This window comes from Typopeltis vanoorti, chromosome 9 (genome assembly GCF_054136105.1).
Source record: "Typopeltis vanoorti isolate ZY-2024b chromosome 9, IOZ_Tvanoo_1.0, whole genome shotgun sequence".
Taxonomy (NCBI): Eukaryota; Metazoa; Arthropoda; class Arachnida; order Uropygi; family Thelyphonidae; genus Typopeltis; species Typopeltis vanoorti.
Genome location: NC_143557.1, coordinates 144,301,062 through 144,373,150, shown reverse-complemented (window position 1 = coordinate 144,373,150; position 72,089 = coordinate 144,301,062). Strand labels below are relative to the sequence as shown.

Genomic DNA, 72,089 nt, shown 5'->3' with positions numbered 1-72,089 from the left:
ACAGTGACTTCTGGATTAGGCGGAATATCCTCGGGTGCGCTTAAAATTTGCTCTTGAGAATTCTGTTTCTCAGGTGTCGCTTTTCCTCCTCGTGTGACATTTATCCAACTGCATGGAAGCAATCTTTCATCCAGCCTATTCCTGAAAGGAAGACAAAGTCATTCCTCCTACCACTCCCCTCACCTCAGTACTCTCAAAAAGCGAAAGAAAAGGTCATCAACAAACAGCTTTTTCTCCACCCTCGAGACCCATCGGTTAATTGATTATCATCGATATGGATTTCTCGCTCTACGCAGGTCTCCTCGTCAGCAGTTCTCACCTTTGGACTGGTGAAACCCAAGTGGTCCGTCTTTACAATTTCAGGGCATTCTTCGGATGCTTTCTTTCATGCTTCTTTCTAATTATTTTCTCCCCCCCCCCTTCTAGACGTTAATTACTTATAATGGTTGAGGGGTCCTTCTTCTAGGAGCACTCCTTCCCACAATGATAAAGCACTCAGAATTCTTTCCCACCCTCTTCTTTCTGTACACAAATCTTCAACGAAATCATCGGCTTCGCTGATAAGAATGCAATCCGTTTCTTTTCTTCATTTGATTAGAAGCTTCATGATCTTTCACAGCCACTGTCCTCCTGGACACTAATATCCTTGCTATACTTTAGTGATGCACGCACGTGAATTTGAATACCACCAGAATTCAGTGCTGTTTATTTTCTCGGAAGTATCTGACGTCACATCCTCTTGCTTCTGATAATACCGAAACATGATAAGATTTCTCTTCATGCCTGTTCAGCTCCAAGACGCATCAGTCAACCTAACTTTGGAACACAGTTCATGCGTTTGGAGGGATAAATAAAAACCCCCTTAATACTGTCCAAATGAAGGCAGTTTGCTTACCAGATGACCGTTTTTCACACGCACTCATCCCGTGGGGTGTTTTCTTTTCAACTTACATCTGTTCTACTGCACGAGACTTTTCGTCGGTGCTGCTCCACCGAACTGTTGCCACGACAATCCCTTCACTTCCCTTAAGGGAGTAAAATCACGAGCATCTGTTTTATGTCTCAATTCAAACTTATCGTGCGAACTTCTCTCTTTCTCTCTCTCTCTCTCTCGTGTGTGTTTCTGGTTGACATTAAATCCTCCAAGAAAAGAAGTTTTTTTTGTTGAGAAAGCAACTACTGATGATGTCTTCAATTTTAACAACTTTATTTCCGTCTATTCGTCAAATCGTTATGTACTAATATCTGCATGTATTAGTATCGCGAGTGACATGATGAGGGTTGCACTTATTTATTCGTTTGGGGTCCCCCCCCCCCCCCCTCCTCGACCGTCCCTTAGGACTGGTTGGGCCCTTCTAATGAGGGATAATGTATTTTTGGCTGTAGCGGCGTGTGTTCACGGGGCCGGTTTGCCTGTTCTGAGAGACGAAAACCCCTACCTCCGCATGAGACCGACTGACTCACCTTTAGTGAGACCTGATAAAGGTTCTTCACGTCGTGGACGGGAATCGAATCCAGGTCTTTCCTACCAAAGAGCTTCGTGTATACCGACTGAGCTCCGGAGGCTGCAGGGCTGAACCTCTAGAATTGTGTTGTTGCACACAAGTTCGTTCTTCCTGCAATGAGAGACTTGACTGAATACGTCTTACGAGGGAAAAGACGATTGCAAAAGCAAACGATTTTCAAGACCTATTTCATATTGCTCAACAGAATCCGAGAAGCGGATTGAGATTGATGGTTTGAGTTCTGAGATCAGTGAGATCGACTTCTTTTCATAGACCCACAAAGTGGGTCTATGAAAAGAAGTCGATCTCGCTTAACAGTTTTTCTCCCGCAATCCTCCCGATTGAATTTCGTAATCCAAATTGATTTTTTGTTTCTGTTTTTTCTCATTTCCAACCAGTTGATCAGAATCTCCTCATCATTAAGTAAGAGGCAGAAGTGGGACACCTCTTTGTTGTCCCCCTTTGACTGCACACTACAGAAAAAAGTTGCGATTTATGGCGAATGAGGTGAGATGAATGCAAGTGTGCATCGCGTTACATTCGCATCCCCACAATCTCAACCGGAATTCGGATGAAGCAGACCACAAGGGAGATCGCTTAATAAGCTTCACTAGTTATAAAAGACAGCACACGCGCGCGCGCGCGCACACACACACACACACACACACACACAAACTTCGTGCTCCTGGCAGCAATAGTATTAAATCTGAGGCCTGTTGATGTGAAGAGAGAATCTTCTGTTAAACCTTCAGGAAAGAAAAATCAAATCATTGATTACGAAAGTTTCTGATACTGAGTGGCTATTTAGACGCTCGTGTAAAACAAACGTAACACGAATCGTTAGCTCAACTGGGTCATTATTTATGTCCGATTTCTTCCTTGCCATCCCTCTTTTGCTTAAAATTATCCGCTGCAGGGCAAAGAAACAGAAATAAATATTTAAGGAGAGCATCTTCTAAAGCCCTTTTCTCAAAACTGACTTTCGGAGAAGCAAAGTCTCTCATGGGCCACAGCAGAGAAGTCGACTGGTGTAGGTCGGAATTCTGTTTCTCCAAAGAGGGACAAATGCGCAACAGTCCTTCATCTAAGACACAGCGTGTGTTTTACTCACTTCTTACTCATCCACTGCAGAGTACAAAACAGTTATTTCTAATTCTTTTTACTGCGAGGGCTCACGGTGATGTTCAACACGAGATTCCGGAATTTTGGTTGTTTCTTGGTCAAATGAGTTGTCCTGTTTCCATTAATGGCTTTTATCTCGTAGAAATGTGGAGTATTTTCTGATTTTTTTCTCTCTTAGTAGACAAAAAAGCTTTTAATAATAAGCAGTGAGGTCATCACTACCTTGATTTGGAACCACGAACTTACACGACGACTCTTTTGGATTTGAAAACAGATTTTCTCCCTCGATGATCTTTTGCGCCAGAACTCACTGGACTGCATCGTCGTTCGTCGCAGATCCATCCAGGAGACGAACCTTCTTCTAGGATACAAAGGAAATCAGCAAATCTCGTTTACTTAAAAGGATTAGTTCAACGAGGTTTTGTCACGTTTGCCGAAGATGGTGATCAAAAGGCCCCCTACACAGGCGGGAACGCGTTCATTCAAGTACAGAACTTCAGTTGAACCGGGTCATAGTTCACTGAAAAGAATCGTTCCCCGGATCGGTTGGATGGTTGCTTTCGATTATTACGGCGGAAGCAACTCGGCCAGCGTATTACGTCTGTAAACTGCGTGTGTTCCTTTGGCCAGTTTCCGGAAGGGAAAAACCCCGCCACCTCCGGATGTCTCACGGCTAATTCGCTTTCAGTTGAAAAGCCGTGATGAAGGTTCTTCGCACTGGAGACGTGACTCGAACCCACGTCTTTCCAACCAAAGATTTCTATCGAAGCCAACTGAGCTACGGAAGCACCTTTCCCAGGATGCATTTCGATAAGTCGTTCCTACTTTCTGTCTTACATAAAATCATCTTCCTTACGTTCTTGATTGGGCAATTGTTAATCGTGTTGTAGAAAGTGAATTAGAACCCGAGAGTGGTAATACTCAATTCGCTTTTAAATTAAGCCATTGAATTAAGCGATGCGTTGATTGTTATGTTATGTTCCATCGACTAGTTGTCGACTCCTTGCGATCCCATGAACATACATTCTCCATTCAGATCTGTCCCTGACGATGTCTTTCAGAATTTCCAAGTCACTCCAGTTGCTTCTTTAACTCTATCCACTCATCTAATTCTTGGTCTTCCTCTTCTCCTGCTTCCATCAACTTTAGCGAGCATCATCATCTTGATGCGTTGATTAGTTCATTTTTTTTAAAAAAAAACAAAAACTAGATTTTATGATGAATATATCATTTGGATTTGCTGTTGTAGAGATTATCGACATGGTCGAAGCTGTCTACACTGCACTTCAACACAAGTTTGTTTGCTTATCTACAGTTAGATAAATGGGAAGTTTTTTGTGAGTAGAACGCGCGCGTTAACTCATTTCAAATATTGAATTGTATTTCCTTTTCCGTAAATATAAAGGGATGACGTTGGTCGTGTCAAACTTCATTAGACTTCAAGCTTCATCTGTTGGTCCAATGTGGAGTCACATTATTTGCTTTTGATTGTTTGAGTTGGGTCCAATTTCCCCCGTATTTAATTAGACGAATATGCTTACGACAGAGTGTCCACGTCTTTACTTTATTTTTTACACAGAAAGAAAAAAAAATTCTATGGATCCATCTTCGTTAAAAGCTCGGAATTCAAGGTGAGGGTCAAGTGCAATGAAAAGCCTTCGATGCCGGTGTATAGGGACGTGGGGAACATTCATCGTGTGTGCATTGTGACGGTCCCCTAAAAAACGTGTCTGTCGAAAACACCCCGGAAATGAATTCATTTCTCAATCTCGCGCGACGAAGTGACCCCCAGTCTCGAATGGCTTCTAGGGTCAGCGACCTTGGGACTTGTGACAGCCCTAACGACACTTTAAGTGGTCGACGTATGGACGGGCACGGCTGCGGCTGTTTCTCTCTCGCTCGCTGCACACACTCCATCAAACCTGCATTACGTCAGGGGGCCACTCGATGTATGCCTTCGCACGTGCTAAAACAGCGTTCCTTTCACGTAACGGACGAAACACCGTTTTGGGAATACAATGAGATTTCGATGGACACAAACCGATTGTGGGCAAGAGGATAGACTCTATTCTCGAGGTCACTGGAAGTCTGCGGATGGTTTAATTGACTGTTTTTGTAAGTCTGGCTCCCTCGCTACGGAGCATTCTTTAGTCGTGAATGCAAGTTAAAGTTCACGTGCGAACAGTTCTTCCCCTCTCCCCAATACTCCCTGCTGCCCTCGACATTGTGGGTACACCGAAGTGCTTTCGAGGGGGGATAGGAAGTATTCCGTGACGTCATTGTGCTCCGACCAGGTAACGAGACTTAAAACGAACAGCGCTCTGACTTTCGGCGAGGCAGTGTAGACATGGGAAGTGCCCCGGACGTGGTGCTCGTAATTGATTGGTTTAATGAGATTATCGATCCGCTGTCCGCGATGTTTCTTCGCTACTCGACACACCAATTTAGCAAAATTACCATGCGGACTGTCGGTAAACGAGACATTAACGACCAACACATCCCCGACCTCTCCCGGCACTCATAAAATTCGAAATCGTTGCCATGAAAGTTTTACATTCGATCAAATAAAACGTCAGAGTGAGGATTGCTGACGCTGCAGTCTCGAGCAGGGCGGACTCACTCAGGGAAGAAAAACCCATCTGGAACTCACCCGCGCTGCTAATCGCTCCACTTCCAGAGGGATGAACTCCGCTAAATATGTAATACAGGGGGGGGGGGGAAAGAGGTGTTCGCTTCTGATGAGTCTCTGAAGATCCGCATGAAAAGGAGACAGCATCTCGGGGTGTTGTTTCCATTCATAACCCCGCGGCGGTGTCGTCACTACGCCACCTGATCATCTTACCGTCAGAGGGAGTTGTAGTTTCAGAAATTCAAAGTGATTGCAGTTTAATTGTCTCGCTTCCTCCCCCGAACGACGACCAAAAAGTGTTTCTAGCGTTATATTACAATCACGTGGCTTTGTGACATCATTCAACGCATTCTTTGATGTCACAGTTCCTCTGGAGTGGATGCACGTGACACGAGCAGTTCTGCACGCAGCTGCGGTCAATAAAACCGAAGTCATTCCATGTTTAATGTTCGTACGCTTGCAGCCGTGGAGTCGCGAGGGCGCTGTGTTCCCTCGGCCAGTCTGCAACTCGAGATCCCCCCCCCCCCCCGAGAATCATTATCGCAAATGGACTGAGATATGCATTCGTCTGTGCTGCACCTTACCGACGGGCGACACCGAAATGAACAAGAAAGTTTCGAGGTGCCCAAAGAGGCTTTGCCGATGTTTGCACAGATCACGTGGACCGCTCCTCGTGAAAGAGTTTGGTAACAACGCTTTAAGAAATGCTAATAAGATGACTCATGTTATTATATTTTCTTTATAATTTCGCGTCCAGTAACCAACTCGATTAACGAAACTTCACATTTCATGAGGAGATGAATAAACGTTACGTAAACTCCGTAACAGTCTTGGCATTCTGGGAAATTTTTCTTCTTATTCTATAGAATTTCTAAAATAATACGATTTGAATGCAGAGAGTGGTTTCGGTAAGAAGGCAACTCCTGGTGCAGCTGGCTCAACATCCTTCTGACAGGATTCGTTTCTGTATTCTCGTTACCAAGTTTAATTGTCTCGCTCTATTCTGCTCAGCAGGCAACTCGTTTCCCCAAAAGGCCATTTGTGACAACATATTTGAGTCTTGTCCGCATTTTCCTTCATTGTTTTGGTGCTGCACCACAACAGTGTTGCTACCTCCCTCTGGCCTTTTATTACTTCCATATTTTTAGAATTTCCAAATTCACTTTCAGTCAATATTCGGCCACTCTTTCAATCTCACTGGGCCACTTTAACCACACTCATAATATTATAAGGTAAGGAGGAGTCCGTAATTGTCTTAATATACGGCCAGTGACGTTTAGATATTTTAGATTAGAGCGATACCGTCGTCAATGATGCTTCCATGGCAACCAACGGATAATGCGGATTGCCTAAAACAGTTGGAACATCCAGGAAGGAATGGTCTTACTTCGAAATTGAAGAGGAAGCACACCACACTGATGCTTGCATAAGATTTTCAGAATTAGCTCTTGCACAGTAAGAAAAGAATTATTCAAATGTTCGTTGACTGGGGAGTTCAATTTTATTTATCTTTCCATCTAAAGCATTACTTCGAAGCCCTTTTTTTTATCGAATCACTACTCATACCAAGGGAACGCAGATGCCTTTAAATGTTATCTTAGTGAATATGCTTTTGGGGGCGGTGAACATCTTCCCCCATCCAATACGCAGTTGGACCTTTTCGGAGCATTAATACAGGGTAGCGCAAACCACAAGCAGACTTTGAAACCACCAAACCTTTGCAGCTTTCTTCATCACTGAATGGATGACGCCCCTGATTCTCCTCCAGAGGTCGCGATTTCAGAGCATCCTTGTCGCCTGCAGCGCTAAAATAGTAAACTGAACTTCAAGTATCGTACACCCTCTCGAACGCAAGGGAAGTCTTCTCCTATTCTTTCAGTGCCGCAATACTTCACCCAGTCTCTTCCATAATCTTTCTCTGGTGAGAGAACAGTTAAAATTCTTTGCTCACGATTGGAGCCTCAGTCCGTATCGACGATGGCGTTTTAGTTGGTAAGACCTGGGTCCGTCTACGAGGCAAACAACCTTTATCAAGAGGTTTTCGACAGAAGCTAAGTTCGCCGGTGTAACCCGGAGGTGAAAGGTTTTTTCATCTTGCGAAACAAACTGGCCAAAAGAGCATCCGAAATTAACAGACGCTACCCTGGCCTCACAGCCTGAGTTTCTACGAGCGTAAATCCAAAATAAACCAAACAAACAAATCTGCTCCATAATCTACTTTCGCACTGTACTCGTTTGTACATTTTCAATTCTACGGGCATGTATCCTGCAGCCTAGAAATTAGTCCACATCCAACCCTTCTATAAACGGATGACAAAAGACAGATGGAGTGCAGAGGTCGCTAAGTCATTGTTACTCTGTACCATTCGACTCTCACTTCATCTCTCTCTCCAAATTAAAAAAAAATCTATTAACCGGAAGCTTTTGTAATCACTGGAAGCTTCTAGACTGCTCGTTGATTTCCGTTTGGATTCGTCTGCTGAATTTGTGCGCGGCAACAATTGGAATTTATGTCTAACGACATAAACCACGTGGAAAGATTGGGAGAAGCGCCCACACCTTTACTCATCACATTCGAGTATGACTCAAAAGCCTGACAAGTAAACTTATTATTAATAAATATATTTCTTGTCTTACTTGAATTGCATAACTGAGTGCGTAGTTTTCTGATGTGGTATTTTCTGCAAATGCAGATGTGTGTGTGTATGTAATCATGTTGAGAGAGAGAAATGCCTCAAAAACCTCTACCCTCTTTCCTGCTGTCCATCAGAGAGCATTTCGGACACTAAAACTGCCTCCCTGATGATTTTTCTTTTGTCATTCGCTCTCTTTGAGTTTCTGCTGGTATTTCTTCAGTCAAGCTTTGGAGATGCTTCACCAAATGCTCCTTCCCTTCTTTCATCCCTGCCATCTTTTTGAAGAGGCCAACAGCATCCTGTTCTCTACCATCTGGGTTTGAAAACGCAATAAAAACTCTTTTGTCTTTCTAGTCGAAGTACACCCTCTTCCGCAGAGAAATATACTACATATATATGTGGAAACGCACACACACACACACATATACGTACAGTATTCTGCAAAAAGCACACACATTCACACCAGCTGGCGTTCAGAATACTTTACGTTGTCAACAACGAAATATGCTCAGACTACTTCGGTGTGTTTTTGGCTGCTCACAGTGAAGATGCTCTTTCAGCACTGCGAAATCCTCTTTGGGGGAACGAAAGTGTTCATTTCTTGTTCGAATTCCTACAAAATTCGGGTCGATCGTTCGCTCGAGGCTCCGAAAGAAACCGACGAGCGTCAGTCATTTCCATTCCAGTTTCCTGTAAACCTCTGCGTAAATGGCAAGAGTCAGTCCCGACCCCGCGCTGCGTGACCGAGAAAAGAAGGGGGTGGGTAAACGATTGTTTAACTCGGAGGAATTCTCAAAATCATGAAGGCGTTCATGGCTCCGAATACGATGAGGGGAAAGCTACGAGGCCGTATCGTGCCACCCGCTGGAAGTTCGGAGGGAATTCTGCTTCGTCATGATGCCGCAAAAATATTCCGAACTCGTTTTGGGGCAGATTTCTTCATTCCGCACTCCGTCCGTGCAATGAGGCGATCGCCAACCGCACTTAAATTAGGAAACACAAATATTCGCTCTGTTCTGAATAAAACGGCAGCTGAACAGACCACCCCCACCTTCCGTTAAAGGTCATCTGTCCTGTTGACTATTCCCCTATCGTGCAGCACTTTCCGTAGAAAAGCGCGTCCTCTCCCTTTTTCCCAATCTGATTCTGCTCTGATGAGTTTTTAATAGTTGAACTGCTGTTTCCAATTCCTTTCTTTCTTTCTTTTTCTCTTTCCCCCATCTAAAAGTACGTTTTGATCATCTTTCAGTCAGCGAGAGATTACTTAAACATTATGATATTGCTCAGCTACTTCAAGTGGATAACCCTCGTTTCAACAGAGGCCAATATAGAGTAAGAATCGGAGGAAATAGAGGAAACTCTCTCTCTCTTAACAGAAACGTATTATTGAAATGTTTTCACAACGTAATTCAGCTGTATTAATATTACAATTTTAATAAAAAATTAATATTAATATTATTAATATTAATATTAATTTTATTATTAATATTACAATTATCGCTGCATTTTTCAGTTAATGTTTCTCGTAGTTCTTGGAAATGTTCACATTTTTCGTGTCGCCATAAATTTCCGGAGCCTCCAGAGCTCAGTGCAGACAAAATCCTTTCATTAGAAGGACTTTTCAGTTAAAGGTGAGTTATCTGTGCAAACACATCTGCAAAAAAAAAAAAAAAATCTTGCTAAGAGGGATGCAGCAGAAAATGGCAAGCGGGCTGCATTAAATTGCCTAAATCCCCAAATTATGAGACTCAGCCCATCTAAAGATGGACGGGAATTGGATGGATGGCCCCGTTTCGAACGGTCTTAAATTCTTCCGATCCCAAAGGCATTGTGAGGCAGATGCACTGAATCGAAACTTTATTCGGTTATTTCCTGGACTCTTGGTTTTATTCGTTCTCTGTAGCATACCTTTCTGGCAGCGGTCCACTTGGACAAACTACAGAACTCCTCGGCCCACTAGCTGCACGTCCCATCCAAGTAAGCACGTGAAAGCTTGCTTAAGACCTTTGAAATAAGAAAAAAAAATTGTCGCTGATTATTTCCCAAAGTACCCAATGCACACGTGAAATAAATAAATAAAACGAGCCACACGTTCTTCATCGCGCGATTTCGTTTTCCCCTCATTTCAACAAGTGGTTTAAAATTTCTTCAAGCTGCTGCTGCCCAATCACTCTTTCAGAGATTTGCGAATTCATTAGTCATCAAAATATATGAAAAGTTCATCAATGTTAATTATTATTATTATACGTGACACCTCCAGAGAGTCCAAAGACTCGTCGAGGAAGGATACCTACTCTACAACTCTCTGTCTCCGCCACTCACTCCACCAACTACAACAAATCGCAACTACTTTCATCATCTGCACCAACGCCATGCTCACGGCGGGATTCGAACCCGCAGCCTTTTGGCTGGAGAGCGGATACGCTAACCACTCAGCCAATCAGTCTGGCCGATACCACCGATACAACCTTGTTGGTGACCACTACCGCTCTCCCACCATTCGAATCCCACCGTTTTTTGGTGTTGAAATCATCACCCTGCGTTGCTTGCTGGACGCTTCAAGTGGCTTGAAAGTACGAGGTAGGATTTTTGGATTCTCTCATCCTTAGCCCACCCACATTAATCGTAGCATACCAACAAGCTAACAGCCTTTCATAGGTGACACGCACATAAAAAAGCGTGCGAATGCAGCCACATGTATATCTCCGCAATTACTGGTAGCAAAAAGCGAGCAACACTCATCTCCACGACGGTTAATTAAAATCATTGGCGCATGCAGCCATTGGGAATAATCTTTGCTTGCTCCTGAAACAAGTGACGTTGAAAGAGAATAACGAACAGTCCATCGATGTACAGATATATATTGAAGCATTTTACAGTTAACTAAGGGTGGTAGATCTAGCCGAATGTAGTTAATGAAATTTAAAATTTCATCAAAATCAGTCAAGAGATTGAAAAATTACAGTTGTACGTTTTGCTTCTTTGTAATAAAATGAATTCGTATTCATCTTCGAAAGACAGGTGCATTATTTTGTTTGTCTTTTTGTACCAATCCATTTGAATTCCTCATCCACCCCCCCCCCCCAATTAAAATACAATTTTTTTTCAGATGTGCTTCAGAGAACGAGCAACGTTTTGTTTAGGCTGTTCATTGCTTCGCTCGTCTTCATTCGACGGATGTTCAAGGCAGTGACGCATCCAGAGGGGTGGCCAAGGGACCCTGGCTCCCCAAAGAAAAAGGGAAAAAAAACACTAGAAAAATTTCTAAAATCTTTCTTCTAATTAAAATTCTTTTTTTTTTTTTAAATTTATGTTGTGTCATGTCTTCTATTTCTATACTTATGAATTAGCGATCATTGCAGATGCTCATTCATAAGTCGTATGCGATGCGTAGTGTGTATTCTCAAATCGTCTACTGAACTAGCCCCCCACCCCGAGATTAAACTCTGAGTGCGCTATTGGTTCAAGGTGTGTCAATTTTGATTTAAATTAGACTAATTTTTAGTACAAAATTCGGCTCCTTGAATTGAAGTCATTACTTTGTTCTGACTGGATGGAATTCTATTTAATTGTGTTATTAATATCAACACTAAAAGATGTATTGCACTATTCCAGTTTTGACGTAAATCGTACTATTTGCAATGACAATAATTAGAAAAAAAAATTATGATTTTATGCCATTTCCACACACGAGAGGGCGCAGTACCCATAGTACAACAGCAGAGCTGCCTGTAGACAAGTGATTACGGTAAATGAAGGAATCTGTTGATGAGTGTATTCATCGGAAAGCAGAAGATTAGTTTGCAAATGGCTACAAGAAACTCAAATCTACAAGTCGGAATCTGCCCTCAATTAATTTTTTCTTTCTTTTTTTTTTTTTTTAGGTGAATTCTACTTACGAAAGGTTGTAAACCTATTTGGTTATCATGAAAGGGTTAATGGATTCATAATTTGGAACCTGCTCTGGAGGCCTAACGTAGACCTTTTCCGAAGCCACTTACGCCCTCTGGTGGTCTCACATCAGATGAAGAAAGTTATCCACCACTTAAATTGCTCTGATGAATATAAAACGTCACTGCACAAAAATGTTGTACATTTTATCTGTTCGCCCGAGGAATTATTTATTTCCTTGTGCATTAATGACATCACTAATTCATAACAGGACCATCGAAATGAAGGTTTTAGTGTTGCAAGAATGTTCTTCACTAATATTTTGAAAACGGAAAATATTTCTTCTTTTTAATTTCATTAATTCAAAGCCTTTCTTTGATTTCACCACTCCTGAAACTCGGATTTCAAATACTGTGGGTTCTAGGATTGGCCTCAGAACTCACAGTATTTCAGACAATAATATACGCTGTTAGAGACTATGATATGGCGTCAATTGTCTGAACTACTCTTCCTCGGATTCGTTTAAAAGCCCGGATAGTTTGGGGCTAATTATGTGGGTGTGATTGGATAAGGACTGAGATCAGCTATCCTCCAGTTTCCAAAAATTAGGACTAAACAGCCTCATCTACTCTCTCTCTCTCTCTCTCTCTCTCTCTCTCTCTCTCTCTCTCTCTCTCTGAAGAACAAAAGTCGTTAGCGGCCTTTATGTGTTTATATTTTAAGAAAGCAAACGAAATGAATATGTGGACTCACGCTGAATCTCTCATTTCATTGAGTAATGTTCTAGAGCAAAATACTAAGCGATGGATCTCCTGCACTCCTGTTTGAGAGAATCCAGTGGGTACGAAGGAATCAACGCACAACCCTTTGGTGCAGTCTCCTGTCGATCAAGTTCATGTTCTCTGCCCGACAGCTTATTATCGCCACCACATTTATGGACGTAAACCACAGTCGATCTCCGATTTAGTAACTGTCCTGCAAATGCACAGTGTGACTGACATGACAATCACCTTGCCTTCTTACATGAGACAAGAATGTAAAGGATATTTTCCAAATAAAATACCACGAGGCTATTTTTTTTATTGTACATGTTAAGTTATTTAATCCGAATATCGAATACCGCGCATCATGATGTACATAAAATATCTTCACTTACTGAAATGAAGTCTCGTCTAAACATCTGTTCACTGTTTTAATCACGTAACACATACCTGATCACTTTAGCCTAAGCGTGCTACGGAATCTTAAAAATATTTTTTTTTATTAATTTTCGTTTTGTATTGTTTATTTATTTATTTTTTCATACTCTCTAGAGATCAAACGTGGAACTCTTTCCAGCCTCCAATAAGCGGGCGATGACATTCAACTCCCACCTAAAGACAATCACAAATATCCATGCCCGTGGCAGGATTCGAACCCGCGCCCTGTTAGTTGGAGAGCGGGTACGCTAACCACTTGGCCAATGAATGCATAAAATACATCAGCTATTCCATTAAAGATAAATATTCACTTAAAGAACGTCTTGAGTTCATTTAATTAACTGAATTCCATTAAAAACAAACTCGTCACTGTATTAAACGGGTATTATTATAGCGAGGCTTATTTCTAATAGAAAGACCAGCTTTTGCAATGTGGATCGAAACTCATTTGGGTGCACGAACTCACATTAACACATTTCACAAAAATGGAGAAAATGAGAAAGTGCACGTGTTGTCTTCTCAGTCTTCTCCTGTCATCTTCCTAACCCCTTCATAGATTTCTCCTTCGCAGATTTAACCACTTCTGTCCTCTTCATATATTCATCACCTGAGTCGATGGACAACAACTATTATAGTGTAAAATCGTGAAATATGTCTTTAAACAAATTCTTTGTATTAAGAATTTTTTTAAACAAATATTTCACGATTTATTTGTCCGTTAATGTGAGGTTGTTATGAGTTAATACGACATTATATTATCTGAAATTTCATTTCAGTTGTAAGAGCTTCGATGCTATTAAAGCGTTACTATTTTTATTTTTAAGATTCAAATAAACTGATTTAACAACAACAACCAATTCCTCCCCCCCCCCCTCAGAACTCATAAACGATATTTCCCAACTAATTCTGTGGATGATAACATTCCTGAAGCCCAGCACAGGACGATTCAGGAGTTTAAAAAACTATTCAATGAGGAAGACCAAAGAAAATTGCATTTTGGTTGTGACCGTTGCTGACGACCCTCTGGAATTAGTGTTTCGAGAGTGGTTGAAGACAAGTCAGAGGGCATCGAAATTTCGTGACTGACTAGTCCTTTGCGATACTCACACGGAGTGTGTCTCGGACTTGAAACAATTTCAGGAACAGTCGTTTTGATCTGCAAATTGAATCTTGTGACTTTCTGAGGAGGGCCTAATTTTTCATTAATTAAGGAGAGGGTGCGTAATGTAATCCGCTCTGGAGAGTCGAAACAACTTGCTTACTGGAGGGTAAGCGCACACCGCTTCGCACGATCACTTTGTTCCCAAAGTAGGCATTTTTCAAATCTTGAAGTCTTTTGTCGCATCCGTTTCGTTCGAAGATCGTTAAGGGAGGCTGCTGTTTCAGGTGCGGTGCTGATCATGGACACGAAATTGTCGTCGTGAAGGCTAAAGGTTTGAAAATGCCTCGTTTGGGAACAGAGTGACGATGCGCAGTGATGTACGCTTATCTTCCAGTATGTGTCGGAGGTGTCTACAATAACTCGAACATGTGAGGATGCCTTTCGTCTACTTTCTCATCGCAAGAAGGCTTCTAAGTTAGCATCGAAAAGAATGCGACATTCCATGTTTCTTAAATCAGTTCATTTGGTTTGTGTTGTGTCTGTTAAGCGCTTGGGTAAGGCAAGCTTGAGCTACAGAAACACTGGATTATTAACATTTTCTTTATTATTTGTATCCTGTATTGACTATACGGTTGTTATTATTATTATAAAAACTTCACCGCGAATATCAACTGCAAAAATGGTAGGTTTAAGTCGAAAAGAAGACTTTTTCGGACAACTGTTAGCGACGTGTAAAGCGAAGTGTGAATAGTCACAAAGAGAGGACACAAACTGTGATTACTGCAAAATATTTAATCATTTCTTTCTTTCCGGTTACATCCTTTATCCATCGCACAGTGTTCTGCAACCCACCCACACCTGAAGTCGCGATACAACTCTGGATACGACTCCATCAAGTGTTGAATTCTGTACAGGAATACTTCGTCAGTCGGTCTCGCAAGACGAAGACACCCTTGCTTCCCTAAGAAACGAAGCCATCCTTTTCACTAAAATAGGGGACTTCAAAGAACACGCGATTGTTGGCTGTTCTTACTCTTCTCTTCGTTTTCACCACCGGGATTCAGAGGAAATAGAACTTCTGTTCGCCAACCTCTTAAGAAGGCGCACGCATCTCATTTACAGAGCAACTATGCTGCGCGGGATTATTTAAGTACTCTACTGTCTGTCACTGCATCATTAAGGAGGCTGTCTACTTAACAACGAGCGAAATCTTCCGTTAGTGCCTAAGAGATCTATAATATTCTGTAGATGGCGCTGTAATCGACTCAAGGAACCATTTGCATTGCGCAAAGTTATCCGTATTGTTCCCTCAGTCCCTTCTTTGGTGGTCGTAAAGATCACAACCCTGTTCAGTGAGGGGGACCGCATCTACAAACTCCGGTTACAAATGTGGATTTTTTTTTCTAAGCGACTATTTGAAAGGGTCAATAATGGGACTACAGAAAAGAGGGGATTTATGTACAACGAACTGGAGGGGCCTATGTACAGGGACAGTACCTATATTTTCTCTGCTGGGTGACCTTCTAAATGTTTCTGGGAGGGAACGCTTACCTAGGGAAAAAGGAGAATTATGGGAGTGCAGGAGGCAAGACATCACCTGTAAATGTTTCATTATTGTAGTCTGTGAATACTCATCAATATGATACAATCATTTGAATGCAGGGCGAGACCTCATTTCTACTTCATTTCTATGCTGAAGCTACCATGTTGTGAGTGGTTGTAACTAAGCCTAAAAGGGACTCGAGAATATTTCTAGTTTCTAACACAGTAGAGCAGGTGCTGTCCCCAATCTGACTAGAAATACTACTGCTAAATTGCACCCTCTTTTTCATCCCACAATGAGGGGATGTTTTAGGGATAATAACAATTTGGCACGTTGTGATAAAGGGAAAATGGGGATATTCAGACTTTTTATCCGTATAGGATTGTACATTGAGATCTTTGTGCAATGCAGTAATCATGTTGGAAGGTTGGGCTGAGCAAGTCTTTGAGTAAACCTAGGAATCGTAAGGAAATTCAGGATCAATCTACGAGTGCTGTCCCTGTTGAGTTGAAGTCTTCTGGAGTGAAATCCAGAAATGAAGCGTCCACTTGACTTAAGACTACTGCATTAATTTCAGTTCCGTTTGCAGAACTAACGAAGAAGAAAGCATTTCTTTCACTACATCTGGACAACTTGAAAGGAGGTTCAAAAACGTCTCTCGTGAGCTCTACAGAAGCCCTTTTACCTCGCTCTTCAAGCGCTGTAATATTTCCCGTGTCTGACTATCAGAGACACCTGGCGACTGTTCTGAAATGGAAGAAGGGGAGAGACAACATAATCAGTTTCTAAGTGCTGCCTTTGACGCCGTAGCAAACCTTTCGTTAAAAAAACGAAACCATCTGCGGTCTTCGTTTTCAATAGAAGCCTAAGATAGTATTTATTATTTTTACTGTTATTTTTTTAAACCAAATTCTTCTTTATCGCACTGAACAGATAGTGTTTCTGGAAGCAGCCACGAGAGGCGCATATGCAGAATTATAATGACGTCATACGTCTCGGAGTTTCAAGAATGTACATGGTGCTCATCCGAGGAAGTTATTTAGTGAACATTTTCCGATGCATATCGATGCAGTTCCCCGTCTGGAATCTTTACGCTGAGCTGTAAGGGGAAAAAATAAAGAAAGAAGATTAACCAAATATACATATGAATGTATGAATGGTAAATATATGAAATTGAATAAAAAAATGTAAGCAAAATATTAAAAACAAATGAGTTAATAAACATATTTAAAAAAGGCCTAATTTTAATGTCCAAATTAAACTTTCGACATTTGAAAGATGTCTAAAATGGATTCTATTTTATTTTAAATTTGCAAATTTATTTTTGCCATCTGAAAAATGGATCATCGCAGATTTCGTCCGTTGCAATTGACATCAAATCATTTGTAGGCGATCTGCGCTGCCAAATTAACTCGTAAGACAGCAGATATATGAATGCGTAAGTCGGTGTGTGTTTTCTTCTCTCACTCTAAATACTAGAACACTGACAGAATTTGTTATTTTTAGCACTCTTCCCCCTCCCCTCCCACAAAAAAATTATTGCGGTGACATTCTGTCATATTCTTCAGCAATTTCAGTTTCTCTACGAGCTGAAATATCTCACGTGATTCATTAATTAATGACGTACATAACCGTGACGTACTCGCTCATGCATACCTAATCGGAATCAATCATCGCAGTGAAAATGTTCGACTCGAACCAAACTGTTTTATCAAACGCAGAGTTTAGTAATGCAAGTCAAAGTTTCCCTAACAAATTAGCTCGCTAACAGAAGTCGTGCTTTACAGAAATGAAGGAGGTCTTACACTAAGTCTCGGATGAAATATACAGCAACAAGGATCGAAATCTACTATCTTAGTAGATCTCTTTGGATACAAAGAAAGAAGAAAACGTATCAAATCTATCTGAATTCTTCGCAAACTTGTTCTACGAGATCTGCAAACGTCCAACATTTCAAACTCCACATTACAACAGTACGTTTTTTTTTCGCTGATATTAGGCGACCCGTCAGAATGTTGCCCGTGGTTACGAGCAGATTCCCTGACGTCTAAATCTCAGGAAGCCCTGCCAGTGTGTCAGGAACATCAAAATACTTCCGCACTGCAACTATTTGCTGACGTGTTGTGACGTCACATTAATCCACGCCGGTCTTCTCTTAAAGGAACCACATTCTTTACTGTCTAGTACGCTTTAACTGCACCTCGTCTCCGTTCTGCGTTCAACGAATTAAACACGACAACCAACATCATATTATATTTACAAACAGAAACATTTTTACCAACAACAATAATCACGTGTGAAATATTTATGATATTTCGCACAACTGTACGTTTATAAGCAGCGATATTTTTCTGGCGATAGCGTGAATCCCCACAAAGTTACTCTTTGTGAGGGACTTTCAAGTGAAGGGCAGCAAGTCAGTCTCATAAGGAAAGTGTGGGTTTTCCTGCACGGATCCAAAGGGATTTGTTCCCGAATTTCAATAGAGATAACACCAAAAATCAGGTTGAATACACCTCGTTGTCTTAGTTGCCTCACTGCGATAATAAATAACAACATCTCGTGTGTGTGTGTGTGTGTGTGTGTGTGTGTGTGACATGAATCGAAGCATAATGAAAGCAATCCGATATCATCATCCTGTGTAGGAGTGTCATCAAACGCACAGCAGACAGACACGTGAACAGAACAAATGCAAAGAGAAACAAACGCGTCAGGATTTTTAAATTTTCCAACGACTCTTCCATTTGCGAACGAGCTTCAGATCTCATGAGTTGTAGTTAAGCTTGTCGCTGAGCATCTAAGAAATCGGTACGCGCGCGCGCGTGTGTGTGTGTGTGTGTGTGTAAAGATCTGCATACTCTTGATGGTATTCGAAATCAGTTCTTTCAGCATGCCATGCGAACTGCATCACTGGCTTATTAATGGAGAATATCACCAGTGTACGAAGTGTATTTGAATGCTGAAAATTATGGTTTAATGATCTGCCCAGAACTGTTTCGAGAAAGTATGCATAAAAATTTTCACTCTTGGGGATTAAAGAGAGACTAAAATATTTAAAGTGTGGTGATCACAGCACTTCATAAAACCTACGTCGTTGCTGTGATTACTTGAGTGTGTTGCAGTAGGTAGACGAACAATATCGTAAATACGAGGAAGCGTGTCCTCCCTGTTGGTGCCCCAAACCGCAGCACTTGAATTAGCCAAGATGTCAGAGGACAGATAAATGGACTGACACTCTTATAAAGAGACGTAAATAGATCCCGATCTCTAAAACACTTGGCGTCATTACGGTTTCATCAGGACCGTTTGAATCCTTCCCAAAATAAAGGCGTGCACTGCGAAACAGCTTTTATCTCAAACGTTTCCGCATCAGAAAAATAAAGACGAGATTCGTCGCAACTCACACTTGGACAGAACATAACAGGGAATCTGAAGCGGGGGGAGATTGATGAGGAGGAAGGGGGTGAAGGTCAATTACCCGAGTACACATAGGTAGACGATGCACACACGGTATTTGAAGGAGGAGGATGAGACGAAGTGTTATCGGCTGAATTAGAGGCCAAAAGGACAGAACGGACGCCACTTACGGGAAAGACAGATTCGACTGCTATTTCTCTTCGCCAGATGACCTCGCTATGAACGGGAGTTAAATGGAGGTGCAGACAGAGAAACTCAACCTTCGTCTGTAGGTGGGAGCGGGGGATCTAAACAACCGGGGACGCGAAATCTCGAGGGAGCAGCGCAGAGTGCCAAGTGGCCTGGATGTTGTGTTTAGAAGGACTTAGGGGATGATTAATTTCTTCTGCTTTCGCTGAAAGGAAGAGCCACAAGGGAAGTCGCGGTTTATTTTTAACCTTGTAGGGCTGCTCATGCACCATCTCTGTGTTCCGCCCCTCGAGGGATTACGCTAATAAATTGTCCTGCAAAGTCAGGCATCGAGCAAGCGGCTCTGTTGGCTTCGGTCACACGCAACACGATCCCTCTTTACGGAGATCAACACGTCTTTAATTAGCCGGACTAACAGGTCCAGCTGCTGCTGGGAACGAAGCTTCTCCATCGGACCGGGTTTCGCTTCTTCATTTCTTCCCAACGAATTGCCATTTTCTTCCCTGAACGAACGCTAACTAGATTTTCACCTCACCCGTTCTTCGAAAAGTACGACTTCTTGTGAAGAATTCCTGGACTGATTATTCATATTTTTTTTTAAAAAAAGATCATTCGCTCATTGAAACCCAACAAAAAACTTGTCTCTTCAGATCTCAAGCCAACCAGGCACTAAGGATCGGAAACTAAATCTTACGAGAAAAACGGGGAGAATCACCACGAGGATCACCACGAGGATGCAATGCTAAAAAAAAGCCTTTTCGATTATTTATATAGGCAGGCCTGGTTGGCCGAGTGGTTAGCTCTCCAACCCACCACGGATGGGTTGTTGTGACGAATGATATCTTAGAAGATATTCGATGAATTTCATCGTCCGATGCGACGCCACTGCCTCGTGTATTGGAAGCCTGAAGTGGCCCGAAAAGCTTCGTGTTTGATCTCTAATGCGGGATTTCTGGATTATGTGAATATGAATAAAATACAAAACTTATACGAAATTAATAAAGATAAGAAATCCCACCAACCAAGTTACTAATATACTGTCGGTTTACAATCTATATACTGTTGTACTGCGATTGAATAAAGATGGGTGGTGGCATTGACGTGGGCGGTAAGTCCTCATTCGCTGAAGGAACTACTATTAATTATTATAAAAGAAATCAGTTAAAAACAACTGATTTCTTTTATAATGAACTCATTCTGTATTATTATTGTTATTAATAGCGAATGATATTTCTATAATGTTGTGCTACGACTGTAAAGACATTCATTATGTTATGCATATCTTCTTCTTCTTCTTCACGCATTAGATGAAGTATCTGTTGCGCCCAAGACTTCATCTTCTTTAATGGTATCTTTTAATCTTTTTCTAGGTCTTCCTGTTCTTCTCTTATTCTTGGATTTCCCACTGTAGACTTGTTTTCTTATTCTGTCTTCACTTCCTCTTTCCACGTGTTCAATCCATTTTATTCTTCGGGTTGCTACCCAATTGTTTATTGCTCGTATTTCTCACTGTTTTCTTATATCTGGATTTTTTTATTTTATCTAATCTAGTTTTATTTACTATTTTTCTTAATATATTCATTTCACCTGCGTTTAACATTTGTCTTGTTTTCCTAGTATCTGGTCTTGTTTCTGCATTATATGCCATAATAGGCCTGATTACTGCTTTATAAATTCTGGTTTTTGTCTTTACTGTAAGATGTTTAATTTTCCCTATTGTTTCGTTCGAGCATCCTGATATTCTTGCAGAACAAATACGTTCTTTACAATTTGCATGCTGCCATCCATGGGCAGCAATTTAACTCTCCATCTCCACACACATGCGTGGTGATCACCCAAACTGGGAATGCCACAATAGTTTTGTGTAACCAACAGAATGTTCAAAAACCAGACAACAATTTTGCTCGCCGTCCAACTTGGCATTAAGCACGCGTGCTCTTTTACGCGGGTCGAAATATGAATTTCCCTGCAGAAAACAACCTACACGAGAAGCTCGTGGCCAATAAACTGTAAATGGCGAGCATGCATGCTCTCTCAGGAAAGATTCCTTAAAAAATCTAGACGATAAAAAATTATTGGTATTAAAACGCTTTTTTGTCAAACAGTGTCACGTGTGTGCACCTAAGAAAACTGAAACCTGTAGTAAGCAAATGAATGAATAATCTGCAAATTAACAATAACGGTTCTTATTCACACACACACACACACACACACACACACACACACACACACACACACACACACACACACACACACACAATGGAGAGAGAGAGGTAACCCATAAAGCATCAACATTGATCTTCATTGAAGATATATTGTAGAAAAGAAGAAAACGATACGTATTTGTCGAACATAACCGGAAAGCTGCTTTATCTTGCATCCCGTGCAGTGCTCTTCTTCCGAAGTACCGCACGAATATTCTGCAGATGTTAAATTTTTCTTTTCCTGCTTCAGATCCGCAGAGGAATTTTTTTAAAGGAGAAAAGATTTCTCTCATCCACCTGACGGTGCATTTATTCTTTTTATAAAAGTCTCTTTTTTAAATAGAAAACAGACTTTTACTTCCCAGTTTAACACTCCGCTGTCCCGCAGAACGGTATCCACGGTTGTATCAACCTGATTGTATTGGCGATCACAATTTCTAGGTAATTAACGACATTAATATTCGCAATTGCTTCTTTCTGCAAGCAGTGAACTGACAAAGTGGGTATCTACTTGTTCGGGCAATACGATAACGTGAATCATCTCTCTGACGAAGCATTTGGCAAAGCATCATGGGAAAGTAGAGACTGTCAGTGTGGAGATGTGAATATAAATCGGAAACTAAAGCGTACAGGAAATTCTAAACACAGTGACATCTCGCTAATCCGAACCTCTTTAGTCCGAACCCTCCAGTAATCCGAACTGCGCTTTAAAAGAAAAAACGTTTTGTTTATTGCATATTATTATTTTTTGTACTGTTATTTTTATTTAATAATTATTATTATTAAATAAAATTTAATATTTATTTTTTTATTATTGAAGTGCAGTATTTTTTTTTCATACTGTCGATTGTACGGTTACACCTATTTTGATGTATTGTGTGTTCGCGTTTGCATTTTCATGCTGTACAGTACGTACTGGATTGTCGGCATGAATCCCAAATATACACAAAAAGAGGAAATTCAAAACGTGCCTACTTTCGTTAAAAATATAAACCCAGACGTTGAAATTTCACAAACAGATGTTACGGATTGGATTACGGGCAGAACCGAAAGTGAATTCGGAATCAAATCAGATGCGGAAATTATAAATATGACGGGGCAGAATGAATTTGAAGACGACGATGAAGAACTCGAAGAAAAAAAAAGCAAAACATGAAGAGGCAGTTGACAGTTTTAATATGCGTATGGAATGGGCCAAGCGGAATGACACGCCATTCCACAAATTTTGATTGCTGATGCAGCTCCGAGGAGAAGCATTCGAAAAAAGTTTAGCTTCCAAGAAGCAAAAGAAAATCAGTGACTTTTTTACAAAGAAATAAAAAACTTTTTTTTGTGTGTTATTTTGTGAAACCTTGTTTTGTGTTGTGTACAAGAAAGTGATATTTTTTACGCAAATCAAGTTACGTACTGAACGATGCAATTTTATTAAATCAGAATCCCCAAAGATACAGGTACATACAAACTAAATGTTTTACTAAAATAAACTTTTATCATTTTTTGTTTTACATTATACAGTGCAGTAGCTTTTCCCTATCAGTAACTTCATTTATTTACAGAATTAAATCGATGTACCATTGAAACCTGATTATTTGTGTCTTAAACCCGTTCTAATCCGAACAAACATGGTTTTATTATTTCGGATTAGCGAGATACCATTGTATATCTATGGAATGAACCATATGAGAACAGGTTGAAGATTTGTGGGTTGCAGAAACTAGTTGATAGGCGGAGGAGGGGAGATATGATTGAGACATTCAAATTGCTAAAAGGATTCTATAGGATTAATTCAGAGGATATTTTTGAGATCAGGACTGGTGGTGGGAGAACTAGGGGACACCTATGGAAGCTGGGAAAGAGTGTGGTTAGCAAGGGTGTTAGAGCTAGGTTTTTTACTTGGAAAGTGGTGAATGAGTGGAATAAGCTGCCAGAGTCTGTTGTGGGTGCTATGACAGTGAGCGAGTTCAAGGCAAGGTATGATAGATACTGTGAGAATGTTGAACAGTTGTGTGAACATGATGTTTAGGGCCTCCCTCGATGAGTCTAAGGACTCCTGGAGTAGCCCGTAATAATAATAATAATAATAATAATAATAATATCCCTAAAACTCCCTGACCGAACATACATTCTGAACCAATGTATCCATATTGGCTATTTAATGTTATAATAACGCTGATAGCATATTAAACGTAGTCGATTAACACCGCAAGTAACAAAAGCTGAAAGTATTGTAATTAAATGGACCCTTCGTAGTACTTTTCAGATTCCTTGTCTAAAATGCCTGATCATAAATTTTGAATGAAACGAATTTTGTGACCGCACTTATTATATGAACCGTCCTGCGTTAGATTATAATTGCGATTTAATTAATTAGTTTTATTATTTTCTTGTAACGATTACAATCTGCCGACTACATTCAATTTGTTTAAGGTTTAGACACCCAGTTTTTATCTATTTATTTTTACCTGACTTCCGCTCACCAAAAGTTGTAACCCTATAATGCATTCGGAGTTTCTTCATTTACCCGCTGTTTGTAAGATTGTGCCATCACTCTAGTACACGGAGAGAAAGAAAAATAAACCTTAAAGGCCCGATGACCGCTAATTAACATACGATGCATTTGTGCACATCAGAATTTAGTTCGGTTCAAAGTAAGAGCGATTTCATACCCAAACTGTGTGTGTGTGTGTGTGTGTGTGTGTGTGTGTGAGAGAGAGAGAGAGAGAGAGAGAGAAAGCAGTATTCCTTTGATGAATATTCTGCAATGAAATGAATGACGTATTCGTTTTATTCCAGAGAATATCGTAAAATATAATACAGAAATGTGAGACTTTATACCGGGCATACACTTCTCCACCCACCCACATATCCAAGGAGTTCTTTACGGATCGCTGAACCAGGGCACTTTGCGCTTCCTACGAATACGATGATCTAACTGAGAAATGCTACAATTAAATTCTCGCAATCAAATACATCTTAAGGGGGGGAGGGTTAAAATGAAGTGATTCTATCAGCATCCATGGTGCCTTCTTTTTCATCCTTTCTAAGATCAAAGTACCTTCGCAATCCTAATCTCCGGGGATGAAGTAGTCAACATTAAGCGCTGGGATTCGTGGCTTGCAGAAGACCCGACTGCAAGAAAACTCGCCTCTTCTTATGTGTTAAAGCAAGAACCGCATTTCCCAAGTAATAAACAATCTTATAGAGGACAAGAAATACACAAAATGCACTAATAAAATACGAGGAATATGCAGAGAATCGTTAGGTAAAGGAGAGGGCAGGCAGATGAAGTTCTCTACTTGGAGCGATCGCCTGAGAACAGACCACTAAGTAACTTATTTTGAGATGTCCACGCAGTCCTGCCGAGTGGACGTGTTTAGCGACGTATCTGACCAATGATGTCATCATCTGCCGGAGAAGGTCACAAATGACCAGCCGTACGATTTAACCAAACGAGGACAGAACGTGTAACTAGAGACAGCTGGAATTAGAAACATCTGCAATCAGTATGAAGGGTGGAAGGAGTTTGATGTCTGTTCATAAAATATACTGCGCAATGGCCTCGTCAATCACTCGCTCCCATTCCTCTGCAAGGCCACAACAGACAGCAACTTTAACTTAGAAAACAGCCACTTATGAACAGGCACACATTTTCGAAGGCATTCGGTAATAATTATAAGAATACACAGAAAAGAACAGAAGAATTCTATTACGTGTGTGCTTGTACATCAAGGATGAAAATCAGTAAGCACGAAATGTGAAGTCACATACCAACATGCAAAGAGGGAATACTGCTGTGCAGTCTAATAGGGGAGCCGCTGTGTCGCAATAACACATCAGCATCAGAGAGGGAGGGAAGTAATATAGGAATAATAAAAGAAGCAATAGGAAGAGAAAGAGATAGAGAGAAAGTGAATGATAAAGGAAGCGAGGAGGTTCAGGAAAAACGGGGAAGAGCATGTGATCGAGTGAGTATAAGTCAGGGAAGAGTATGAGAGAGACTACAGCAGAGGTGCAACCGGTCATTTCTACAATATTCGCTGCAAGCATATTACAGTTCTGGAGTTTAACGCAGACTTATTCGAAACCTGCTCATTTCTGCATCTTGTTTTGCCCCCTGCGTTTGTCGGTAGGAAGTATTCCGTGGGTCTAGTAATGTATCGTTAAGAGGTAGCTGCGAAAGGAGAGCACATTTTGGCAGTGCAGCTGAAAGAAATGCGGTGAAGCTTTTGACCCAGCAGTAGGTTAACGGTCGGGGATCCTTGGGACAAGGGATCGAGTTACCCAAGTGGGATGTGCGCTTGGCTGTAGCCCAAAGAGCCCATCGCGCTATCTATTTCTCGATGTCTGCTAATGCTTTCGCATGCATCGCTGGAGCTCATTAAATCACCCCAGATTGTTCTCAGCTGCACGAAACAAAAAAATTCAACTCGCTTTTCTCCTAAATCACACGTTGCTATTCTTACACTAAAGTGCGCCACAATCGACTCGTGCATCCGAGCACATTTTAGGTGTAGTTTTTAGCACAGATATTAAGTAGCACACACTGGGGATCTGTTTTTACACCGAACCGGCATATGCACACAGAAAGTGATCGCTGCCAATGGACCATCGCACTATGAGAAGTAGCATTTACGCCGTGGTTACCCCTCGTTCTCGTTCAGTGTGCTTCTGAAAAGTGTTTCCAATTTCACATTTTCGTAATGCAGTCAATCCTAATTCGCATTGGAAGAGGGGTCGTTCGAATGAGGTGATTATTCTAATTGGGAGATGTCATATCATAAGGCACTTGAAGGGTCAACTTGTATTGTTCTCAACTTTGAATATTGGAAGTATATGCTTATGATTTTGTGTGAGCCCAAATGAAGGAAGCTCCAAAAATTACTTAAGTGGAAAGTTTAAGCCGAAAAGTACTTTTAAAGCAAACCGTCATCATATAATTGTGTCTTGACTTTTGGAAATAAACGACTGTGAAGGTTTCAGAGATTCCTAAATAAGAGGCTGAGAATGAACAGAAAAGTCTATCATTAAGATGAATAATAAAACCAAACATAAAAACAAACGTGATTGAGAGATTTCAATTAGATTGTTTTGATTGCGGTTGTGGCCTAAGCAAATAAAAACAACAAAAAAGCTCTGAGGCATGCGTTGCTCTGACCTGTTTGCATGTTCTGCAGGGTGAACCCTCTGCTACTTGCTATGAGTCCGTCTAACTCACCACTTTGACGTGAAAAATCTCTCTCTCTCTCTCTCTCTCTCTCTCTCTCTCTCTCACACACACACACACACACACACACACACACACACATACTAGCGCGCAGAATATGTATACAGGTATAATACATACACGCTAGCTTATCAAAAATATCCGGAAACCGATTTGTAGTAATGAATATGGCTATCTACATCACAATCATTGCTAATACAGGGATGAAGGGAAGCACAGAGTCTTCACAGACTAATATATGAACAGTAAAATGGGTCGTACCGAAGAGCTCAGTAACTTTCGCCGTTGCACTATGCAGGATGTCACCTTCGCAACAAATCAGTTTGACAAATTTCTGCCCCGATCCACTCTAATGATGTGATTGTAAAGTGCAAATGCCTTGGAGCACAATCGACCTGGTACGCTACATAAAATGACAGAACGGGATCGGTCAATGCTAAAGCGCGCGTGGAACAAATATTTCTCGGTTGATACACTCGCCACCGAGTTTCGAAATGTCTCTACAAGCAATGCTAGCACCACAACAGTTCATCGGAAGCTGAAGATAAGTTTCCATGGTTGTGAAGCCGCTCACAAGCCAGACATCCGCAAGGGCAACGCCAAGTGTTGACTGGAATGGTGTAAAGCTCACCTCCATTGGACTCTGGAATGGACATAAAAACAAACATGATTGAGAGATTTGAATGGAAAGACTTTGTCTGGAATGATCAGCTTGGTGTACGCGACGAGAACTCTACCTGCCCGATTGCGATGTGATGTGCCAAGTATGAAGTTTGGTGGAAAATGCTCCTGGTCCGGGGCTGTTTTTGCATGGTTCTGGGTGAGCTCCCTAATTCCCTAGATGGGGAATCTAAGCGCTGTGGTCTATCGTGACATTCTACACTATTCTTACAGTTCTGCACTTCCAACATTATAACAAGAGTGAAGGCCATTTCTCGTATCAACACGACATTCACCTGGGGGGATGCATTAGAGCTCCGATTGCTACCAAGTCGAATCAGATCAGCGACTGACTTCACTAATGCTCGCCTGGAAGAGTAGAAGAGAATTGCCGTGTCAAAGCAGCAAACTCCAGTGGAAAGCCTTCCCAGAAAAAAAAAACTGAACGCTGTTATTGCAACCAAGCTTGGAATCACCCGTGTTAATGCCTTTTATATTTGAGTGAGAGTTGGGATGAACAGGTGTCCGGATATTTTCGATCAGAATTTGCATGCATTCTGAATGCACAATCCTGATACAGTCTGCATTTTTTTAACTGAGAGATGTCTCTTACCTCATTTCAAAATTTGAAATGATCGATCCATTTTGTCAAATTGAGTAAAATCATTCAGGCAGAAGGAGACTCGTCTATGATTCTTCTTAGACGAAGAAACGTCTAAGCTAGGACAGTCCCAGAAGTACGGCACTGTGCAGTAATAATAATTGTTAACAAGGAACATCGAACATCATCAGCCCAACGAAATCTGTTCTCAACATTATGAAAGTTGGCGACTGTCGTTCGAACGACGAGATTAAATATGCGTGTCCTTCGACGAATGCTTCTAGAAATAGAAGCGAGCACTTTCTTGGATTCAGAAAGACACATTTGCTCAAGACATTAACCGAGCAAGGAAGTGTGTTCGGTGCACTTCGCTTTATTGCGGTGTTGTTGTTGGGATCCCTGACATTCTTCGTTCTGCAGGGGAAATGGGGAGGCGCCTCTTGATTGACAAACAATCGAAGACTGCAGTGGGAGAGCACTGCGGAGGAGCACGTGTCTCGGACAGGTAATTGTTCGTTCGGGAATCGCACCGAAGAGAGAAAAAACATCCGCGCGCCCGTATTTCCAACGAGGAGTCGGTCTGACACGGCTGTCTTCCGAGGGATCCCGTAGACGAAGTGACGGACATGCGGAGCAATTTTACAGGCTGTCACAGAAGAGTTGACGATGGGAACCCGAGGCGTTTAACGAAGAGCGGGCGGCGACGAGGAGTATTAGCTGACCTAAGGAATCCTCAAACCGACACCGTTCATAAATATTGCCGCAGCACTCGAGCCGAGGACCATCACGAGCAGGGCCCGAAACGGAAACAAAAGAAGGCTGACGTCTGTGGAAAAGTTCGGGCGATGACGGAATTATTATTACTTCAAAGGAGCACGAGGAGGTTTAACGGAAATCTTAACCCTTAAAGAAATGAATTATTACGAAGTACATCAGAAAACAGACATCAACACACATTTCTTAAGGATGCAGTCCGAAAAAGAAAAATATTAAGAACACTCTTGGAGCAACTTTTCCATATAATGAGATGAAAACAGTGTTTGGTTTTCTATAAATCAACCTTCTCTTCCAGAGTGTGATTTTTATCAACTACACAAGTGCGCTTGTTTGGACATTCGCGCATGTTTTAAGGTAAGATAAAAACAACAAAGAGAATAGACGGTGAGGAAATAGGGAGCCTCATTTCTCGGTAGGCAGCAGTCCTCTGCCGTTCTGCAAACATCACTATTTTAGTACTTTCGTAAGTAAACACAGAAAGCATATAAATCCACGTTTTTAGACTTGTCTCAAGAAGTTATGCATATCCAAACATTCTTTACTTTCACTTCGTAATACTCTTCGAGTGTTGTTTTTAGAAAATGTAGACAAAATGGTGGAGGACTAAGATTATTCAAACCACAAGTGTGAGTGAAAGTCTGTGGCCAAAAGAAAAACAAAACAAACAGTAAAAATTTATGAAGATAAAAAATTATTCAATTTTTTTTACATCAACTCCGCCCACGATAAAATGCAAAGCCGTGACGTCGTCGGGTGGGGGCAAGTGGTGAGGAAGAAAAAGGAATCTGTTGGTGTGTGTGCCATGGACAACACCCTGCCTAGCTGTAAACGGTACTGATGAGAGAAATCTTTTAGGAAATGAAAAATGAATAAAGATGGCACTTGAACCATTAACGCATCTAACTGGGATACATTTGCACGTGATTATCACGCTGATAATCACCTCTAGGAGATTCCACCCTGGAAGGATGGACTTTTGTTGACGATATGTGTTGGAGTTATGGCCAAAGCAAATACGGGTTTAGCCGCTGCATTAAATTGTCTATTCACAGTTAATCGCAAGCTTTCTTCTTCTTCTCGTTGGTCTGCTTTTTGAGGAGAAAAAACTGGATTAAAATCCTGCCAGCTAAATCACCTTATAAAATTGAAAAAGCCCTTATGATGATGGAAAGAGCGGGTCATAGACGTGATTCGAACCAAGATCTTGCGAAACGGCATCATAGTTACCAAGGATACCTCCTTCGATGCCTGTGGAGAATCAAAAGGAAAATAAAGGGGTGGAAGAAAGAAAATAAATGTCATCGATTTGGATCCAGATAAAATAAGGCGAAAACTGATGTGAACACGGATGGGGCTAACACAATACTGATAAGCACACAGAATTAAAAAATATTCGAACTTACACAGCAACTCCGATTCTTCATTAAAAATAGGGACACAACTACAGTTCTATTACTTTAAGAAATAGAAGTGTTCTTCAAAGCTGTTTCTTTTAAACAAATTAAGACTAAAACAGACTTATGATTTTAAGGATATTGGTGACTAAAATAGGATCTTCTTCTTTGGTACATCAATCCGAAAATTGGTAAATATAGCAGCACATCACAACATCCTGTCTTGTGACTTCCTTTTTATCTCTTCATAACTCTTAGCGCCAGTTAATTCTTGGTCTGCCTCGTGGACTCTTTCCTTCTATAGTCCCCTCCATTATTTCTGTAATCAGTCCCCCATGCCTCAAATGGTGTCCAATTAGGCTTTTTCTTCTCATATTGATGTGTTTCATTAATGACCGCTCTTCATGAACTATATTCAGAACTTCTTCATTACTTTTCTTTTCTGTCCAACTAATTTTCATCATCTTTTCCCGGCACCAAATTTCAAATGCCTCCAACTTTTTCATGTCTTGTTTTGTTAGAGTCCAGGCCTCACCACCATATAATGCAATGTTCAATATGTATGTTTTCACAAGCCTTTTTATGAGCTGGATGCTAAGTCCTTTACTGGTAAAAATGTTTCTTCTGTTATAGAATGCTTTTTTGGCTATTATTATTCGTGCTTTAATATCTGATTGGTTTCTTCCATCTTCTGTGATAAGACTTCCAAGATATTTAAAAGAGGATACCTGTTGTAGTAAGTTATTATTTATTTCCAGGTTTATTTTCATTGGATTTGCTTTACTTGTAATTAATAATATTGTTTTCTTATAATTAATTTTTAGGCTGTACTGTGTGAAGATTTCTTCCATCTTTGTTAGGGCGGCTGCTTTCAGTTTGTTTTCATTATTCAGCTAAAACTGCTATATCATCCGCAAACCGTAGCCAGTTAATATCAATTCCATTTATCTTAATTCCAGTTTCTATTAGTTCTTTCAGTTTATTTATTGCATCTTCAATGTACAGATTAAACAATATGGGTGAAAGAGAGCACCCCTGTCTTACCTCTACGTATTTTTGCTATTGCGGTTTTTGTTGTATTGCTGGCTGCTTCTATTAGGGCTTCTTGATGCTTGTAAAGATTAAATATGAGCCTTCTATCTCTCCAATCTACCTTTATTGTTTTTAGGAGGTGAAACATTTGATTCCAGTCAATACTATCGAAGGCTTTCTCCAAGTCAAGAAACATTATCAGAGTATTTTGATTCTTCTCCAATCTTCTTGCAATAACTGTTCTTAGAGGTAGGATTGCTTCTCTTGTCCCCTGCTGTTTCCTGAACCCAAACTGGTCATTGCCAACATATTCTTCAACCTACTTTGTTAGTCTTTTTTGTATAATGTTTAGTAGTAGTATTTTTGAAGCATGTGATATTAAGCTTATTGTTCGATGATTTTCACACTTGTCTGCATTATTTACTTTAGGAATGGGTATGATAATTTAGAGCATTGTGTAAAATCTTTGGGGTTGATCCCTGTTTCATAAATATCCTTTATGATCTTGAAAAGGTATGACTTAGTTATGTTTCCTGAGTATTTTATTAATTCTGAAGGGATGTTATCAGTGCCTGGTGCCTTGTTGGCTGACAATTCATTTTAGTGCCCATTCAAATTCATCTTTTAATATAGTTGGACCAATTTCTTCCATATCAAGTCTTGTTTCATCTTTTATAGCCTTGGCATCTAGATCTTTTCCACTATATAGATCTTCTAAATACTCCTTTCATCTTTCCGAAATTTCTTCCTTATCTATAAGTATGTTCACCTGTTTATTTTTGATAATTGTACTTCTTGTCTTGTTTTGCTGGCTTATTCCTTTTATAATGTTATAAGCTTTATCGATTCTTCCAGCCTTTGTTAGATCTTCTATTTCTTTACATTTCTTTGTATACCATTGTTCTTTTGCTTCTTTACGCTTTCTATTTATCATATTTTTATATGTTTATATTTGTCTTTGCTTTATTCCTTTAGGGAGGTTTTGTATTTTCTTCTTTTATCTATTAGACCTAGAATGTCCTGGGTGATCCATAGTTTTTTTATTTGCTTCTTCCTTAATCCTATGCAGTCATTGGCGGCCTTGATGATTGTATCCTTTCCTTCAAATGAGTACATTTTTCCTCTATGTTTTTACCCCTCTCTCCAGTTTTAATGCTTCCTTCAGTTTGCTGTTTATAGTTTCTATGGTTTTCCTCTGTTTTCAGGTTACTTATGTTGCATTTGGGCCTTTTCCTTGGTTGTGACAACTTTTTAAATTTCAGATTACATTTCATTAAAACCGAATTGTGGTCACTATCTCCGGCAGAACTCCAAAAGTCTATCTCCTCTTTCATTTCGGCATCCAAGTCTAAAATAGGTTTCTAAAATAGGTTAGAAACTTCTAAATAATTACAAGATGTTGTGTTCAGGTAGCAGGATCAGGTAAAGAAACACGAAGATGAATGGGAAGCACTGCAAGTAGAGTGATGTGGGCAACATCAAATGAGTCTCATTTGTGCTTCTGATCCTATGGAAGACATTCAGGAATTTTTCGAGGCATTAGTAAAGAAAAAATCTGGTTCTCGTTTGTGATCTAAACAGCAGAGTAGGAAATGATTAGCAGACACATAGGAATGCTTCGTGAAATTTTGGAGTAAAGCGCAAAGCTAATAATAATCGAAAATGCCTGCTGGATTTCTGTTCAGGATGTGGATTACTTATTACTACCACCATGTTGCAACATAAAATGTGCACAAATTCACATGGAGAGAAGAGGCAAGGAATAAGAAAAGTCTCATTGACTATGTTATTGTTGATAGTGATGTTTTCATGCTGGTTCAGGAGACACAAGACTGTACAAAGGAAGTGATTACTATTTGATTTTTAGGTTGGAGATAAAAGCGAATATCGTATTGAAAAGAAAAGTATGTATGATAGTTTTAGAAAGCATCACAACCGAGCAACTTTCAAAGGTGAACTCTGAGAGTCAAAAATACAAAGATTAACATAAAAATAAATCATTCTAACGGGATGATTGGGAGGAGATCTTTTAACCATAACATTATTTTGGAAATCGGTAAGAAGCCCATATTTAGCCGTAGACATCACTAATAGTTGAGTAGACAAATGTTGATGATTACATACTGCGGCGAGTTCGTCAGGTAACTTCCGCAATCTCCGGATCCTGAACCAAAACACTGGTATTTTTCTCGAAAACATCGTGAGTTTTTGGATCGAATTTTAAGTGATTGCGGATTAAAATCCAGAGTTTCTCGAAGGGAACCCTAGTTTCATGTGAAGATATCGAATAGTTTCGGAACTGGCTGAAATAAAAACCTACTAGAAAAATATTTTTATATTATTATTGGTTGATGGCTAGAATCGAAAATATAACAGTCTTCGGAAATCTTGGAAGTCTTTGGTAATGACAGAAGTCTTTGCTTGCTCTGGACAGTCTTGCATTATAGGTTTATTCGGGATGAAACCACTCACTTAAGGCCACATCGACACTCTTATATAAAATATTAACGGAGAAAAGTAAAAGGGTTTAAAAATAAAACCAAACCTTAGAATCCTACAGACAGAATATGAAGAAAACATTGATTATTGCAGATAGAAAAGCAGGCTGTGAAGTGGAAATTTTGTATTTTTCTCCTTGGATGTATTCTTAGAATAGCAGAAAAATACAAGAAAGCTAAGTTATGTGTAAAAGTAACAAAACCAAAATTAGGGGGACTATGGTAAGAAGGTAGAAGATAAGAATCAGGTGAGTGGCAAAATTATTTAGAAACTATCGAAAAAGGAAGGCTAAGAAATGCAGCAAACTGTAAAAGGAATCCGAGGTGATAATACAAAACCGAAGATAAATATATTCTAAAATTTTGTAATAATTTGAAAAATTGTCAAATGAGATAAGCAATGACAGCACACAATACTGAAGTATTCAGGAGAAAAAAGAAATGCAGTCAGGAGTGTATGTGAGTACATCATGTAGAAATGCCATCAAAGAAGACCTTTAATGTGGTAAAGCAGCTGGACCAGAAATGCTCAAGTATGGAGGTATAAAAGTTTTACAAAAAAACTGAGGGTCGAATTTCGGATGACTGGAGCAATACTCTAATAGTTCGCATCTATAAAAAAGGAAAATAAAAGTGATGTGAGAATTACAGAGGTATTTCTCTACTGGGTATTCCTGGTGGGATTTATGTAAGCATACTTGAAGAGAGAATAAGAAATTTGGAAGAGAAGTAGGGGAAGGAACAAGATGCGTTTAGGTTAAATAAAGATTGTCAGGTTCATATTTTTACTTTTAAAAAATAGTTGAAGTATCAGAGGATACACAAGAGATTACAGTTTTGTATATTCTTAAAAGGCATGCGAAAAAGTGCCAAACGTGAAGCTGTTCCAAAATCTTACAGTTATGTAGTGTACCAATACCGAGAAATATAGTGTGTGTGTGTGTGTGTGTGTGTGTGTGTGTGTGTGTGTGTGTGTGTGTGTGTGTGTGTGTGTGTGTGTGTGTGTGTGTGTGTGTGTGTGTGTCGGTTGTTAGTAGGCAATGATCTTCAACAAGATGGTTTGATTTAAAAGAGGGTATAAGAAAAGTGGGTGGGTGTAGGTGTGGGGGAGCACATGCACACACACACTTAGATAATATAATATAATATATATATATATATATATATTAAAGATACCAAGCAATTTTATAAGCTAGGTTTAAATCCTTTTATCCCAAGTAAGCAAACAGAGAAGTCAAGTTTGCGCCTGAACGTAGTTCAAGTCTGAGGCAACTCGTGGTAAAGTGGAGTAAGCTCCGATCACCTTCCTTAGTATTTCCCACTAATGCAAAGCACAGTGTATATATATATATATATATATATATATATATAAATATATATAAATAATATATATAAATAATATATATAAATATATATATATATATATATATATATATATATATATATATATATATAAATATATATATATATATATATATATATATATATATATAAATATATATATATATATATATATAATTCACACCAGCGTGCTTAACACGCTGGTGTGAATATCAGAAATAAGACAAAGGTATGAAACAGAAAGAAATATATAGATCGCCAACTGCTTTCTGAGTAGAACCTAAAGAACAATCCGCGTTAGTTAGAAATAACATAGTCCATCAGAGACCAGAGAGACCACAAATATAAGAATTATGAGAAGAATTGCGAAGTGAAGAGCGCATCGATTGCAGAATTATGTAGAAATTGAAAACATTATGAAGGAACTTGAATTCAGGAATAGGTGAGAAGAACTAATGTAAAATGGGACAGCCACATAAGAAGAATAGAAGAGGAAAGGTCAACAAAGCAAGTGTTTGATGTGCCAAGATGGGAAGAAGAAAGATCTATAAGAAGAACAACAAGAAGACCAAGATCTTTGTGGACTGATACCTTCAGAGTTCAGTGGCAGAGAATATTAGCTCTGACAAATTGAAAGAAAATTTGTAGGAAATTATGGACGGGAAGGTAGTAACCATTACCTCGTAGGGCTATCGTAATATTCTGTACATTCACTGAGGGTACGTTTGAGGGATTGGTGATGATGGACTCAGTGGACAAGCATAAATAAGTAGAAGATGCACCACGGTCATTGTAAATATGACTGGAATGTTTCGTGTTGAAGTAAAACAAATTTCTGCGTAGGAAGGCAAACTGTTGTTCTACAGTTTTCTTATTGGAGTATACATAGTGAATCCGAAATTGAAACGAAGCACTTCACGGTGTAATTCATGAATGTGACGCTGTACATAAAATATAAGTGGTGGCGAATATTGTTTTGATTGTGTTATTATTATTTTCAGGTTTTAATATCAGTCCACGCACTAAATTTGAGGAACCAATATAGGGCACACATTTTTGATTAGCTGGGACTTGAAATCCTGGAAAGTGTTTATATATATATATGTTTTTTTTTCTTGAAGAATTGCAGTTTTTTTCTCTTTTGAAGCACTTGCGATAAGTGGGAGAAAAAGGGTATTACCAAGAATGCAGATAAAAGCGACGAAAGAGGGTACATGTATACAGTGTGCATGGATCCTGACCTAGTGGTACGTATTACACTTGGCGTCAGATAAAAAGGATGGAGTGGTGTACGTTGAAGAAGGGTCGTGGACGTTCTACGGAAAGAGCATAAGTCAGAAACAGACTTGCTATGTAAACAGAAAAGAAAAGGCAATTAATGAAAAGATAGGTTGTCTGATAGAAGAATTTCTCTTTACCGAATGGTGGAAAGAATTTCTGAGGAAATTTTAGAACTTGACGCCAAATGTACGAACAGTCTTTCAAAACTAAGCAGATTTGGTATTTGTAGAATCTGAGCAATTTCTCACTATTGAGAATGGAAGATGATACCCAGTCATTTTTTTTAAGGACTGATACATCTATATATGTAAGATGACTGTTTGCTTGAAACGCTTGTAAATAATTAAGCAGAGAGAGGGAGAGATTATTTGAAACTAGCTCGAATATCTTTTTCCCCATTCTTCAGAAGAGGCTTGTAGCTCGGAATGCTTGAGCACTGCAATATTTCGTTAATCAGGAGAAGAAATGGAATATATCGCCACCGAAAAACCTGAGAGAGAAGGCTATCTGGAAAGTACAAAAAAAAAAAGACATTCTGCCTTTATAATGAGGTCTGAAGAAAGAATGCCATCTTTCATAACACAATATGCACGAATAATCAAATATGGTGTCCCAGTTGCAAAAGGTGGAAGCAGATCGCATACAATGCCCAGGAAATGTAAAGATTCATTGCTAGAGTTTCTTTTATTAACCTTATCATGAACAAACTTTCAGAGGAAGGTGAGGTAGGCAAGAAGATCGCCGCTTGATTAGCTGAGAAAATGATGTTTCCTCTGTCCAACCCACAGCTGCAGGTTCGAATCCCGCCGTGGGCACTAATGTTTGTAGTTGTTTTTAGCTGAGAGATGAATCTCATATGAGACTACCCTACTTTTAGGGGCCTGAAGTGGCTTGAAAAAGTTCCATATTTTGCCACCAGGGCAGGGTTTTCAGTTTGGCAATCCCTTAGTCCACCCACAATACTAATAATCGGTAGTTCTACAAATTCTTGCGTGTTATCCGCATAAGGAGGTTACTATCTCTACATATTAGTCGATTTTACTCTCTAAAGAGGCTGTTGGGAATGAAATAAAGAAGTTGTAGGTGGAACGCCTCAAAGAAATACGTTTCAGCATTAGAAATTATTCATTATGGACGAAGTGTGGTGTCGCTTTCGTTTACGTGACGATAATAGAAGCGTAGCATTAAACTAGAAATGAAAAAAAATAGGAGGAACAGGCAAATATATATTATACAGACATTTATGAATCGTCACGAATCCCCTAACGTCCTTCCCGGTGAAGAATGCGAAAAACGCAGTAAATGGAAAGTGAAAAATGCTGTTATGAACAGCAGGAGTTTGTTAAGAATACCCAAAGTGTTGTTAGTGGACTGTTAGGAATACCATCATTGTGGAGCATAATAAAGTACTTTTCGAAAACTGGACCATAAAACTCCTCACGTAGATGAACTCTTGATGAAACAAGATGAAAAATCCGTAGTTTGTTGAAGTCATCACTTTTTGAGCGCAAGCTAGTGTACCTTCTTTCCACTAATAGTTTAGGAAAATACTTACTGCAATGTTACTGTTGGGCATCCCACTCATAAATGATATACAGCACGATGCATCACATCAGTTATTCTGTTTGGGTCAACAACACAATAATCGACATTCGAGTGGTTGCATACGAATAAAGGTAATGCCACTCTATCGAGCAAATAAACTTCCCCAAATGAGTGAGTCACAACCACAAACTTATTTGAAGGTCTGAGTTGTTGGCAAAAAAAAAAAAAAAAAAAAAATCTGGCCTTTTAGTTAGTGGAATATCGATTCGAATTCCGCAAATTCCAAGTTTTTCACGACCTTTGGATACTCTCTAAACAACTCGGTTTAGATTTTTAGTTTTCCCTCTTATCAACAATTTTCGAAACTTCCAAAGACGATGAACCAAAGGCAGACACTATCTCAATACTCCGTAAGGACTTGCTTGACATTTAATCATTTTTCCTTTTTCCATACAACATTAATCAACTCGAAAGAATTCTAACACTACTAATAATGAAGCCATACTTGCACACATATCAAAAGTTAAGATTGATGTCATTGGACATTTTTGCTACGATCGATAACTTTCGCTTACGTAACGAAAATAGAAGCGTAGCATTAAACTAGAAACGAAAACAAAATCAAGAATGTGTCCCGCACCAACATTCGATGCTGTAATTGGAAGCTACAGAACTCGTGATTTGCTGGAAGTTTCATATTAGATTTGAATTTCAATGAAAACATGAAACGTGCAGCAAACGAAGAAAACCTAATTCTGCGGTTTAATGCGCTGTACATTTAGATTTCCTTCCGAAATGAACCATCACGAAATTCCTGATATGTACTCAAGGAGTGTACAGGATATTATGAGAGTACTACACGACAAAGCTACATCTTTAGAAACTTCCTTTTTCGACAATGTTTCTCAAACTTAATCTGTCATCTGTCAAGATTCCAATATTATCATATCTCATATTTCTGTCTTCTAAGACCCTTCTACTTCTACAAGAAGGCCAAGATGGTTTACCATCTTGGCCTTCCTCTGGCTATCACATTAGCATTAAATACCTATTTTGCAATCTTCCATTCTGTTTAAGTGACACTTTAGATGAACTCTGCTTACGCATTACTGAATGCTAAAACTATCAAATATCTTCCTAATATCTTCATTTATTAATATCATCGATGCCATCTGTTGATTCTCCTTATTTTGTTTCGCATGTAGAGCCCCAGCAGTTCAGCTGGTTTAGAAGAGCCAATTTGGTGGCAAATACCCTGGTTCGAATCCCGTGTATGACGTGAGGAACCTTTACGAGGTATTTTCAATGAAATCGTGAGTAAGCCCTCCTCAAACGGAGGCGGAAGGAGACTTAACGCAACACACAGACATAGGACACTATGGAATAAGGCTAACCAAACTATTTCGTGAGATTTGATTTCGAATACCTGCATGGTGATGTGTAAGATTACGCGGAAGCATAAATCAGGAAGCAAAGAAGTCTCACATGAGTGGGCTGTGATAAACTCTGTTGTTTCTTACTCAGATTCTGGCATCCGTTAGTTCAGATTGGTTGAACACAATATTTTATGCAGCTAGTTTATTGTTTTGACTAATTTCTCTCTTGTTCCATTCACTTTGCTCCCCACAACGGTAGCGTTCTTTAGTCTATTAACTACTTCTATATTTAATTTGACATCTTTACTAAAAGTTGTGTCTAAGTAGCTGAAATTATCACTTGTTCCATCTACAGATTTTCTCTATTCGGAATTTACCTGATATTTTCAATGTTCCTGTCAAGTGCTGATTTTCATATTTATTGCAGTAGGTTATTTGTTTTACTCACGGAATCATGCAGGCTTGTACTAGATTTATTTAAGAGCATAACATCACGTGCATAAAGTGAAGAGCTGAGATTATCGTCTCTAAGTTTGATATCACATTTAATAGTCCTTATATCAAATATTGAATAACAGTGTGTGCGCGTATGTGCAACATTCTTTTACATCCTATATGTTGTTGTTGTGGGTGTAATATCCCATTTACGCCATATAATTGTATTGTTTTGATCATTTTTTTCGTCTCTTTCTGAACTACAAAACTTAAATATGCATCCTTTTTTTATTCCTGTCACTTCTCAGCTATTTTTTACAAAGTGAAAATCTGATCCTAGTAATCCCTATTTGGTCTAAATACAGCTTTTCTTCTCCAAGATTCTCTACAATATTTCTTGCCTCTTCTGAAATATGCTTGCATGTATGACCCGTAACACTCAGTAGAGAAATTCTGTGATTCTCACATCCAGTTTTATTTCCCTTTTTACATACGGGTGCTGAGAGCTCTACCCCAATCATAGAAGGAACTTGACCTTCTGACCACGCCTTCGGAATTATTAATATCAATAATATTAATAATATTATTAATATTTATTAATATTATTCATTAATAAAAATATAATTAATAATATACAATACTAATAATATTATTAATATTAATAATAATATTAATATAAATATATTAATATTAATATAAATATATTAATATTAATATATTTCTTAATGATTTCTGGTCGAATATCATGATAGTCTAAAGTGTTGATGTATTCTCCTAACTGCATTTCTCTTGAATATTTTCGACCAGAGTTCTGTTACTTCATTCATTCATTCATTCATTTAGCAATCTTTAAATGTAATTTCTTCTGACATCTTGACTATCGTTGTCTACAGTTTTCACGTTACATTTGTCATCTCTCATTCCGTTTCCAATTTCTAAGGTTTCAATTTCACAGCTTTCATAAAAAGAACAATCAACGCACATGAGGATGCTAATCTGATTCCACCGAACAAGTGCTTATGTCCACAAGTCGTTTTCAGTTGAAGGATCTGACTCGATACCATAAAAGAAAACGATTCGTCATCAAAGTGCGGTGTGGTTTTAAGCAAAAACTATTCAAAATTTCAGAGGAAGAAATTGATGGGCTTGGACTTTTGCAGATATAACTTCGGGAGAAACTCTGATGAAAAAGATTTTTCTTGTGAACTTATCCACAAAGAAGAATCAAGAATGGCAGATTTTACAACGAAAGACAAACAGATTTGTACAAATAACTCTTCATATCTCCGAAAATCTGAAATAGAAAGCTTGTAAACAGTTATTAGAAAGGAAAGCTGAATGGAAAGTGGGGGGGGGGCGTGAGAATATATAACCAATGAAATGCAAGAATATATTTCTGAAATTAAACATTTTTCTTTAAAATCTGAATGTTCGCATCGATTTGCACAATGATATGTGACATATTTCTAATTCATCGGTGATGAATAAGGATGAACTCCACTAGTAATTAATAATTACAAGTGCTATTGTAAGATGATACACTTTGATCTTGCAATTAAACGCCTTTCTTTCGAAGTCCAACTGCTGATTGATAATATCCAATGAATGATGTTCAAACATTACACACAGTGATATCTGCACTGTGTGTAATGTTTGCAGTACAATCTTAACTGAGAAATTCATACCTCAAATATTTAATGTTAAGCAACCTAATTAATTAATTTTAAATATGCTTCTGCGAAAATTATTCAGACTACGTAGGATCGTCCAATATGAAGTATATAAAGAGTTGTGTTTTTAGCATGGATCTATTTTTCGAGTGGACGGACACTTCAGCCGGGAGAAGAACAGTGACGTTTCAAAATGCCAATCATATTCTTATTAAATACGCTTGGTTTCTTTCGTTATTCATAGTCCTTACGTAGTTTAAGAGAAAAAGTGCAGAATTCACAAGTCAGAAGTGGTGGGGGCTGCATGATTGAGAGATGAAACACACTGACGTCTAGTGACACTAATTGCAACGACCCACAGCCACCAAAATCTGTAGGGTCCGTCAGAGAGAAAAATAAGTGCATTCATATGGCACACACACACACACACACACACACACAGAAAGAGAGAGAGAGAGAGAGAGAGAGAGAGAGAGAGAGAGAGAGAGAGAGAGAGAGAGAGAGAGAGAGAGAGAGAGAAAGCAGTGTTTCCAAATGTAGCTTCTGTAAAAAAAATGCGATTTGCCATCTATGAGGAAGGAATGAGCATCTGATTAGCGGCAGTTTCCCTTCTAATCAGATATTCTCATTTATGGACCGCAGCTGCTAATAAATCGTCATTTAGCCTCCTATAATACGACTCACTTAAATATAAAAAGGGACGGTCCACTCTCACTTTGTTAAGACTCACACCGGCGAAATAAAATCTATTAACTGCTGACATAAGTCCACAGGAAAAAAGATTTTAAGAGTAATTTCTCGCTTCCCGGGCATCATCAATTTCTTCAGGAGACATTTGTGTTGATTCTCCGCACTCCTTCGATAATGAGTTGGCACCGCTCTGTGCCAGAAGAAAAGACAAAGAAGTCGCCTAATTCCCGCACAATTTGTTTATCCTCAGTTCTAAGGCTGCACTCGGATCTCCGTTTTATTTCTTAGCCTCCAAATTCAGCGAAACGTGAGGAGAGCCTCTCTGCGCAGAAATCGCAAAATAAAACCAAGCAATAACGTAATAATGAAAGTTTAAATTGCACTCCGTTCGGATATCCTCAGTAAAGAAACATTTCGATTATTATAACTATCATCGCTATTATGATTGATTTCGATTATTTCCAGCGTTCATTTCGTATATGTTCACCAGCTAGTTTGTGCGTTTTGAGAAGAAAGAACTCGTTTACTGCTATTTACAACAATCTAACCCATTAACTGAAAAGCCCTTGTATGGTTTGTTTCCTTCCTTACGCCCTATGCCTGATAAGAGCCCATTTTTTCGACTAAAGGAAACTTATCATTCTTTAGTAATCCCTAATTATGATGAATGTTCAATTTGTTAAACAAGCTGATATTTTTCTCGTCTGATTCTTATATTTCTCGCTTTAAATGCATTGGCTGCAATCATTTGCGAGCTGTAAAATACTTCCCTACCCACTCGGAAGTGCGTATTAATGCGTATTATCTATGCCTATCTCTACTTGCAAACGTTTCGTTGAATTAATGTTTTAAATATCACACAGAGCATTCGGACTTGATGTGAGTGTGTGTGGCGTGATGAAGAGGCATGCAGATGCCTCCTCATCACAGTATGATGAACAGGCATGCGTCATCGGCAGCATCTTCTTTTCTAGGTTAGGAAAAAGTTTCACGGAAGTAGTGCTGTCTTCATCTGTAATAAAGCAGTTATACTTTCTGACTTTTATACTTGACTTAAATGGACAACGGAAATGTATGCGAAGGATAATAGGGAAGTGGGTGTAGTGATAATCATAGTGGAAAAGGGGGCCTGTTTATGAGGCCAGTTTAACACTACAATTCTTAAATATCCATTTTATACAGGCTGGGCATGACTAAAGGATGACTCTTGTTTCCTGTTTCGCCTACCACTTTACAAGAAGCAGATGATGGTGATGATTCGTTAAAAGATCGGTGGTTTCTGTCATTTTCAATAAGAGAAAATATCCCACACTTCCCTCGAAACGAAGAAAGGAACAAAGGAATACAGATGAACACCGAGTCTCACGAATCCCAATCGCCATATTTGCCAAAAAAGAAATGGGGTGATTTCAAACTGATTGCGGTTCGCGAAGTGCAAGGGGATTTCGCAAAATAGTACCTATTTCTGAGAACGTGAATCCGCCACGACACTTATGAACTCCCTCGTACATTACTACCATATGATAAAACGAAACAATCAATAAAATACTTCCCTAAAAATCAAACCACAGGTTGGGTTGAGGTGAAACAATCGTGATGAATCCAGCACAGAACCTTTTCGTCGATATGGCTCAGGGTTCATTATTTGAAAACCTCTGAAATGGTGGGTAACCCATTAAAATCACAGGCTGCTTGGAATGCCAGCTCTTTCTGTAAACTAACCTTAAGGAAAGGGAAAAATACATAAATATCTCTCTTACCAATACAGTTCTTTCGCCCATTATTTTCTTGAGCCCGTGTTCGCAATAGCACCTGCAGTATGATGATGGTGGTGCGCTGACAGAAACAAGCATCTTCCATGAATAAGCCACAACATAGGAAAGGAAAGAAAACACTGCAGAAGAAGTGATGCATGTCTGTCGGCATTCTTTCTTTTAGTCACTACAGGCTGAGTGCATACCAAGCCACAGTTCTCCTGTCACCAAACTCAACAGTTGGAATGATGCACCCCAGGCTACTTCGTGAGGCGTTGGAAGCCCGAGAGATGAGACGAATCACGCTGCATCCCTAGAAAATAATGCAGCGTGATGTTCATGTACGATATACAGATGTACATTTGACTTGAGGGTTTATCTGTTTGTCTTATCTAGCAGTAGATTATGAGAATATATATAGTCAGACAAGGGATACACCATGGATACACCATGATACTTTTGAATTTTGCTAAGACTTTTGACAATACATCATGGAAGACTACAAAGCAGCCTTTGTGGGTTGTTGCATAAATTGGAGAATATAGAATTCGAGTATAAACTGTTGGCACGGATAAGAGGATCGTTGACTGACAGATATCAAAAATGTGTACATGGACGGTGTGAATCTGCAAGGTAATTCAAGATAACCAGTGGTGTGCCTCAAGGTTTAGTGCTTGGTCCACTGTTATTTAATCTGTACATTAATGATATTGGGAAGGATTTGACAGGCAACAAAGAGCTATTTTCTGATGATGCAAAGATAGGCAGAGTAATCAGGAATACTGCTGATATGTAGTACTTGAAGAATGGTTTGAAAAAGCTGGAATTGTTGTCATGTGAAAACAGCTGTCCTTTCTATGTTAATAAATGTAAGGTCATGCACTTTGGCATGATTAGATATCCAATGTCGTATTATATTGGTGGGATTAGGCCAGAAGAAGCTGATAACGCTAGGAATATTGGAGTTTTAGTAGACAGGAAGTTGAAGTTCAAAGGTCATACAGCAAAAATTGTAAATACAACTCAGAGAATAATTGCAATGCTGAAACCAACCTTGACATGTAAGGATGTCATTTTGCCTCTTTACAAGGCCTTGATAAGACCTCACTTGGACTATTGTGCGCAGGTCTGGTCTCCTGGTTGTTTCCGCTGTGATTCTGATATATTGGAGAGAGTGTTAAAATGATATCAGGATTGTGGAATACTGATTATGAAGACAGAAATTTTAGATTGCAAACACCAGCAAACAGGAGAAAGGGGGGAGATATGATCGAGACTTACGAACTTCTGAAAGGCTGGTACAGAATTTCAGTAGATGGAATGTTTCATTTTACAGAGGGTGGGGAATGGACCCGAAGACACCCATGGAAGTTGGCAATGAATGCCAAGAAGGGGATCAGGACTAGATTTTTATCTCAAAGTAGTGCGTGATTGGAATGGATTGCCATTGGATGTTGTGTGTGCAAGTAGCATGGATGAATTCGAAAACAGATATGACAGCTGGTGCGAATAGTATGACCTCCTTCAATGTGTTCCTGACTCCCTGGAGGTCTCTCTTAATAATAATAATAATAATATCCATTCCAAAATAGGAGTTATCCTAATATTTAGTACTTCACAGTGCATTTACTAGCATTATGGAGAAGAGTTGCTCTCCAAAGATGTTCCGGTCTTTCTTGAAGCTTCATCAGTGGGACGCTCCACCCACGGAAATGTTGAAAACTATTTCGAGGAGGCAGTTTCTTATACACAGCAAATTGGTGTATAACATATTTTGCTGTTATTATATTCTTTACAGCTCTCTCATTTCCAGAGTGAATTAAAACATTCTTATGTCGTCGAGCTAGTTCGGAGTGCCTCCATTCGCTTATGATGAATATCTCCTTTGCATTATGGGATACTTCAAGTAACTTGTAGTAAAGTTAGGTGCTCTTGATATACAAATAAGTAGATGCGAATATGTGGGTTTAATGCCTTGTTTGTTTAGTGTTTCAAGTTTACAAAAGCTGTTTTAAATGATTAATCATAATATTTGAAAGGTCAGCAGTAATTCAAATGAGGTTTTATTTTTTATGTATTGTCTCTCTCACCCAAAAAAATGTTTTCCCAAAAAAAAAAAAAAAATATATATATATATATTTTAAAGAATAAATATTTGATGACTTAAACCGAGATAAAATATGAAGTTTTAATGAAAATGATACAATTAGTTTCAGCCTTTTACAGCCTGTAGAAGGCTTTTACAGCCTTCCTCAGGTCCTGAAGAAGGCTGTAAAAGGCTGAAACTAGTTGTATCATTTTCGTTAAAACTTCATATTTTATCTCGGTTTAATTCATTAAATATTTATTCTTTAAAATGTACCATTACAACCGAGTAGAAGCTCAGGATATAATCTACCCTATATATATAAAATGATAAGCCTTTTTATGTAACGTTTTTGTGTCACGTTTTTTGTCAAGTTATTTGAAACGTTTTGAAACTAAGGGGCCTCCCTGAGTGTCGAGTCTTCAAAATTCGAGTCATCAGAATTCAAGGAAAACCGGCCTACCAGTCCGGAACTCTGGGGATTGGGCGCCGTAGGCGCCAGGGGGCGTATCCCTCTAGTATATATATATATATATATATATATATATATATATATATATATATATATGTACGAATGCACTATAGGTTTATGGAGAAACATTATATATATATGTATATATATATATATATAGTATAGTTGGGATAGTCTTCCAACATCGGACGATGAAATTCACCTCCCACCTAAAGACAAACATCCATGTCCCGGGGGGGGATTCGAACCCGCAGTCTTTGGTTAGAGAGCGGTACGCTAACCACTCATTCCAACCAGGCCGGCTTGCTTTTGATTTCATTATAAAATGTGATGATGAACGACATTATTACTGCTTACTTTCTCTCTCTCTCTCTCTCTCTCTCTCTCTCTCTCATACAATACATTTAGAATTATTTTTCGAATAAGTTAGGTGAATAATGAAGACAACTGTATTGTTAAAAAAGTAGGGCACTGATTTAAAGGGCACAGTTGTTTTAACAGGCTGTTAATAACTGCATTTAAATTCCCCTCTCTAAACAGACAGCGAATGAGCACAATACGATGTAGCAATTCTTTCTACATATTGAAACTAATTTTTCTTTTCTTTTTTTTTTTTTGTAGCATAGCAAAGCAGAAGATCAAAAACTTTCCCACTGTTGATATGTCATCCAATGAATCGACAGTTCGTTGCCAATACAAATGCGAATATTAATCCTGTGCGTTTATTTTCAGGAATGGGGTAGCCATAGTTTCTGTTTGGCGGGCATGAGAACAGCTCAATACTCTGGAACTAAGTAATTTATATAAAATGATTTATGACAGCGCTTCCGTCGTGCGGTCGGCAAAATGAGAACGGTGGCAATGACGCGGGTTCGTATCTGGTCTAGGATGTGAAGAATTTTTACAAGTGATTTCCAACCTTCTCTACCGTAGTGTGAGAAGGTTTTCTCTCATCTGGCCGAACATGCAAACGACCGGAGGACACGCGCTCATAACACACATCCACTGACTGACTTCACAGTTGACTCTCAACTAAAACCAAACGACATAATTAGGACAAAAAGGAACGGCAGCGAATATAAATGAATTTCAGTAATTAAAAAGCAAATAAATGAATTAAAATTCTGCTAAATACTACGCCGAGTTGAAAGTGAACCATTCACGTGACTAATAAAGGTGCTCTTTTGATTGGACCTTTTGTTTGTGTTTTCTTTGAAATGCTCTTCACATTGCTTGTAAAACATCACCGTAACAGCGTTGGATGGTTTTTTATCTTTAAAAAATTCGAAAATTTTCGCAGGTCTCATTAAAATTAATTTAGGAAATAAATTTTGCTTTCATCGATTATATTCTCATCAGTCTTTCTGTTTTCCCCATAAAAAGTGTAATCATTATAATTTCTTACAATAATTGATTGAGTGAAATATCTCGGTGATCTTTGAAAGTCATCGGTTTTCCATCTCGTTAACGGCATTCAATCCAGAATCGAACGCGTGATTGTTCGCTGAGAGAATTTGAAAATAAATCGAGTAACGAATGAAAGTTAGAAATTCGTCAGGATTGTAGTAGAAAGTCTTTTTCTTTTCGCTTGGTCAGAATCATACATCCTTCACCCAAGCATCGAATAAGCAAAATTCCTAACATCGATGACCCTCCGCCCCCGGGTTTTAAAACAGCCGTCCTTCACGGCGCCAGGAAACTCACTATGCTGGTAACGTTAGGTGAATCTAAAGTTTTCCCCCTAACGTTAGCGGCTCCCTTTCCTTTCCCCCAATCCTTGAGCAAACCGAACCGAAGTAATCCACTCTTAAAAATATATTAAAAGCAAAGCGAGTTCCTGATCAGGTTCCATTTGTGAACTAAAGAGGAGAATGACAGAGAGAGGAAGGGACGAGAATGATTCATAGAAGAGAGAGGGGGGGATATTGACACCGATAATATGACAGAAAGGAAAAGAGGGAAAAAAGACTGTTAATATGGGATGCAAAGAAAAGAAAGAATAAAAATGAGCATGAGAAAGATAGAATAAATCAGGATAAAGGGACAGATAGACTGAGAAAGAATGAAAAAAAAACCACATGAGACAGCGAAAAACGATTGAATGATGAGTGGGAAAAAAGCAGTATGAAAGAAAGACACGAGGGGGGGGGAGAGACAGAATAAAAAATAACGGAATTGAAGGAAGACAGAGTAAAACATGAAGCCGATAGACAGAAAGAAAGAGAGTGATGTAAATAATGGAAACAGAGATGGTGGAAATAGAGAGAAGGAAAGAAGGAGAAACAGATGGGGGAAGACACACTCCCACTGAGGCACGTAAGCGGGAAACACGCGGTTTGAGCAACGTGCGATGAAACTGCACGGAAGAAGCCCGACGATTTGTCTAGCGGCATTTCCGCCGAAACCTCAATTAGGAGCGTCCGACTGGAGCGGTGCGTTCAGCCCGTCGTTTTACTCGAAACCTACGAACTGATCGCTTAATGAACCGCAGGCTTGCCTACGGATAATCGCCGGACAATTTAGCGGCCGCCTCAGGTTAGCCTTCCTGTGGTCCTAATGAATTGGAAAGGCTTAATTACGGGGCTGTTGTTGCGATACCATTAAGGTGCCGCCGTGTGGCCGGTAATCGTGCTAAATTAGGCTGATGAGGGTGCGTGCGGAGGGGGGGGGGGAGGATGAGCAGAGGGAACACAATGAACTGCATTTCAGGCGCTCGGTTTCCGCTCTTCAACAAACGGGAATGTATAATGGCCCAGAGAAGTCAGAGATTGAGAATACAGCTTCAAATTGGTTTCGCCTGTGGGTGGAGGATAGTCGCACGTGCTCGTTTTTGGAGCGAGAAAGTCATTATGCGATCGCCAAATTAAGCACGGTCCATTAGGTGCTGAAAGGATTATAGCGGCCTATTGAGACCTTTAATTTATCTTAAAAACTCATTGTTGGCCCTCTCGCGACGACAGAGGGCGCTTCGATCACTTCCTGCCTTGTTACGGCATCCGTAGTGTTATCGCAAAACGAAACTCTTTCCCCCTCCTCCCCCCTTGAAACGACAAACTTAGCAAACGATGGACTTAGTTCGGCAGTGGGCACACACACACACACACGCACACACATCACCTTCATCTCCCCTTTCCCTTTTCCGAACCGAACTCTGGGTGTGTAGCTATCAAGGAGTTTTCTTCTTTGCTAGTGGATGTTGCATATCAGTCAAGTTACTTCAATGCATTGAAGCAACTTGAATGATAGGTGCTTACAAGCAGAGTGCAAATGTAATTTTTTAAAGTGTGTTTAAAAATAATTTCCACAATTGTTAGGGTTTCGGGATGCTAATCAAGTCGAATTTAAGTGGATAAAAATTCCAGCACTGATGTGCTATTTGGTGCAGAAACATCAAACAGCATTTGAGCAGAGAGAGAAAGGGAGAGTCATTTCTTGAACCATTTCACCATGCCATTAAGGGATCGTTCACCACTTATCCTATTGAGATGGGTGGAAAGGATCAAATGCTTTGGGAGAGTCCGCCTTGCATTATACGCGACACTTTGGGACAAACAAGAGAAATACAAAACGCAAATTCAATATTGAATTTGTGTATTGCTTATGGGAGCAGGAAAACCAAACAAAGAAAAGCAACGATAGCCAATTAGAATAAGGGTAAAGAAATTTTGGGAAAAGACCAAGGATGTGAAAGAAGAATAGCGAGAGGAGATTGAGTTCGACTCATATCTCATCTTAGAAGTGGGATCTTGCTGTGTCGCCCATTTCAGCGATTGGAGCAGCAAACTTCGTTGTACACAGAGACATGGAATATTAATTCACTCGTCCATGGGCAGTTCAAAGGACCAAAAGAGTCGTCAAGTCAGTGCGAATAATACGATAAACCCTCTTTGTAGACTTGCGTGGTAGAAAGTAAACTCCGTGCCATTATTAATCCTGATCGCTTCCGTGAATGAAGCGGTACTGCGGTGCACTGATTGATTTACAGAGATTCGGATACAGGAGGTTGCAAACCCGCAAAACGGATTGATTATTTCAAATCTATATTTTAAAATATTGAGAATCACAGCCGTGACTCGTGAGCAAAGAACTTGTCGAATCACTGACTGCGCTTATTATAAGAATCATTGGGATCGATCTCCTGTTGTTCCGAATTGAATATTAAACGCAAGTTATCTATTGGACAGAAGTAGTTCAACAGGATACGGCTACCAACTCTGAAGCGTTAGCTTCAACAAATAATAAAAAAAGAAACGGAGCACTTTAAATAGAGTGAAAATCTTTGCGTCCAAAAAGTTGATATTTTCACCCCCATCTCCTCCACACATCTCTACAGGTTGCACCGGTTTTGACCAAATTTATTCCTGCGCAGCTTTACCCGCTTCGTCTGAAAAATCAGCGACATTTCATAAAAACAAAACATCGTATGTCGAAAAGCGAACAAGTACCAAAGGAGCAGGAGGTTGGTTGAAATTAGGAAGAAAATTTTAAAATTAGGAAATCATATTTCTCGAATCTAAGAGAGGGACCCACAGCTATTAAAACAACAATGTCAGCCAAGTAGCCACTGCGAAATTGCAACCATCACTCTCCTGCTTATCAGCACTTGGCTCACTTTTTTCCACCTGAAATGTGGTTTTGTGAGGTCACTAATACAAAAGCCAAAAATAAAATCGATCAAGTTAGCTTTTATTTTTGTTTGAATTTTTTTCAATTTCATTCTTTACACATCTCATCATATAATAGCATCACGTTCGTAGTGTAATAAACGACAACATTAGAAAGACCACAAACTTCGACATAAAAATTATTGAAATGTCCCGTAATTTTATAAAATATAGACAGACTGCCCACATAAACAGAACCTTAAGATTGATCTATTAAAGCTTGTTCTTTTAAAGAGCGTTTAAAACAAGATTTTCACAAAATAATGAAGATGTGTATTTTCGAAAGTGCTCAGAAGAATGAAATATTAGATATGGCTCGAAGTGCAGATTAATTTGAAGAAAATTATCAATAACAAGTTAGTAACAATCAAAGTGAGTGTCCTAAACACTACTGGAAAGCACATTTCAGGCATCCGACGACGAAGATGATGATAGGAAGAGAACGTTTGCGTTTGGAAGCGAACTTCGGCTTACAAAAATCGCTTTTAGGGATGAGTTATTCAGTGGGAACACAGGAACCACAAATTCGACAACTGTGCCTATTTACATTCTCTGAAATGTTGCTTTCTCGGAAAACACACCTCTGTTGAAAATACTCTTTTTCTTCTTCCATCTTTCCGCATGTGATTGTAGCTCATTCAGAGCAATCTCATGTCTATCAACTTTAGCGATATGCTGAACAGTACGAGTCTTAAAAGCTTCCACAATCTTTGTTTCATTTTTAATTTTTATTTTTGATACTTATTGCGAACATTGAATAGAGGAATGCACGATATAAGGGTTCGCTAGGCTCTCAATACCACTTAAATTGACTAACCGATTTCATGAAAACAGAATCATAGGCATTCAACGTTGCTAGTTTTTTTAAACGGATTCAAACGGCTTAATGTCGTTACATGAATTATCCCGATAGATTCGACTACATTTTCGTTGCACAAAGAATCACTGCTTCCAAACCATCCGCTTTTTTTTTTGTTGTTGTTGGATTATTGCCATCTTTATATACGTTCTGATCAGAATGCTATGAGGCGCACGTGCACGATTCAGTCATGCATGAGTTAATGATCATCTCTGCTTAGGTTAGACAAAGATCGATTGGCAATCTAGTTCGGAAAATACTTTCATTTACAACACTAACATTCTTTCTGACTGAGAACTGCGTCTATTTATGAATTGCTTTTACCGCAGGGTGTCAGCTCATAACTTTTATGATGCTCAGTTTGTGCAAGCATTCCCATTATTGGTTCGACCCTCGAGATCAAAACGTGGAAGTTTTTCTGAACCGATTCCGAAGTTAGCTGATCTTTAGCCGATCTTATAGAAGAAACTGGTTGCACATTTGAAATGATACAAATAACATCGTTGTTAGGAATATGAGATGCGACATTTCTCTCTACATGTGTATTATTCCCGTGTTTCTTTCCGTCTGTATGATCCCTCTGACCAGAAAATGTACTCGTCTCCGACGATGATGTCAGTGGGGACGGATGCAGTAAAATTTCCAAATGTTAGGTTTAAAGAGTTCGTTCTACTTCCTTCAGGAAATAAAAATATCGTTAGGAGATTTTCCTGAGAGGGTCTCTCAATATTTGTATTTCTGCACATTTTATTAGGTTCGTTTTTTTCAAAAACCGCCAGCTTTTTATGTTATTGCTGACTCTCTACATTTATCCTCTCCCATATTCCATTAATTTGTGGGACTCAAAGTCACGCTTGAATCAACTTGGCTTTTCATAAACATGATTATCGCTACGATAGCGTAGTTATTCATGTCTGTGAAGTCAGTTAGGGCTATCATTGGATAGCTTGGCTAGTGTTGATGCTTCAAAAAAGGAAAAAGCTAAGTATGAGACTGGTCAACCCATCCTTCAGCCCTTGCAAAATTTCTTCGTGTCTACATCATTGCTCTGTGGTTGTTCATCTGTTTATCAACTAGAATATGTTGAACAATCTTCAAGGTTATATTTGATTTCTCTGCAGCTACTAAATGTGAGCCTTAACTGAAGAGAAGTGACGAAAACATTCTCTCAATCAACGCATTTCTAAGAGGAATGCACGCATCTTACAAGTACGCTGGTTTAATTAAACCCCTGTTTACCCCTGCTCGGATGTTTCTATTCCATTATGTTTAAATTATTATTTAAATTTACTCGCTGTTTAAACGCGTGTACAGTATTCACAGGTAATTCGGTTTTCTCTTCTGTGTCTCCTCTCGCATATACTATGCATGCCAAGAAACACCGATGGTTGTATTAATGACAAACAGTTTTATTATTTCGAAACAAAATGCTCTATTCAAAGTCATACTTAACTCCCGAGAGGAAAATTAGATACTTTGTAATGCTAATAAGCTGCTATCAGATGACAAATATGTGGATGATTCATAAAATTATATAAATAAGAAAATTCCCTAACGCCTGTTATTCAATCAAACAGTGAGGTCAATTAGACCTAACTTTTGAAGACCAGTGGGCACGCGACCCCCAAAACACAACGCAGAGCGAAAAGATAATTATTCACTTACCAGAGAATTCTATCTTTAATCCTTTATCCGAGTGTGAGTAAAGCTTGCATGCGAAGAATCTTTACGAATAGACTGCTTTGTTGAGGCTGTGAACTTATCATCAAGGAATGAAATAAAGAGCCAAAAGGCTTCACTTCGGCGATGTTAAAATTATTTAAATTAAGGGGACATTTAATCCCACATTATTTCAAAGCCGAATAAGAAAACTCTAAGACAGAAATCAAAGAGTTTCATGCCGAACATAGCAAACTATAAAAATTCGGCGAGTCCAAACGTAAGCAAACACCTGGGTGGCACAATACGGGTAACTCGTTGTAAAGGTAGATAAAGCTACGATCGCTATTCTTAGTATTTGCCCTGATGTAAAACTCATCCCCTAGCAGATGTATATTGTTTTACATTAAGGGAGATAGGTCACTACCCAGACCGGTTTCAACCTTTATTGAGGTCTCATCAGTGAGTAGATAGAAATAATGTGGGATTAAATATTCCCTTAATTTAAATAATTATAACATCGCCAAAGTGAAGCCTTTTGGCTCTTTATTTCATTAATTTATCTGCGCACCTTTTTGACAACTCGTACTTTAAAGTATTAAAGCTATTATCACTATAATCTTGGTATTTTTGGTCTACGTACTCACTGATGAGACCTCAATAAAGGTTGAAACCGGTCTGGGTAGTGATCTATCTTCCTTAATGTAAAACAACATACATCTGCTAGGGGATGAGTTTTACATCAGGGCAAATACTAAGAATAGCAATCCTAGCTTTATTCACCTTTACAACGAGTTGCCCGGTATTGCACCATCCAGGTGTTCGCTCACACTTGGACTCGCCGAATTTTTATAGTTTGCTATATTCGGCATGAAACTCTTTGATTTCTGTCTTAGAATTTTCTTATTCGGCTTTGAAATAATGTGGGATTAAATATCCCCTTAATTTAAATTATCATCAAGTATTTCTTAGCATCTCATAATGCAAGAAACGCTCCCTTTAGGACGTGTATATGGAAAGGGCACCAAGTAGTCTCGACCCTTATTGTGGTCTCATCAGCTGGAGGCAGTCTCGGAAAGACAGCAAGATTGAATTAACGTAGAAATTGTATACAAGTAGTGAAAAGGTGTGTCATCGTATTATTAAATACTCTCGGGATCGGAGGCAGTTATAATTATTTTCACTTCTGCATTAATTCAATCTCAGTATCTTTATGGGTCTGGCTCACACCTCAATAAAGTCGAAACCGATCTTGGTGGTGACTCTTCTTTAATGAATAGCATTATACACCTCAGAAAGAAAGTGCGTTTTTGCATTATGGGATAATAAAGCAAATGACGCCATTCGTGTGAAGTCAGCAGCTGTTATATGCAAGCAGCGCAGTCGTCGAGGTACTTTAGGCGCAAATTTTGTTTCCTTTCACTGGAGTAAATAATTAAACACGAACATAATTTCTTGTCAACCATGATTTGCTTTGTAACTGAGTGAAAAAAAAATCTATAATTATTTACTGAAATGTTTTAACATCATGAAAAATGATACGTAGAAGCGTTTCTATATCATTATGAGGTTGTTAGACAAAAGAGCACGGACGGAAATGCTAGCAAAATTCAGCTGGTAGCACTGTTGGTATTGTAATGTTGGCGAAGTGATGTTGATATATTCGGATGGTGGTCGGATCAAATCACGCGATCAACGTGCTTGGCCCGAAAATTATTTCGATTCGAGGGTGACTTTCCCACCACACTCAGCAGACGTTCAGAGAAGCATCTTACTTTCGACACGGGCTTTCTTTCTCTCTAACTAGCTGTCTTTTTCTTATATATATCCTTGTTTCTCTCTTTACCCTTATCTTAGTTTATTTTTATATTCAGAGCTCATCTTTCGAAAATGTAATTGAGTCCCCCCCCCGTTGTGTAAAGTGAAAATTAGATGACTTCTATGAGTGTTTGCGTGCATTTCTATTTTGTCTTCTACACAAACGTTGGTTTCTAATAGCAAAGAGAGCCAAGACGACAATATGGGGGAAAGAAGAGATGTTCAGTAACTAATAAAAAAACGATACGCGAATATGAATTTTGAACTCGGCTGGGTTCTCCGTGTAAAAGTTCATTTCGCCAAAGCCGTGGCTTCAAACAGCACGCGCAAGTCGCCCAAACAAAGGACCAACAATGTTTTCAAGTGCTTGTTCTCTCGTGCAGCGACTACTTTATCTCGTGTCACGAGATTATCCGACTAATTCATAATTGCTGACGCAGCAATGCAGGAACGTGGTGAAGTAGAACGCGCTGCCTCTCCGAGTGGACAACGGAAATGACTGAGGGATCCGGGTTAAAGGAGAAAGTGCTCGCTGCTAACTGAACGGCAACTTCACCAAACAGCACTCGATGCAGGAAATACAGAAATAGCAATGCAGGAAAGAAAGAAAGAAAAAATGGAGCAACTTTGTCTCTTTCACTCCGCTACGATCAGCCGGAGTTAGTTTTACTTTCCGTGAGTGTTGAGCGATTAATCACTGCTCGTGTCACAGAAGCACACCGACAGACTACACAACCCTCCTGTAAAGATCACCCCGAGGGTAGGGTACACCAATTCGTGTTCGTGCAGAAACCCCTCTACGATGTTTACACTCCAGCAGAACACACACACACACACACACACACAAACAGCAAGGAAACACAGCGTGATGCTATTCCCTCTCCTCCCTCCTCAAACGATCCCAAAGAGTAAGCCTTTGAGGTCGTTTGAAACAGCGCAAGAATGCAGTTCTGAGGTTTAAAAGTCAGAATTTTTTAATGTTTTGAAATAAACATAAAATCCGAATCGCGTATACTGCAATGCTAATTTCTGACGAACTTTAAAGAAACAAAAACGGAGATTTTTCTGAAAAATTTCACCTCCAAAGGCGATGACGCGTCGCAGATTAGTGCAATGAAATTCTGGGTGACATTGTTGCTTATTCCTGAAATCAGAAGTGTTGATAGTTTTGCTACATTAAAGCTGCCGTGATAATTTTCAGTTGTTTTCTTAGAAAATTCAACTAAAGTAAACCAAAGTTAAAATTAAAATCTTACTAGACGTCCAAAATCGCCAATTCTCTCCAAATAATTTACTCAGAATAGCGATGCTGTTATATTAAATCAGATAGACAGGAGAATACGATCCTTAGTCATCCTGAGTGTACACATTCAGCACGGCTAAGGATCGCTTTCCTACCAACAATTTGGGGTTACAATTCCACCGCTATTCATGTTTAGGAATGTGTTTAAGTAAGAGATGAATTTCGTTTCCTGGTGTCAGCTCTACTTTGAAATAGCTGGAAAAAGTATTATGTTTAGTGGGTCTCTCACCCACCCACCCACTAAACAAAAATGTATTATCGGTTTCTAACCCTTCGTGGACGGGATATGGTCATAAAAAATAATAACAAAAGGTGGCTCATTGCAAAACAAGCCGAAAAGGCTGGAATAGTGCAGAACTGTGTGGATTGAGAAAGTGGACTTAGGATTCACCTAAGCAACAGAGCCTTAGCCTTTTGTGGGGCGAGAAAGTCTGAATATATCGCACCCCTAGAAAAATACAGTCACGACTGAAAAATAGACTCTTTTCAGAAGCGAAGATAAACCAAATTTTAATTCAATTTTTCTGAATTGTGAGGACGCTCTTGTAATCACAATTATGGTATGATGAGGTTTGTAATGTTCCTTGAAGGAGGCCTCTGTGACTCTGTCAAGAATAGTCACTTAAGGATTCACTCAGAAGGATGATGTTTTGATTTGTACTCTTCTAGGGATGCGATTTATCAGAATGGGATATTTCTGGGTAACACACCAATCAAGAAAACAAAACAAACTTGCTAAGAATGTGTTCAGTTGGTGGGAATTTAAGCCAAGTTCGATTTTTCTACAAATTTTACCTACAAATATTTACATTCCAGTTCGAAATAAGTAGCCAATATCACGATGCAACAAGAAAAACAGAAATGATTAATTAGCTTAAAATAGAAATATAAAATTCAAGGTAAGATACAAAAAGAAATGAGCTAAAGAAAGCTTCGGATATTGCGACTCATAATGTAATCTCTCGTGGGAGAAATCGGAGAAAAACCGGAGACTCCGCTGAAGCTGAAAATCGAGTTCTTTATAACTACATTCGTCAGCGTCTCTAGAAATAAGCGAGACCGCGTCTAAAAATAAACGGTTTTGTCTGATATTTACGAATTTAAGGACACAAAACGCACGTCTTAAAAGAAAAGCTTTGTCTGATAGTTCAGCATACCCATATTCATGATGAAATCCGTGATTCAGGTCGTGACACTGAATTGAAAGTACTGCGCTGAATTCGGTTCGACATGATTCGAACACTTTTAAGTGAATACGGCCGTGGTGATTCGCTATAAAATTAAGCGTGCAGTGACTGATTTTTAGCGCAGAAATTACACGTTGCACGCTTGAGAAGAGACCCTTAAGCGTGTTCCTGTTCAGAAATATCATCCAGGGGGTGGGCTTGGCATGACGCGACAAGTGGGGACCTTTTTGAACATTCGAGGAACGTTAATAGGACTGACCTTTCTGCGGATGCCTCCATCAAAATGCTCCCCAGATCGCCAAGATTTCCTAACGCGATATGTTTAAATATGATTTTGGAAAGCGTTATAAGCTTAAATCGGAAAGTAAGGAGGGGAAATACAATAATACTGGCATTGGTTTCTTACAAAATTTAGATATGCTGCTAACGGATTCTCGCACGTCTCCCCAAATAGGCTGTCATATCGGCAATGAAAAATCCGAAACATCTCAATCGAATATATTTTAAAGTTTACTCCAATTAATTGCTTCCAAACACGGGTTTAAATACTTTTATATAATAGATGCAGCATACGAATATTCGTATTGTATTCGACACAGGGTTCAGACCGAAAGAGTCTCTCACAGTGTCTTACCTAATAGAGACATTCAGCGAGTCCTTGGCAGAACCCTCATAATTTATCGACATAAACGCTTCTATAGTTCATTGCGTTCGGTGAACTATACAGTATAATTCCATTCTCCATGCAAGCTGCAGATTTACTACGTCACCCTCCAAAGAGACACGGGGGGGGGACCTGCAGTGATTGACATCATCATATGCAGCAACGCTAACAATATTCCTTCGCAGAGTAATGGCAAAAAGCTCTAGAACTGATGTGGTCTGAAAAAAGAGTTTCTTTCTCATAGTCTCGTAAAAAGTAATATTTGCTGAAGAAAGGTAGGACGATGCTCGGGTTTTAACCCTCTCTCAAAACAAACAAATCGACTGATAAATCACATAAGTTCTCGACATACACTTACCCCAGTGTCCTTAGCTGCCTTGTTTCAGGAATAAGATTTAAGAGCACTCACTGGATCCAATATGACTACATTGCACAGAGCACAATCGCATAAAATTAACCAAAGCTTTTTTTATTTTTGCTAGGCAGAACAAGACAAGACAGTGCAAGCACATGACGCATTTTCGTTGTTGAAGCTTAAAGCACGTGTAGAAATCTGACAAGAATTTAGGCTATTATATATAAATTTCAACCTAAAATATGTGATAAATTTATGATATATTTTACAGTGAAATTTATATTTTCATCTACAATATACTATAATAAAAACTCACTACATTATAAAACTGTTTTCATTACATGGACCATTACACAGAAACGTCAATGTCCATTAAATGGTACATCAAACGGTCCAATTTCAATTCTGTGTTGAGAGTTTAGTTATACTGATCACCGAAATTCCTCTCATTAATGTCATAGCGGAAAACACCCTGAACAGTTTGGGAAAATCGAAAATGATACTAGGCCCCTTTCCTCTTCCCCCAAGATCAATCAAGAGGATCACAGATATGAGTCCCTTTTCTCAAATTTAATGACCATTTTAATCATCATGGAACCGTCCTTGATCATGCACGTCAGTCATTTTCTATTTTGTCGGATGTTAGACACTTGAATGTGCAGAAATGGCAGTTAATGCCCGACATTGTCAAGCCTAAACACCACAATGAAACTGCCAATAAAAGAGGAAGAAAGAAGCAAACAAACAGAGGAAGCTTCCTCACCTGAGATCGAGTGGTTCTTGATGGATGACGAAAAAGGGGCCGAGAACAGAGATATGAGATGGGTTGCATATTAAACGAAAGGGGAACCACAGAGAGAGAGAGAGGAGAGACACAGAGAGAGAGAAATGGACAAGAATAGCAGTAACAGAAGGAGGTGGTGAAATGCTAAGTTAGCCTTACAGGAGGATTGGAAAGAAAACTCTATCTTTTCGCATGTACAAATGTCAGCTAAACCCTTAAGCCAGCACGAACCTCTCAATCTGAGATGCACACCTCCTTCTCTCTTCATCTCCTTCATTAAGTTTTATTTTTTTAGCTCTATACGGAACCATCAAATCATTTTTCGTCTCCTAAAACCATCTTTATCTGCAAGAGCCGTAATGACAAAGCAGGGACTGGCTGCAGGTCAGAAGCCTCTGCTTCGAGGACAATATTTTAAATAATTACTGCTACGGAGGAGACAGCGGTTTTGGTTTCGAAAACCTGCATGTTACGGTGTGGATCTATGGGTAAGTAAAATAACAAGGAAGGGGTGTGTGTGTGCTACTGTCCTTAACGATCATTAAAACAGTCAGAGCAGCTTATAAACAGCAACTGGCCTTCTGTTTCCTCAGTACGTGGCTTGGCGCGCTGGCTTACCTATGACGTGTTCGTTAAGAGATGTCGCTTATTTTTATTTTAATAAAATGGACAAAACGAAACAGTAGAGGAATACCCGGGATCTGCAGACATTTAGCTGGGGGAAAAGGAGGCTGTGGTGCTACTCTCAATGATGCACCTTTCTTAAATTAAATTTCACTGTTTATATTTAGCCAACTGTATTAGGTTGAATAACTTTCTTTAACTGAACCAGATTCAACCCAGAAGTGGGGTTACAGCAGCTCGAATTTAATCTCAATATTTGTAATAAGAACGGTCAGCCAGTTTGTACGGTACGAACTTACAAACGTACCTAAGAATCAATGATGACTATGAAGTACGTTTCGCAATACTTTTTTTTCGATTGGTAAGAGCATGTGATTTGCTTGTCCTGACGGGGCTGATTCCACGGAAATTTGGTATTTGGACTCGAAAGACTGAGTCGTTTCAGTGTTTGCTTCTATTTCAGCATTAGCAGGGGCAAATTTGGCAATATAAATTAACAGAAAATAATTATAAATAAAAAAAAAATCTAACATTACACATTTGTAAATTGGCTGGATGAATTAAGTGAAAGCTTGCATTCAGGATGCTCTCGAAAATGGTTTCATTCAGTTATTATTATTATTATTATTATTATTATTATTATTATTATTATTATTATTATTATTATTATTATGTAGGCGCCTCCAGGGAGTGAGGATCTCATCGACTGGGGACCTTTGGGGAGATGTAATTCCTTCGTACCTCTCCTTAAGAACGTTTAACGAAGACGCACCCTTAATGTCCACTGGCAGCTTCTTCCATTCATTCACACACTAACCTGAGTTCCCTGTCCCCGCTTGCACGAGCAGCAAACCTTCTTCTATAATGTAAGAATCATTTAGTAGCCTGCATTTTTCTACCATTGCTCAATGTCTCCACCCTTCTTCTCCTTTCTATCTCATAAACTTTTGCTGTCTTATGTGGAGTTCCAGAAGACAGATTTGATTCTGATTGCCCAGCGCTGGATCTTTCAAAACTGCCTCCTCATCTCTGGCGAACATATCGGACACAGTAGTCCACATATGATCTTATGAAAGCCGTTGAAAAGTACGAGACTGTAATACTCAGTCAGAAAGGTATTCAGTCCAAAATGCATTTACTAATATCAGACTGACGGTCATTAACGTTTTTGTCCATGGAATCAGTCTGGTCAAGTCAGCCTGCAAAGAATTCTGTGTCAGAAAAGTCCCTCGCTCAACACAGCGTTGTCGAGTATATTGTAATATAACGAGTAATACGTTGTGTATAATAACTTCTTGGGTAGAATTCTGTCGACTGCCTTAGCAAAATGTAAAAGAATCATCGTGCATCTATCCCCCCCCCCTTATCCAACTCGGCTGACAATTTATTCTAAAACATGAGCAGATTGGTAAAACAAGACTTTAAGAAAACCATACTGTCCTCTGTAAAAGATTAAAGTATCATCACTTTTGGATGCGGTTTCTCATCAGACTCCCTTAATAACTATTCCAAAAGATAAAGACTAGTCTATAACTGGCTGCAGCAGCGCACTCAGGATTTAATCTTGGAGGGGGGGGGGGGGTCCGAGTTGAGTAGACGCTTTGAGAATACACACTACGCATCGCATACGACCTATGACTGAGCACCTGCAATGATCGTTAATCCATAAGTAGGATAGAAATAGAAGACACGACACAACATAAATAATAAAAAAAATAATAAGGAAAAGATTTTTTGGAAATTTTCTAGTGTTTTTTTTTCCTTTTTTCTTTGGGGAGAGCCAGGGCCCCTTCCCCCACTCTGGGTGCAGCACTGACTGGTTGCATGATTTCTAGCTCTGCCCTTATATAATGGAATAATCTTGTCATCTTTGCAATCTTTAGAAATCGTATTGAGATAAAGTTAAGCGATCAGACACGGATAATTCTCCAGCACCTTCCTCTAACACACCTGCCGAAGCTTAATCCAAACCACGTAAAGTGTTAGCATCACGCTCTTGCAAATATTTTTAACATCTCTACCTCATTCACTTCTATATTCCCCCCCCATCTATCTCAGCTTCCAGAGAACTTAATGGATGTGTCAAGAATGCATATCTTACCAAACTGATTACGTAATAACAGCTATTTTCAGTGCATTTCGGTTACTTCCGTGCCGTCTGTATTTACTAACGTCATCCTTAGAAAGTACAGTTTTTCCTTTCACGTGGATCTTTTTATTGAAAAACATTTGGCAAAGGACTTGGAAATGATTCTAATAATTCCACTCTGATGGAAAGAATTGAATTAACTTTAGCGTTTAGGATTTCTTTTATACTGCTTCAAGTTATCTAAATTTTGGTTTCAGCTTTTCTGCCAAACTTTGACTAAGCAAAATTCCATGCCTGCGATACTTATCAATAACAATTCAACGTGGGGATAATTTTATGAAATTGTTTCCTTGCCTGTTAAATTGATGACTAGATTTTTTCCCTTTGGCTAAAAACAATAAAAGACAACGCCACTCCTTTAGTATTTCGTCTATGAAAGGCTTGGTTAATTTTCTTGGTAAATGTCAACGGAATTAGCGTAATTAAAGGTGTCCAGTTTGCTTTTTAAGACCTCTGCTTTTTTTCTACCTCATGACTCATCGTCGTCACAATAAGAATATATTTGGTTTTATTTGTCTGCAGGCATGAATATATGTGTAATCAGAGAAAACACGAGATTGCTTTCAGAGTGAATAGGTGAATTTAAAGACGAGAATTCCCGTGTGAAGGTGAGTTTGGTAATTCCCCAAATTACACCCTCAGATAATATGCGGTGAAATGTTAACTCCCCATCATGCTCTGATATCCCAACTAAATATCGACCTCTACAGAGAAGGGGGGGGGTAGGGATTGACTGTATTGTGAGGGTGACAGCCAGGAAATGAACGATCTCTCATGTAATGCCGGCTTTGGTGACACACGGGGAACAATAACAGTCCAGGGCAGCTAACAGTATCGTTGCTCTGAAGTACTGTAAAGGATACGACAATTCTGACCCAAATCACTATAAAAGCATCGAAATTGAAACGCAACAGACTTTCAACATGTTGTGAATAAAACAAAATAAATAAATTTCGTTTAAAATTTTTTTATGCAGCACATTTGGGGGGGGCGTGCGATTGTTCTGTTTCAGCTGCATGATCGTTTTAATTTCTATTGGGAAACTTCCGAGTGTCTGCAGTTTCTTTCTCTGTTGACTTTAAACAGACAAATATCTCCGCCTTTCCCATTATTTAGCTGACTCACTCGTGCATACAAGCAATAAAGTCATTCTTCAGAATTTACTATTTTTGAACAAGAGAAGTCGGGATCGTTACCGTTTACATTCCGCCTTAGTAAAAACTTGAGTCTCAGCTACGAAACAAGAATGTATTTTTCCTCATCTTTGCCACCAACAGGAACCTTTCATGCTCTAAAATATCCACAGACACGTCTGGTGAAGTTTTTGAAGTCAAACGTATTTCTTGTGTGTGTGTGGGCTCATTCGGCAGTCTATCACGCTACCCAACAGCAGATAGTAAATAAATTTCGTAACCTTTCTATTTTTAAATACATTTTGCACTCGGCTTGCTGCGATTGTTTGTTTTTCTGTGAGCATCTAATGAACTTAGTTAACCGAAATTTAAGATTTTTCCTTGTCAAAAATACTCAATAAAATGACGGGTTACAGAATACCTGTGTTACAAAAATATTTGGTATTTTGTATTTGAGGGTGTACAAAATATTATTTAAATAAAAGATATGTTTAACTGATGGTCGTCTTTACTTTGAAAAAAACCTCTTGAAGCGGAGAAATTTCTAATTTTGGCACTTTCTATCGTCCTGGGGAAGGAAAAAATTGATTTCACCCCCAAGGGGATGTCCTAGTTGAAGATGAGATACAGCGGCGCCTTCGTGGTGCAGGTCCTGTCATCCGTTCTTTTGCTGGAAAAGGCTTGGATCAAGTATTGTCTCTGGAGTGAGGATATTCGTCCAGGATTAAAAGGGTTTTTCACTCGAGGTGAGTTTGTCATTCTCATACGAGAGAAGCAAGAATTTTTCTTCCGGATAGGCTGGACTATTAACCATGTTAGCAGATAAACCGCCCTGAGAAAATACACTGGCAAAACAGAATACGAGAGAGTGTATAAAGGTGTCGAATACAGAGTGCTAGCTGGAAATGGTCTAAGAGAAAGAACTGCTCTTAGATTTACTCGGAGGCCTGCCTAGACATCGATGCAAAGAGATGCATAAGTAGAATGTTATCCATAGATTAAAACAGTGGAAACTTAATCTATGGGCAGAAAAAATGGGAATGATGGGACAAATAATAAAATCTGAGATAAGATAGGAAATAGAAAATCAGCCGAAGGGCCGATCCAAGGTATTTGCTTCGGACCCAACCGGGCGCCACGTCTCAGCCAGGCCATTCACTGCAGGGTTGCTCCACCAGAAAGAGTTCTCACTACCTTCAAAAAGAAGAGCAGGGACACAATTACCCTGGTTCATTTGATGACTGACCAAATGAGCATGTAACTGATTTAAAACTGTTTAATTTTCGCGACAGTCCCTTATTCTGGACTATTCTATCTCTAAATGTGTGGACAGGGTTAGAGCGAACACCGAATTGCCTGAACATGTGATAAAATACTCGGATATATTCGGTTTCGTCAGAACTATCAATTAATCCACGAAACACATTTTGCAATTCGAGTACTTTTTCGTCTTGTCTTCATTCTGCATGTCGCGCACAGTGACATTCCCCATGACATCCCCGAACTTACGTGAACTACATTAAAACAAGAATGAAGAGTACAATGAATTCATGAAACGAATGCCAAAGACGTTCAGAGAAAAGAAATTCTTTACTTTACGACCATTTATGTAAAGCAGAAATTCTGTTTGCCTAAAACAGACTGATCTACTTTGCGAAGTCCTTGAAGCAACCAAACATTTCCGAACCCACCCTCTTTAACTGAAATGAAAGGGAATAAACACACTTTCCATCGTGCTCATTTCTGAACGATCAGCTCCCTTTTTATTACTAAGCATTTCACTTGATGCAGGAGTAAGAACTGACCAGGACCTCCTCTTTCCTTTGGGACAGGAGGAGAGGACAATTTCTCTTATTTACAAAACATAAGATTAACTTGGGCAGTATTCCTGACTAAATGCGCCGTTCTTGTATTGTATCCCACCCTGTATACGCGTTTATATTTTAGCAAGTAACATTTGCACTAAACTCTTCGTCAAAATCCAGAGTTGTTCATATTAGTTGATGCGAATACTTGCAATCGATGTAGTATTTCGTCCATTGAAGAATGTGAGAACCATTTGAGGCATTTCTCTCACCTGCATGTTAATGCTGTCTCTAAAAATCTAAACATTACACCTATCGCATGTCTTCTTGTCTTTTTTTTTTTGACATTACTGGTTTGATTGCAGGATAAACCTTAAGTTCCATCCATGCTGGATGGTGGGTCGGTGGATAAGAGTTACTTCAGTTTTGATCCTCGGAGTTAGTCTCAGACAGGTCTTGGCTTTAATCACCGAATATTCTAATTTTTCTAACCTCAAGTAATATAAACTTGAAGTACAAGTCGGTTAACTCACGTTTAGCAGTTCCCACATTGAAGTCTTATCTGGTGCTGCATCAGCTCTCTCATCGCCATTGGTTACGTAATCTCTCGTTTGTCTTGGATAACAAGATTAATTCATTTATTTCATATTTCGCTTCTTTTTTTTTATTTTGAAAATTTTCGTGTTGGAGGAACTTCCAGAGTAATTTTTTATCTCCCCCAACACGACCTTCATGAATAGATGAGCACGAGCAACGATAGCTGAGGCTCGACTGTCTTTAAGTCTGTCAATTGCGTTTTCTGTCTGGATCTCATGAAGGATGAAAACTCAGATTCAGAAAAAAAAAAGACTTCGCACTAAAAAGGTTACTTTCGTTTGATAATCCCTCACAGTTCTTTCAGCAGCTTTCGTAACTGTTTAGCCTGGTTAGCAGAGTGGATAGCGCGTCTACTCTCCAACCAATGGGTTCTCGGTTCGAATCGGTTCGAATCCCACCATAGCCACTAATGTTAGCAAATGTGGCAGATGAATTTCTTCGTATGAGACGTCTCTGCTTACGGAAGTGGCTAGAAAAAAGTTCCATCTTCAGAGCAAGAGTTTTGGATTATCTCTTAGATAATCTACCTGCTGGGAAAGAAAGTACTCTTTTCCATTTAAAAAACGTTCATTTGCTATCCGCCGGCAGTTACAGCGATGGGGAAGACAGCGGGTGTTAATACAGATGTCAGCAGGTTGATGAAGAGCATATGACCTGACATGTACTAATAGAGAGGTCACTGCCATTACTCCATACTGACGTACGTCGTAAAATACTAACAGTTCATGGCGATGTGCTGCAACCCAAAGTTTCTCGTTCGGTTGTCCCATCAATGCAAGTAGTGAATCAACCCAATTATTACAAGAGAAGTGCGCAACAGTCGCGAACCAAACGAGAAAATCGCGCCTTCCCCTCTATTCTGACACGCGACAGCGATTACTCCACGTTTTTAGGAAACAATCCCAATTTCGTTTTCTTTATTGTATCGTTCCCATCCATGAAAGATTGTAACCTATCGCATATTTAGTACCTTCACTGGGTACTTATAATAAATGCCTGAGGACATTCACAATCAATCTTACTCACGATAGGATTTGAACCTGTTGGTTGCAGTTCAATAATTTTAAACTGCTTCGATATTTTGTGGTACGGAGGAAGTGCTGCCGATGTTTTTGTGAGCAGTATCTCTGTGTAAGGTATGTCTGTGTAAGCACGGATATAATGTGCAACTCTCTCTCTCTCTCCAAAAAATAGGATGCGCTATTTCAGCGACGTCTTCCTTCTAAGCACCGACTCACTGCAATGCATATTTTTTAGCACCTGATGATCAGCTAATACAATACGCACAGTGCACTGTTGTTCGAGTGCGTATTTGACATTGTTCTGTGTACCATCGATTCAGAATGGTATGTTTCGCATAGTGCAATAGATTGATAGTGCATAGATTTTCATTCGCATAGATTGATAGTGCAAAGAAGACGGACTTGGGACAACACCTCCTAAGTTCCGATTTTTCTTGCGGTAGTTAGGCGGTGTTGTCACGCGCAGATGCCACTGAGGTCCTCATTTTAGAGTTTGACAAAATTATAATTGTTATCGCAGTAAAACTCCGTGCGTAAAATCAGCTTTTCTCTTTACCTGACAGTAAAGGAATTTTTCAACTAAACCGTACGTTTAGTCAGGAGGGAAATGGAAAGTTCAGAATGAAAGAACTAAAATGAGGAAATAAAAATGAGTACCAGATAAGGAGGGAATCAGAAAACCCTTAGGAGTTGCATCAATCTTAGAAAGATTTTCTCTTTCTACAGGGTGGATGCTTACTTACACATCCTCAAATTCCTTACCATTTGAAATCAATGTGAAATCAATGTGTGGGAATGTCTTCTTTCGGTAGGACATTAACTGGTGTGACACCACCGCACTGCTTGAAAGAATAGTTTGTGGTTGGTCACAAAAGCGCTAAAATTAACACCCGAATATCATGTCGTGTATGCAGGTCAGGTCAGGGTTAAGGAAACTGCTTTTAAGAAGGCAACCCCGACACACACCCGCACCTAATCTCTTTTTCTTTCTTTTAGATTATTGTGTAAGTATATCGTGTAAGAAAAGCTTATCCTTGATGATGTCTTGTTCTGATTAGCCACCAACGTTCTGTTCGTCAAGTTAGCTTTTAACAGAAAGCAGCATCAGCGATTATTTCAACATCTCGCAGCTTTCAGAATATGTAAAGCCGCCTTTCTCCTCATCATCGCTTTGTTGAATCCAAATGTTTCTGCCTACGCTTCCTCCTTCCTTTCGTCAAAGAGACCGATCCTGTGGATTAAGGGAAATTCCAGCAGCCGATTTCATTTCGCTATTTTTCAATGTTCTGCAAAGACACGGAAGTCTTTTTACTGAACCACATCGAAGATAAAATCCCTTAATTTCGATTGTACACCCTCCTGTTAACCCTTAAATTTTTTCATTACAAAAGGCAGCAAAATCTTTGTTGTCATCACATCGAAACTGGGAAGGAGAGATTGCCTATAAAGTAACACGTTTGTTTGCAGTCATTTTCTAGGCATTTCGAAGCTCAGAATATCCCACCTAAAAGAACTGCAAGTTAAATGGTGAGAGTTCAAGGCGCGTATGATGCTACTGGGTATTGAGATCAAACGAGCATTCCCCAAAACGGATAAATAAAAACACACAGTTTATCTCAACAGCTTTCCACACTTCTCTGAAGGGAGCTTTGCCCAGGAGGGGAAGAATTTCACAGAACATTCACTGAAACCTTTATGACAAGAAGGGAGACCCACGTCAGATTGCATGCGACTTCAAAATTGAAAACAAGGATAACCCTTTTAAGAGTAAACTCCAGAAGACAAGAGATAACTATTAAGAGGCACCTCCTTTAAGAGCATTTTTTGTTTACTTCATGATTCTCTTTGGAAGCAACCGAGAACATCTTTCCACTCTAAGAGCCAACATTCTCCCAACACTCCTCTCCACTCAACTACTTAAGCTTGCTTTAAGCAGAGGAACATTCCTCCTGTAGACCCTAATTTGGTTATTAAACCAAAAATATTTTCACAGACACACACATACACAGACAGACGGACGGACGGACAGAAAAATCACCTGTTCAAATGCTGCGGTGGCTCCTCATAGGTAGAACTCCGGAGAGCTGGGGTTGCTCACTGCTCCGCTGGACACGCTGGACAGGGATCCCTGAGAGCAGTCCCTCCCTCGTAGGACCTCCAACTGCTGCTTGTAAAAGTCCCTTTCTTGACATGCTCGCTCGAGTTCTTGTCTCAGACGATTCATCTCCCCCTGCAGGATGCGGTTCCTTCCCTCCAGCTCGTGCCGTTGAGCCAGTCGTTTAGTGCGGCAGTTCTGGGCGTAGCCTCGGTTTTTCAGGGTTCGTCTCTTCTGCTTCAGTCGGACGACATCCTCGCGAGGGTAGCCGTGGAGTCTCTTATTCAGTTCGCGCACGGTTAGAGTGACCAGCTGGTCGTCGTTCAGCAAGTCCCTCATGGAATGATGATGTCCTCCGCCGTGCACATTTCCGCTGATCGAGCCTCCGCCGATACCGTTGCCGCTCATTACAACACTGGAGCCGGTGTTCCCCATCGGATTCATGTGACCCCCCGAAGGTCCCTTTTGCGACAGGGGTCCGGGGGTCGGAGGCATCATTTGCACTTCGGGATATTCCTTCCTGATGAGCCAGCCTTCCATTTCGCTCCCGCACTGCGGCCGAAGGTCAAGTGGTTCCTGGGTCGTGATTCCGTTGACTCCGCTGTACCGAAGCCCTTGGGTGAACCACATCATGCTATCGTCCATCAAATTTGGGGTCTTCGACTCCATGGAAGCAGGAGGCATGATTGGGCTGGCCAGATTTGTGACCGGAACAGCTGCGAAAGCCGGAGAGGGCGGCAGACTGTGACACATCGTGTTTCCAGGCGGCGTGTCGGGAGGAGTGCCTGGTGTAGTTGCGGCCAGGGCGACGGGCTTGCGGTGACAGGGCATGAGGCTGCCCGACGAAGGCAGGGGATGCACGTGAGAATGCATGTGCAGGTGCTCCACCCCGGAGTTCTGCACCACGTGCATGCCATGAGAAGTGCCGCAGTTCAACGCTCCGTACTTGGCTCGATGCATTTCCTGCTTCACCACCTCCTCCAGGTGCTCCAGGTCGAAGTCGTGCACGTAGTCCTCGGTCATCGGCTCTTGCTCCATCCTGCCGCCGTCCATAGTCGGGAAACTGTGAGTGGTCGCCACTGTTGCAGTTTAGAGCATCAGAAATCTCGCAGTGGAGAAAAAACAGAGTCGGACAGTCTCACATCTCTTCGTTCTCACTGCGAAAGTGCAGATAAGAGCGCGTGCACATGAGCGCAGCACTGACACGACGAGAAGCGTCCGACTTGGGAACGGGGCACGCAGCAAACTTCTTGTTTTCTTTCGCTGTTCGCTTCCAGTGAGCTTTGTTCACTGATAGAGGGCGCTACTGAACGTTCGCTGCGCTCCGAAGAAGTGCGGGAACGTTGGCAAAACTTGCTTCGGTGACGCCGATCATTGCGACGAGGGGAGCCCCCGTGTCAACTACGTCCGGGTCGAAGACAACATACGGCGTCAGCAGTTGTGGAGCCCGAGCTTTCCAACATCCCTGTCGCCGCTTCCACTACGATATTTATGAAGGTGGTGACGAACGGTGACGTCACGAGAGTCGATGGCTGGACCCGGATGGCATCGCCGAGTCTGCCAATACCTTTCGGCAGCCAAGTCGAAGAAGGGTATCCTGGTGACGTCATGCGGAGGAAGAAGCCGCGAGGGGCGAACACTTTTGCACGGTTTCCGACGCTCCTTGAGAGAAAAGTTGCAGAAACAACGTGCGACAGTGACGAGTGATCCGTGCCAGGCTTCGGAAGAGGAGGAGAGAGCGTAGCGCCCTCTACAGCCAGGTAGGGAAGTTCGTTTAGTCCTGAATGGGATGCTCTCAAATTACCGCTTTTGCTCACATGAAGAAGAATTAATAATCGGTTTCAAATCCGACAGGTAAACCCATAGGGCTTCCCCCAGCATCCGCATCGGGGTGATTACCAAATTAGGAATCTCTTTCAACACCATCCCACTTACTAATTGTTGTGTGGCTGCTTCTTCCTCTCCTCGTTCAATGGACCGAGGTTTACACACCTCAAGGATTCGCAAATGCTCCTGACCACATGTTGGAGAAACATCTTCAAGAGTTCACAAAAGGGCTTCAGACAGAGCGTGGGAGTGAAAAACAGAGATAAAAAAGACGCCTTTGCTAATTTGCTGTGAGCTTATTATTATTATTATTATTATTATTATTATTATTATTATTATTATTATTATTATTATTATTATTATTATTATTATGCCACGAAGCACTGTTGGGTTTTCAACCTCTTATCTTTGCTATTTATATTACCGGCCATGGTGGACGAAATAGTGAGACCAAATTGCACTTCTTATCCATGTTATTCAACGGACGTCGTGGTCGGTAGAGTGTTACAGGATAACTAAAATCATTCTTATATTAAAAAAAAACTGTCACACTAGCTTATTTCTGCGCTTTTGTGTTGATCCTTCTTTGCTATGTTAGCCTATCATACAAAGGCTAACGGCGATTGGGCTGTTTGTATTAAGCAGCTGTTAGAGTCTTCTCATCGGGGGAGGGCGGGGTTGCGACTTAGCCTGAACACTGAAGCCTAATGGAGGAATTCATCACATTGAAGACAGACCAACACTTAGCCTATTGTATTAAGTCCTATTAGGAAAGTTTGGTGCAACGATTTGATTGTCTGTATACTTAAACAGTCATCGCTTCTACTGATCGAATTTATGGAATTTGATATTCCGGACGATAATTTAAATTTCAATTTCAGCTTCAATAGATCAAAGGGTACGAAGACACACTGCTGCCGAGGACTGTCGGGAAGAACCGTGAATGAAGCGGAGTGAGACGAAGTGCAAGTACAAGTCAACGCTCCCACAGCAGAGCCACAAGGGAGAACGGAGAGCAGAACTATCACTAATCAAAAAGATTGGGCAAATCTACTATAACTTTTAGCATGCAAATACAGTTACTGTGGAAATGAATAACGTTACTGAAATAATATCACTTCCCTAAACTAATGACTATTAATACACACCATATTTGAAATATAATAGTAATAATAATTTTTTTATTATTTTTTTTATTGTTCTTTCAAATCTTTACATATGTACAATGATCATCTATTCAGTATATTATTTTACAAGGTTCAGCACTTTGT

At 39.7% G+C, this 72,089-nt stretch overlaps 1 protein-coding gene across 1 annotated transcript; it reads right to left on the bottom strand.

Annotated features, from left to right (window-relative positions):
* Positions 1-14,856: 14,856 nt before the first annotated feature.
* On the bottom strand, positions 14,857-70,616 carry LOC150103651 (uncharacterized). Its single transcript, XM_090397726.1, has 2 exons — positions 68,935-70,616; positions 14,857-16,726 (listed from the first exon to the last, which is right to left on the bottom strand). The coding sequence occupies exon 1, from the start codon at positions 70,042-70,044 to the stop codon at positions 68,959-68,961; it is 1,086 nt and encodes a 361-aa protein (XP_090253852.1). The 5' UTR covers positions 70,045-70,616; the 3' UTR covers positions 14,857-16,726; positions 68,935-68,958.
* Positions 70,617-72,089: the final 1,473 nt, after the last annotated feature.

Bases quoted from the DNA above. Each gene is read 5' to 3' on its own strand.
- LOC150103651 (XM_090397726.1), bottom strand. From the start codon at position 70,044: ATGGACGGCGGCAGGATGGAGCAAGAGCCGATGACCGAGGACTACGTG.